We start from the raw sequence: 70,993 nt of genomic DNA on the forward strand, positions 1-70,993 counted from the left end.
GTGCAGTGACTCGCTGATGTGAGTCTGTGTGCAGTGACTCGCTGATGTGAGTCTGTGTGCAGTGACTCGCTGATGTGAGTCTGTGTGCAGTGACTCGCTGATGTGAGTCTGTGTGCAGTGACTCACCTGTGCAGAGACTCCTGGAGCAGCTCAGACTCGGAGATTTCGTCCTCGTGGCTCTTCCTGCGTTTGCAAATGTCCTTCAGCTCAAACAGAGTCCAGAGTCCAGCTGAAACCAGTCACGTGGAGCTTTTATAGCCCCGCCCCTCACTCTGCTTCCCCCCCCCCCCCCCTCCCCTCCCCTCACTCTGCTGCAACACAAACAGGACGAGTGAAAGTCCAGCAGCACAAAAAGCTCTAACATCGAGGATGTGTTTTTTGAGTGTTTTTGTGAGCAGTATATATTACACTGTTAAATAAGTAATATATACAGCGTCACTACTTGTTTAAAAGTCTTTAAAAGAAAATGTTTTTTTTTTATTGCAAAAATCGTGATTCCTGTGACAGTTTTCCTGAAAATGATGCTTTGGTTTTTCATTTAAAACATTTGTTTTGTTTGTTTTTTCCTCTTGCAGCTCGTTTTTATCTGACCCTGACGGACATTTTCAGACTGAAATGTTGCCAGTTCGAATCCCTGTTCCCACAAGTGCATGATGTCGCCGTGTCCTTGGGCAACACACTTCCCTTGGTCTCTGTACTGGCCTTGTCACGTGTGGACCCCAGTACAGGCGAAGGTTTCCACCGGACCAGGCACTGGACTGGGTCAGCGAGAGGGAAAGCTCTGAAGTCAGTTCGTGTTTCTGAATCTGTCTCCCACTGAGGGACTCGAACCGGCGACCTTTCCGTCAAGAACCCACTTTACTCTGGGCCTCAAAGATGAGAAAACATTAAAGTCCAGTCTATATCACACTACAATGATGACAAACCTTCTGTTGGTCTGTCAATGCAGTAAATTAAAATAACTGCCTTGTATAAAATGTCTCTCTCAAAATGGCTGTAGCAAATGACTTGAAATAGGCCCCTGTCTCTTTAAGAACCTCTGACCCTTTCAGACACGCCCCCTCCACACGCTGTCTGTGGCATCACAACACTCCGCTCGTTGTCTCCACAGTATTGAAACTACGATCGGTGCATTTTAATTTTTATTGTTGGAAAGGAGCTACTGTTTATCACTTTGGGAACAATGGCCACACAGGATATGATTTGGAGACGAACCTTCCACACCGGACGCTTGGAAGGGGCTCTTGCCTGAAAAATAACTGCTGTTTGGAGGCTTCTCTTTGCATCTGCCCTATGGATCTCTAACTATACCCCCATGGACGACACCAGGATCTGCAGGAGCCCATACGATTCAAAAGACGGACATTATCTGTGCAGGTGGACAATGGTTTTTCGAGGTTACCCGTTAGCTTGTTATAATCGACTACAGCTCATTGTTGATGAAAAGTCTGTAATAAACCACAAATGTGTAAAGCCAGGCTCATTGTGTGATCATCGTAAAGGCTGCTTCGAGTAGTTGCTGCTTTATTGATGTTATTTGTGCATAATATGCTGCCTGTTTTCAATGAATGTTGTGAAGGTGAAGGTTGTTAGCTTGTCGCGGCTAATAGCGCCTTAGCTCCGGGAGAAACCACTCGGCTACGACTCACTGTAGATGAAATGTGAGCAATAAACTACGAAATCAACAAGCCTGGCTCAGTGTGTGATCATTGTTAAACGGTTCTTTATGTGTGTGGTGGTTTTATTGACTTTATTTGTGCATATTTCTCGTTTTCACGTGATGACTCGAGGTTTAGCTTAGCATTAGCTTTCTCCGGAGGCTCTGTGCATCATCAAGGCCCAGCGCAGAACCAGACACTGAAATAAGTGTTCTTGTCACCGGTTTTAATCCTGGGTGTTTCGGTAACAGAAACACTGATGTGTGTCTTTGTAAAGGTCTGCTGTGGCTCCGGTTCACAACACATGAAGCTAATCCTCCATGATGACTCTGTTTACATCTTAGGGCTGGACTCTGCGGGGAGGGGGTTCTGCTGAGGAGCAGTGGTTGGTTACTCGGCTGGTGACGAAAGCTCGGAGGCGTATCCTGGAGGTCGAGGGCGTTTCCTGGAGGTCGAGGCGTTCCCTGAAGGAATCAGGCGTTTTATCCCTAAAATGGCCGCCATCAGAGTTTTTACAGATTACTCAGAAATACGTGAATGTGCTAAGGCAACACTTCAGGCATGTTTTTAATGAGGGAGTGACAGAATAACATGATGGAAAGCTTGAAAAAGTCCATTTTGCAGAATACCCCCCCTTTAAGTAACTATAGTAGAAATAAAACCAGCAACAATAAAACTTTTTTTTATTTTTTTATTTTTATGTAATAATTTCTATTATCAATGAAAAGGTTCACAAACAACAGGTCATTTCTGAACAGCAGCAGTGGAAAAAGGAAGTTCATACAGAATAATAAAAACAGAAAAACGAAGAGAATGGAGTGATCTGATAAAACTGATCTCACGTTCCTCGAGGGAGTCAGTCATAAAGCAGAGATGTTTGAACGTTGTGCTCTTGGGCAGGACACAGAATCACCGAGGACCCCATGGAATCGAACCTGAAGCCGAAGGCAACGACGAGCGGCTCCGAGAAAACCGTCCTGAGGCTGTGGAGCAGCGTCAGTCTGTGGGACACGGAGAAGAAGGAGAGGAGGCCAGCCTCAGTGTCCACGAACACTCCCACTGAGGAAACAGAACATCTACTGTAGGACACTCCACTGAGAAAACAGAACATCTACTGTAGGACACTCCACTGAGAAAACAGAACATCTACTGTAGGACTCTCCACTGAGACAACAGAACATCTACTGTAGGACACTCCACTGAGACAACAGATCATCTACTGTAGGACACTCCACTGAGAAAACAGAACATCTACTGTAGGACACTCCACTGAGGAAACAGAACATCTACTGTAGGACACTCCACTGAGAAAACAGAACATCTACTGTAGGACACCCCACTGAGGAAACAGAACATCTACTGTAGGACACTCCACTGAGAAAACAGAACATCTACTGTAGGACACTGCACTGAGGAAACAGAACATCTACTGTAGGACACTCCACTGAGGAAACAGAACATCTACTGTAGGACACTCCACTGAGGAAACAGAACATCTACTGTAGGACACTCCCACTGAGGAAACAGAACATCTACTGTAGGACACTCCACTGAGAAAACAGAACATCTACTGTAGGACACTCCACTGAGAAAACAGAACATCTACTGTAGGACACTCCACTGAGAAAACAGAACATCTACTGTAGGACACTCCACTGAGGAAACAGAGCATCTCCTGTAGGACACTCCACTGAGAAAACAGAACATCTACTGTAGGACACTCCACTGAGAAAACAGAGAACATCTACTGTAGGACACTCCACTGAGAAAACAGAGAACATCTACTGTAGGACACTCCACTGAGAAAACAGAACATCTACTGTAGGACACTCCACTGAGAAAACAGAACATCTACTGTAGGACACTCCACTGAGAAAACAGAACATCTACTGTAGGACACCCCACTGAGGAAACAGAACATCTACTGTAGGACACTCCACTGAGAAAACAGAACATCTACTGTAGGACACTGCACTGAGGAAACAGAACATCTACTGTAGGACACTCCACTGAGGAAACAGAACATCTACTGTAGGACACTCCACTGAGAAAACAGAACATCTACTGTAGGACACTCCACTGAGGAAACAGAACATCTACTGTAGGACACTCCCACTGAGGAAACAGAACATCTACTGTAGGACACTCCACTGAGAAAACAGAACATCTACTGTAGGACACTCCACTGAGAAAACAGAACATCTACTGTAGGACACTCCACTGAGGAAACAGAACATCTACTGTAGGACACTCCACTGAGGAAACAGAACATCTACTGTAGGACACTCCACTGAGAAAACAGAACATCTACTGTAGGACACTCCACTGAGGAAACAGAACATCTACTGTAGGACACTCCACTGAGAAAACAGAACATCTACTGTAGGACACTCCACTGAGGAAACAGAACATCTACTGTAGGACACTCCACTGAGGAAACAGAACATCTACTGTAGGACACTCCACTGAGAGAACAGAGAACATCTACTGTAGGACACTCCACTGAGAAAACAGAACATCTACTGTAGGACACTCCACTGAGAAAACAGAACATCTACTGTAGGACACTCCACTGAGAAAACAGAACATCTACTGTAGGACACTCCACTGAGAAAACAGAACATCTACTGTAGGACACTCCACTGAGAAAACAGAACATCTACTGTAGGACACTCCACTGAGAAAACAGAGAACATCTACTGTAGGACACTCCACTGAGAAAACAGAACATCTACTGTAGGACACTCAACTGAGAAAACAGAACATCTACTGTAGGACACTCCACTGAGGAAACAGAACATCTACTGTAGGACACTCCACTGAGGAAACAGAACATCTACTGTAGGACACTCCACTGAGAAAACAGAGAACATCTACTGTAGGACACTCTACTGAGAAAACAGAACATCTACTGTAGGACACTCCACTGAGAAAACAGAGAACATCTACTGCAGGACACTCCACTGAGAAAACAGAGAACATCTACTGCAGGACACTCCACTGAGAAAACAGAGAACATCTACTGTAGGACACTCCACTGTGAAAACAGAGAACATCTACTGCAGGACACTCCACTGAGAAAACAGAGAACATCTACTGCAGGACACTCCACTGAGAAAACAGAACATCTACTGTAGGACACTCCACTGAGAAAACAGAACATCTACTGTAGGACACTCCACTGAGGAAACAGAACATCTACTGTAGGACACTCCACTGAGGAAACAGAACATCTACTGTAGGACACTCCACTGAGAAAACAGAGAACATCTACTGCAGGACACTCCACGGAGGAAACAGAGAACATCTACTGTAGGACACTCCACTGAGAAAACAGAACATCTACTGTAGGACACTCCACTGAGGAAACAGAACATCTACTGTAGGACACTCCACTGAGAAAACAGAACATCTACTGTAGGACACTCCACTGAGGAAACAGAACATCTACTGTAGGACACTCCACTGAGGAAACAGAACATCTACTGTAGGACACTCCACTGAGAGAACAGAGAACATCTACTGTAGGACACTCCACTGAGGAAACAGAACATCTACTGTAGGACACTCCACTGAGAAAACAGAGAACATCTACTGTAGGACATGCCACTGAGAAAACAGAACATCTACTGTAGGAAACTCCACTGAGAAAACAGAGAACATCTACTGTAGGACACTCCACTGAGGAAACAGAACATCTACTGTAGGACACTCCACTGAGAAAACAGAACATCTACTGTAGGACACTCCACTGAGAAAACAGAGAACATCTACTGTAGGACACTCCACTGAGGAAACAGAACATCTACTGTAGGACACTCCACTGAGAAAACAGAGAACATCTACTGTAGGACACTCCACTGAGAAAACAGAGAACATCTACTGTAGGACACTCCACTGAGAAAACAGAACATCTACTGTAGGACACTCCACTGAGACAACAGAACATCTACTGTAGGACACTCCACTGAGGAAACAGAACATCTACTGTACACAGCAAAAACTGCAGAGTTAAAATCTCAGGGTTAAATATATCTGAGTTGTTTTTAACACTTCAAATGTTATTTTATCACTTTAAGTGTTAAATGGTGACCAGCATAGGAGTTATCTGTCAGTGTTGATTAGTCCGGAGTGAATTTAACACCTAAATAGTTAATTTGGCACCTCCCACCCCACCTGCACAGACAGAGGACCGGATTGAACCGGTATGAGCCAGCTTAGACACAGACGACACGGTGGACCTGCACGAGACATTTTCTGCTGCTCCCTTCGGTAAGCACAATTTAAAGTAAAGTATTCCTTAATTATTAACTATCTACTCAGGAGGAATAACATCTTTAGTGAAGGATGAGCCGAATTGATCAAACTTTATAACGTGGATGTCTTTTTGATGTAACTTAGCAGGTAATGCTTGCAAACTATTGCGGCCAAAACTAAATTTTGGACAGGCCTCTATAGTAAATGTTTATTTGGAGAGTTTGGGTCAGTAGAAGGGTTCAAAGCAATGCACCTTGACTTTTGGAGCAAATGTCATGGTTACATTTTAAAATCAGCACCCAGATGACTGAGAATTTGCAGTTTTACTCCTTCATTTTAGCTTCATTGCCCACCCAGACTAATTTTGATACAAAATGGATTGTTGGAGAGTTGGTGCAATATTTAAATGTAAAATTTTATTTAAGGCCAGACATGCATGATTTCCACACACACTGCTGCATGTAGACTGTTGTTTCATAATTCTAGTCAATTAAATATTATTTGTAACTGTTTTTCTGTGCATGTCTTTCAGTAATTGAGAGGTCCTGCTTGCTACCTGAAGCAAACCTTACATTAAAGGGTTCAACTGGAACAGAAGTGGATGAAGAAATATTCAGTGATCACCTTCACCAGACTCAAGGCGAACCTGTGCTAACACTTTTCTCAGATGATGGTGTGATTGTTATCATATGTAAATAGCCATTACTGTGTGAAAAATGTAAAGTATAAGTCGTCTTTTGTTTTCAAGAATTTCCCGACTGCTCTGTTTCATCTGCATCTGAGATGTCTTACGCAAGCGTAAGTTCTAATGCATCTGCAACCAAGAGTCGAGGAGACCGAAGCCGCATCTGCGAAACAAGTTGAGGTATTTAGTTTATGTCTTTTTAATTTGTTTGTTCTCTTGTCTAAAGTAATGTTTTCTTCCATCTTTTTATCAGTAATTGAGGCCGTGTTGAAGGACAGGTCTGGTGGTTAAAAGTAGTCACATCCTTTGCATCTAGCCAAGGTTTCTGGACTTATAAGGCTTGGTATGTTCATTTTGATGTTAAGTAGTGGCTTGTTTGTACTGTTCTGGTCAGTCTGGTATTATTGTTTGCAGGTTAATCAGGACATCACACGTTTGTTTGACGAGGAAACCAAGGCATCATCCGAGAGGCCAAGCAGCTTAACTCAACACCTGAGCTTCGATGCCTGATCCAGACAGCACAAGCATCATCTGTAAATACCCTTGGTGAAGTGAGTGTTGTCACATTGTGGTAGTATTTTTAAAAGTAGAGTATAGCCTGCACACACTTAAAATGACACTAGTCCTTTTGGTAGGATTTATCTCTTTTAATATCCTTAGAGGTAATTTACTATGTCCAATGATTTATCTGCTTTTAGCTTTCGATGACAAAATGAAATCCCTGTTGCTCCTGATTCATCTCCTTCCACCACCGCCTGGAGGACCAAAAGCCCCCAAAATCAGTGCATCTGATGCTATTGAACGACTTGATGTTTTTCACAAGGTAATACATTTTTGAATGAATATCAAGTGTTCAATCTTTTAAATTTACCATTTATGAATAATAGTGTCTTGTATTTTTTTTCAGTGGGCCCCAGTCATGCTGCAGCTTGGAGAACATCTCCAGAATCACAAAAGTCAACATCCCTACATCCTCGCTTTTGGACCACCGAAGAAGATGACAGCGGCTACCTGGCAATGGTAGATGTGGTCAGTGGTCAACAATATCTGCCTGAAACGTCAAAAGAAGCGTTCTCAGCAAGCGGGCGAGAGTTGATGGTGTTGAACATACAGTAAAGCTGGACTTGTGATTTGGACTGCAATGGAGGTAAACCTGGAAATTGGTGAAGTACTACTTGTTGATGACTGTAACATTTTTGACCCTTTTGATGAGCACTACCATGCTTTCAGTGTGTTTCAATGTGAGGAAAGACATTTGTTTAAAATTTCAGAGAAAGCTATGTACATTGTTCCACCATTCACAATGTTTTGAATGTGAATAAATGTTTTAAAGGAACATGACTCATGGGATTTTATTTTGAAAAGTAGGTTGGTATTTAAGACCGTAAAGTGTAAAGCCATTACTCCGTCAAATGTTGAATTAACTCCAGTAAAGGGTAAACTTAAGTCTCCATAAAGTGTAATTTAAGTTACTGCAAGTAACTCAAAAAAGTGTTATTTATAAACACTCTGAGTGTTATTTTGAATACTCGGTGTGTAACTATAACCCCGACATAAGGGTTAATTGGTAACCTTGTTCAGTGTTAACTGAGATAACACTTTAGAAAATGTTAAGTTAACTCAGAAAAGTGTCTTACCATATAAAGTCTGAGAAAGTGTTAAAATTGACTCTAATTGAGTCAAATTAACACCCCAGTTTTTGCTGTGTAGGACACTCCACTGAGAAAACAGAACATCTACTGTAGGACACTCCACTGAGAAAACAGAACATCTACTGTAGGACACTCCACTGAGAAAACAGAACATCTACTGTAGGACACTCCACTGAGAAAACAGAACATCTACTGTAGGACACTCCACTGAGAAAACAGAACATCTACTGTAGGACACTCCACTGAGAAAACAGAGAACATCTACTGTAGGACACTCCACTGAGGAAACAGAACATCTACTGTAGGACACTCCCACTGAGGAAACAGAACATCTACTGTAGGACACTCCACTGAGAAAACAGAACATCTACTGTAGGACACTCCACTGAGAAAACAGAACGTCTACTGTAGGACACTCCACTGAGAAAACAGAACATCTACTGTAGGACACTCCACTGAGGAAACAGAACATCTACTGTAGGACACTCCACTGAGGAAACAGAACATCTACTGTAGGACACTCCACTGAGGAAACAGAACATCTACTGTAGGACACTCCACTGAGAAAACAGAGAACATCTACTGTAGGACACTCCACTGAGGAAACAGAACATCTACTGTAGGACACTCCACTGAGGAAACAGAACATCTACTGTAGGACACTCCACTGAGACAACAGAACATCTACTGTAGGACACTCCACTGAGAAAACAGAACATCTACTGTAGGACACTCCACTGAGAAAACAGAACATCTACTGTAGGACACGCCACTGAGGAAACAGAACATCTACTGTAGGACACTCCACTGAGGAAACAGAACATCTACTGTAGGACACTCCACTGAGAAAACAGAGAACATCTACTGTAGGACACTCCACTGAGAAAACAGAACATCTACTGTAGGACACTCCACTGAGGAAACAGAACATCTACTGTAGGACACTCCACTGAGGAAACAGAGCATCTCCTGTAGGACACTCCACTGAGAAAACAGAGCATCTACTGTAGGACACTCTACTGAGAAAACAGAACATCTACTGTAGGACACTCCACTGAGAAAACAGAGAACATCTACTGTAGGACACTCCACTGAGGAAACAGAACATCTACTGTAGGACACTCCACTGAGAAAACAGAGAAAATCTACTGTAGGACACTCCACTGAGAAAACAGAACATCTACTGTAGGACACTCCACTGAGAAAACAGAACATCTACTGTAGGACACTCCACTGAGAAAACAGAACATCTACTGTAGGACACGCCACTGAGAAAACAGAACATCTACTGTAGGACACTCCACTGAGAAAACAGAACATCTAATGTAGGACACTCCACTGAGGAAACAGAACATCTACTGTAGGACACTCCACTGAGAAAACAGAACATCTACTGTAGGACACTCCACTGAGGAAACAGAGAACATCTACTGTAGGACACTCCACTGAGAAAACAGAACATCTACTGTATGACACTCCACTGAGAAAACAGAACATCTACTGTAGGACACTCCACTGAGAAAACAGAGCATTTACTGTAGGACACTCCACTGAGAAAACAGAACATCTACTGTAGGACACTCCACTGAGAAAACAGAGAACATCTACTGTAGGACACTCCACTGAGACAACAGAACATCTACTGTAGGACACTCCACTGAGGAAACAGAACATCTACTGTAGGACACTGCACTGAGAAAACAGAACATCTACTGTAGGACACTCCACTGAGAAAACAGAGAACATCTACTGTAGGACACTCCACTGAGGAAACAGAACATCTACTGTAGGACACTCCACTGAGGAAACAAAACATCTACTGTAGGACACTCTACTGGGAAAACAGAACATCTACTGTAGGACACTCCACTGAGGAAACAGAACATCTACTGTAGGACACTCCACTGAGGAAACAGAACATCTACTGTAGGACACTCCACTGAGAAAACAGAACATCTACTGTAGGACACTCCACTGAGAAAACAGAACATCTACTGTAGGACACGCCACTGAGAAAACAGAACATCTACTGTAGGACACTCCACTGGGGAAACAGAACATCTACTGTAGGACACTCCACTGAGAAAACAGAACATCTACTGTAGGACACTCCAACTGAGAAAACAGAACATCTACTGTAGGACACTCCACTGAGAAAACAGAACACATCTACTGTAGGACACTCCACTGAGGAAACAGAACATCTACTGTAGGACACTCCACTGAGGAAACAGAGAACATCTACTGTAGGACACTCCACTGAGAAAACAGAACATCTACTGTAGGACACTCCACTGAGGAAACAGAACATCTACTGTAGGACACTCCACTGAGGAAACAGAACATCTACTGTAGGACACTCCAACTGAGAAAACAGAACATCTACTGTAGGACACTCCAACTGAGAAAACAGAACATCTACTGTAGGACACTCCACTGAGAAAACAGAACATCTACTGTAGGACACTCCACTGAGAAAACAGAACATCTACTGTAGGACACTCCAACTGAGAAAACAGAACATCTACTGTAGGACACTCCACTGAGAAAACAGAACACATCTACTGTAGGACACTCCACTGAGGAAACAGAACATCTACTGTAGGACACTCCACTGAGAAAACAGAACATCTACTGTAGGACACTCCACTGAGAAAACAGAACATCTACTGTAGGACACTCCACTGGGAAAACAGAACATCTACTGTAGGACACTCCACTGAGAAAACAGAGAACATCTACTGTAGGACACCCCACTGAGAAAACAGAACATCTACTGTAGGACACTCCACTGAGGAAACAGAACATCTACTGTAGGACTCTCCACTGAGAAAACAGAGAACATCTACTGTAGGACACTCCACTGAGAAAACAGAACATCTACTGTAGGACACTCCACTGAGGAAACAGAACATCTACTGTAGGACACTCCACTGAGAAAACAGAACATCTACTGTAGGACACTCCACTGAGGAAACAGAACATCTACTGTAGGACACTCCACTGAGGAAACAGAACATCTACTTAGGACACTCCACTGAGGAAACAGAACATCTACTGTAGGACACTCCACTGAGAAAACAGAACATCTACTTAGGACACTCCACTGAGAAAACAGAACATCTACTGTAGGACACTCCACTGAGAAAACAGAGAACATCTACTGTAGGACACTCCACTGAGGAAACAGAACATCTACTGTAGGACACTCCACTGAGAAAACAGAACATCTACTGTAGGACACTCCACTGAGAAAACAGAACATCTACTTAGGACACTCCACTGAGAAAACAGAACATCTACTGTAGGACACTCCACTGAGGAAACAGAACATCTACTGTAGGACACGCCACTGAGGAAACAGGACATCTACTGTAGGACACTCCACTGAGAAAACAGAACATCTACTGTAGGACACTCCACTGAGGAAATAGAACATCTACTGTAGGACACTCCACTGAGAAAACAGAACATCTACTGTAGGACACTCCACTGAGAAAACAGAACATCTACTGTAGGACACTCCACTGAGAAAACAGAACATCTACTGTAGGACACTCCACTGAGGAAACAGAACATCTACTGTAGGACACTCCACTGAGAAAACAGAACATCTACTGTAGGACACTCCACTGAGAAAACAGAACATCTACTGTAGGACACTCCACTGAGAAAACAGAACATCTACTGTAGGACACTCCACTGAGGAAAAAGAGAACATCTACTGTAGGACACTCCACTGAGAAAACAGAACATCTACTGTAGGACACTCCACTGAGGAAACAGAACATCTACTGTAGGACACCCCACTGAGGAAACAGAGAACATCTACTGTAGGACACTCCACTGAGAAAACAGAACATCTACTGTAGGACACTCCACTGAGAAAACAGAGAACATCTACTGTAGGACACTCCACTGAGAAAACAGAACATCTACTGTAGGACACTCCACTGAGGAAACAGAACATCTACTGTAGGACACTCCACTGAGACAACAGAACAACTACTGTAGGACACTCCACTGAGGAAACAGAACATCTACTGTAGGACACTCCCACTGAGAAAACAGAACAACTACTGTAGGACACTCCACTGAGACAACAGAACGTCTACTGTAGGACACTCCACTGAGACAACAGAACAACTACTGTAGGACACTCCACTGAGACAACAGAACGTCTACTGTAGGACACTCCACTGGGAAAACAGAACATCTACTGTAGGACACTCCACTGAGAAAACAGAGAACATCTACTGTAGGACACTCCACTGAGAAAACAGAACATCTACTGTAGGACACTCCACTGAGACAACAGAACATCTACTGTAGGACACTCCACTGAGACAACAGAACAACTACTGTAGGACACTCCACTGAGGAAACAGAACATCTACTGTAGGACACTCCACTGAGACAACAGAACATCTACTGTAGGACACTCCACTGAGACAACAGAACAACTACTGTAGGACACTCCACTGAGGAAACAGAACATCTACTGTAGGACACTCCACTGAGGAAACAGAACATCTACTGTAGGACACTCCACTGAGAAAACAGAACATCTACTGTAGGACACTCCACTGAGAAAACACAACATCTACTGTAGGACACTCCACTGGGAAAACAGAACATCTACTGTAGGACACCCCACTGAGAAAACAGAGAACATCAACTGTAGGACACTCCACTGAGGAAACAGAACATCTACTGTAGGACACTCCACTGAGAAAACAGAGAACATCTACTGTAGGACACTCCACTGAGGAAACAGAACATCTACTGTAGGACACTCCACTGAGGAAACAGAACATCTACTGTAGGACACTCCACTGAGAAAACAGAACATCTACTGTAGGACACTCTACTGAGAAAACAGAACATCTACTGTAGGACACTCCACTGAGAAAACAGAGAACATCTACTGTAGGACACTCCACTGAGAAAACAGAGAACATCTACTGTAGGACACTCCACTGAGAAAACAGAACATCTACTGTAGGACACTCTACTGAGAAAACAGAACATCTACTGTAGGACACTCCACTGAGAAAACAGAGAACATCTACTGTAGGACACTCCACTGAGAAAACAGAACATCTACTGTAGGACACTCCACTGAGAAAACAGAACATCTACTGTAGGACACTCCACTGAGAAAACAGAACATCTACTGTAGGACACTCCACTGAGAAAACAGAACACCTACTGTAGGACACTCCATTGAGAAAACAGAACATCTACTGTAGGACACTCCACTGAGGAAACAGAACATCTACTGTAGGACACTCCACTGAGGAAACAGAACATCTACTGTTGGACACTCCACTGGGAAAACAGAACATCTACTGTAGGACACTCCACTGAGAAAACAGAACATCTACTGTAGGACACTCCACTGAGAAAACAGAACACCTACTGTAGGACACTCCACTGAGAAAACAGAACATCTACTGTAGGACACTCCACTGAGGAAACAGAACATCTACTGTAGGACACTCCACTGAGAAAACAGAACATCTACTGTAGGACACTCCACTGAGAAAACAGAACATCTACTGTAGGACACTCCACTGAGAAAACAGAACACCTACTGTAGGACACTCCACTGAGAAAACAGAACATCTACTGTAGGACACTCCACTGAGGAAACAGAACATCTACTGTAGGACACTCCACTGAGAAAACAGAACATCTACTGTAGGACACTCCACTGAGAAAACAGAACATCTACTGTAGGACACTCCACTGAGAAAACAGAGAACATCTACTGCAGGACACTCCACTGAGAAAACAGAACATTTACTGTAGGACACTCCACTGAGGAAACAGAACATCTACTGTAGGACACTCCACTGAGAAAACAGAGAACATCTACTGCAGGACACTCCACTGAGAAAACAGAACATTTACTGTAGGACACTCCACTGAGGAAACAGAACATCTACTGTAGGACACTCCACTGAGAAAACAGAACATCTACTGTAGGACACTCCACTGAGAAAACAGAACATCTACTGTAGGACACTCCACTGAGAAAACAGGACATCTACTGTAGGACACTCCACTGAGAAAACAGAACATCTACTGTAGGACACTCCACTGAGGAAACAGAGAACATCTACTGTAGGACACTCCACTGAGAAAACAGAACATCTACTGCAGGACACTCCACTGAGACAACAGAACATCTACTGTAGGACACTCCACTGAGAAAACAGAACATCTACTGCAGGACACTCCACTGAGAAAACAGAACATCTACTGTAGGACACTCCACTGAGAAAACAGAACATCTACTGCAGGACACTCCACTGAGAAAACAGAACATCTACTGTAGGACACTCCACTGAGAAAACAGAACATCTACTGTAGGACACTCACCTTTCCTCAGCGAGTGTGGGCGGGGCTTCAGGGGCAGCACCGTCTCCTGGTTTTTGTGCCAAACGGAGAACCCTCTGTCGGAGCAGGAGAGGCACCAGGACTGTTCGTTTCCTCCTAAAAGCGCCTCGTTTCCCCGGCCCTTCCTGTGCAGCCCGCTGTAGGCCACGCCCACCTGCACCGCCCCGCTCCAGCGCACCTGCACTCACAGCTCCGGGGTCAGTGGCACAGAAACACCAGCACAGACACACATTTCCACACACGGACCTGGAAGAAGCAGCGGCCGCTCAGCTCCTGGACACACAGGACCTGATAGAACCAGTCGAACCTCTCGGGACGCTCCTCGTACGGCTGCTCCTCGTTCACGTACATCGCGGCGGTGAGTCTGTCGGAGAAGCGCAGTCTGCGGTGGGCGGAGCTCTGGTCCCACGTCAGCTCCTGGAAGTCTGGCTCAGAGACACAAGACACTTTAGAGAACATCATTCATCAAACAGAGGAGAGGAACTGAAGACACTCACACTTCCTCAGGCCCGGCTTTAGCCAGCGCTGTCCACACGGCTCCAGTCTGAAAGAACAAACAACGTTTCATTCACCCCACACACTGGAGCCACAGGTGCCCTGGGGCTGACCGGTGTGTGGCTGCCAATCTGTGGGGGAAATATAACATGGTTCCCTTGGACCATAAATCAACAGTGGCATTGTAGTTAAAGGTATAGCGGAGGATGTTCTATTTCCGGGTGGATCATCAAGACGATTGGTCCTAATTGTCAGTCATTCTGGTGATTTGCCTACGTAAGGCCGTCGTGCGCGCTCGCCCCTTGTTACTTTCAGGCCTATGTGAGTTACGCTGTTAGCCGTTCATTGCTGCTGCAGAAGCACCGAGTCGTTTGAAAATGGCAGAGGGGCAAGAGAAAAAGTGTCTTCGAAGTGTATGAGAAGAAGAGAAAGGCTTCAGGAGAGAGAAACAACACCAGAGTGTTTTTGGGAGATTCTTCCTCCTCGGAGGCAGGTAGAAAAGTGGAGAGGGCGGTTCTTTCCTAAAATTCGGGAAAATCCTCCTGTATACTGTGACAAAGTGGGTTTGTCCCATTGTGTGTGTTTGTTATTTTTTGTTTTTTGTTTTGTTTGCAATATACACCAGCCAACAATAACCCTCAGATTCATGTATATGTTAATAATTATATCATTTGCCTGTACCACCTGGTGAGAAAGGAAGGGGCGTGGTCTATGTCGGCCATTTTAAAAACCATGTGGAAGGGGGAAACTAGGAATGGTACCTACCGGTGGGAGGTCCTTTCCCATTAGGGGAGGTATAAAAGCTGACTGCTGTAGTCACTGGGGGCCATTTTGTATCTGTGTGTCAGAAGTTCTGTTTGCGTGAGCAATAAATGTCTGGTGAGAACTCTAACTTTGTTAAGTCTGCCTGCCCATTTCAACCCCTCGTGGCCAGCTTCCTCACATATACCTTTAATCCTTCCAGGTAAACTCCCTCAGAGAACCTCCCTCTTGCTACATTTGTAAACCTCATTATGAAACGGGAGATCTGACCTGCGTCATATCTGTTCGACATTTAAGATTTTAACATTATTTTGCCTGCCTGTCATTGGTCACATCCACATGCACATTAAAATCACCCGAAATGACTAAACAATCAAAATCAGTGCATATAAATGAAAGTAATTCAGAGAATCTTCAATAAAACAGTTTTGTGGTGGTTTGTAAATTGTCATATAAAGTATGGAAGACTGTTTTATCTCCATTTTGAATAACACAAACTCATATGATGGAAAAACCCAAATGAGTGTATTGTCCCTGAATCTGGTTTTGGCGTGACGTTGACGTGAGATGGACAACACTCAATCAAAACTGCATTACTGGTGTTTTTGTCAAAAAAAATCTAGATAAGAGGAAATATAACTATTTACTGAATTATTATTGAAAAGGACTTGAGTACAGCACGTTTGAGACTTGTCTGTGGATGGAATCTTTTTAAAGGGATATGGATTGGAGTTCTTTGATTAGCCAGACTGTGCTTGTTATGGCCTCAGGTCTCCTCCTTTTTTGTGTTAGTTTTGTTAAAAAGAAACTGTCAAAGGAGGGTCAGGACTTCACTTCTTCTCTCTCTCTGAAGTCACCAGCTGGTTTTACTTTTAGGAACTAGGAACAACAGCAATAAACGCCTTATCTTTGAGGCGACTTCTATCTCCAGTTTATGCTTTGGCTATTTCTAAATATCTGTCTTCATGTGATACAAATGAGACGGTCGTAACACTTGGTGCCGTGACCCGGATATCTTACTGAGAAGTAGAGGGAGGATTGCTGTTATTATTGTTTATTTTTCCACCAGAGCCTCGGGCGTGATGACGGCGATCCCACTGAAACGTTCCTTCTTACAAGGATTCCTTTAGACAAGAGTTAAACATGCATTTTAGTACCGTCCGAATCGACGGTGGGTAAACTTTGTAAGGTTTACCTCTGGTTGGTTTCTGGTTTGCGTAGTAGCAGCTGTACCTGAGAGACTGCAGCCGGGGGCCCCTGAGAGCCTGCAGCAGCCGGGCCCCTCTCTCCCCTGGGTGGTTGTATCTGAGGTCCAGGCGTCTCAGGTGGGAGGGGTTTGAGGTCAGCGCTGAGGTCAGATGTTCACAGCCGTCCTCCGTCAGCAGACACCCGGACAGACTGCACACAGCGTCCACATCAGCACAGACCGACTTTCACCTGGAAACCACCGAGCTCTGCGTCACCTGAGAGACTCCAGCCTGCAGGGGGCGCTCCTCAGTCCCACACACAGGTCCTTCACTCCGGAGTCCTGCAGGTCGTTATCACTGAGGTCCAGCTGTGTCAGGGCAGACGAGCTGAGGACCGAGGCCAGAGGAGCACAGCAGAGAGGGGACAGTCCACACTGGGACAGGCTGAGGACAGAGAACACCATCACTGACCCTATCTGACCATGACCCACACAGAGAGGGGACAGTCCACACTGGGACAGGCTGAGGACAAAGAACACCATCACTGACCCTATCTGACCATGACCCACACAGAGAGGGGACAGTCCACACTGGGACAGGCTGAGGACAGAGAACACCATCACTGACCCTATCTGACCATGACCCACACAGAGAGGGGACAGTCCACACTGGGACAGGCTGAGGACAAAGAACACCGTCACTGACCCTATCTGACCATGACCCACACAGAGAGAGGACAGTCCACACTGGGACAGGCTGAGGACAGAGGAGACGTCACTGACCCTATCTGACAATGACCCACACAGAGGAGAGGGGACAGTCCACACTGGGACAGGCTGAGGACAGAGAACACCGTCACTGACCCTATCTGACCATGACCCACACAGAGGAGAGAGGACAGTCCACACTGGGACAGGCTGAGGACAGAGGAGACGTCACTGACCCTATCTGACCATGACCCACACAGAGAGGGGACAGTCCACACTGGGACAGGCTGAGGACAGAGGAGACGTCACTGACCCTATCTGACCATGACCCACACAGAGAGGGGACAGTCCACACTGGGACAGGCTGAGGACAGAGAACACCGTCACTGACCCTATCTGACCATGACCAACAGCAGAGAGGGGACAGTCCACACTGGGACAGGCTGAGGACAAAGAACACCATCACTGACCCTATCTGACCATGACCCACACAGAGGAGAGAGGACAGTCCACACTGGGACAGGCTGAGGACAGAGAACACCATCACTGACCCTATCTGACCATGACCCACACAGAGAGAGGACAGTCCACACTGGGACAGGCTGAGGACAAAGAACACCATCACTGACCCTATCTGACCATGACCCACACAGAGGAGAGAGGACAGTCCACACTGGGACAGGCTGAGGACAGAGAACACCATCACTGACCCTATCTGACCATGACCCACACAGCAGAGAGGGGACAGTCCACACTGGGACAGGCTGAGGACAGAGGAGACGTCACTGACCCTATCTGACCATGACCCACACAGCAGAGAGAGGACAGTCCACACTGGGACAGGCTGAGGACAAAGAACACCGTCACTGACCCTATCTGACAATGACCCACACAGAGGAGAGGGGACAGTCCACACTGGGACAGGCTGAGGACAGAGAACACCGTCACTGACCCTATCTGACCATGACCCACACAGAGGAGAGAGGGGACAGTCCACACTGGGACAGGCTGAGGACAGAGGAGACGTCACTGACCCTATCTGACAATGACCCACACAGAGGAGAGAGGACAGTCCACACTGGGACAGGCTGAGGACAGAGAACACCGTCACTGACCCTATCTGACCATGACCCACAGCAGAGAGGGGACAGTCCACACTGGGAAAGGCTGAGGACAGAGGAGACGTCACTGACCCTATCTGACCATGACCCACACAGAGGAGAGGGGACAGTCCACACTGGGACAGGCTGAGGACAGAGGAGACGTCACTGACCCTATCTGACCATGACCCACAGCAGAGAGGGGACAGTCCACACTGGGACAGGCTGAGGACAGAGGAGACGTCACTGACCCTATCTGACCATGACCCACACAGAGAGGGGACAGTCCACACTGGGACAGGCTGAGGACAAAGAACACCGTCACTGACCCTATCTGACAATGACCCACACAGAGGAGAGAGGACAGTCCACACTGGGACAGGCTGAGGAGAAAGAACACCGTCACTGACCCTATCTGACAATGACCCACACAGAGGAGAGGGGACAGTCCACACTGGGACAGGCTGAGGACAGAGGAGATGTCACTGACCCTATCTGACAATGACCCACAGCAGAGAGGGGACAGTCCACACTGGGACAGGCTGAGGACAGAGGAGATGTCACTGACCCTATCTGACAATGACCCACACAGAGGAGAGGGGACAGTCCACACTGGGACAGGCTGAGGACAGAGGAGATGTCACTGACCCTATCTGACAATGACCCACACAGAGGAGAGGGGACAGTCCACACTGGGACAGGCTGAGGACAGAGGAGACGTCACTGACCCTATCTGACCATGACCCACACAGCAGAGAGGGGACAGTCCACACTGGGACAGGCTGAGGACAGAGGAGACGTCACTGACCCTATCTGACCATGACCCACACAGCAGAGAGGGGACAGTCCACACTGGGACAGGCTGAGGACAGAGGAGACGTCACTGACCCTATCTGACCATGACCCACACAGAGGAGAGAGGACAGTCTACACTGGGACAGGCTGAGGACAGAGGAGACGTCACTGACCCTATCTGACAATGACCCACACAGAGGAGAGGGGACAGTCCACACTGGGACAGGCTGAGGACAGAGGAGACGTCACTGACCCTATCTGACCATGACCCACACAGCAGAGAGGGGACAGTCCACACTGGGACAGGCTGAGGACAGAGAACACCGTCACTGACCCTATCTGACCATGACCCACACAGAGGAGAGGGGACAGTCCACACTGGGACAGGCTGAGGACAGAGAACACCGTCACTGACCCTATCTGACCATGACCCACACAGCAGAGAGGGGACAGTCCACACTGGGACAGGCTGAGGACAGAGGAGATGTCACTGACCCTATCTGACCATGACCCACACAGAGAGGGGACAGTCCACACTGGGACAGGCTGAGGACAGAGGAGACGTCACTGACCCTATCTGACAATGACCCACACAGAGAGGGGACAGTCCACACTGGGACAGGCTGAGGACAGAGAACACCGTCACTGACCCTATCTGACCATGACCCACACAGAGAGGGGACAGTCCACACTGGGACAGGCTGAGGACAGAGGAGACGTCACTGACCCTATCTGACCATGACCCACACAGAGGAGAGGGGACAGTCCACACTGGGACAGGCTGAGGACAGAGGAGACGTCACTGACCCTATCTGACCATGACCCACACAGAGGAGAGAGGACAGTCCACACTGGGACAGGCTGAGGACAGAGGAGACGTCACTGACCCTATCTGACCATGACCCACACAGAGGAGAGGGGACAGTCCACACTGGGACAGGCTGAGGACAGAGGAGACGTCACTGACCCTATCTGACCATGACCCACACAGAGGAGAGGGGACAGTCCACACTGGGACAGGCTGAGGACAGAGGAGACGTCACTGACCCTATCTGACAATGACCCACACAGAGAGGGGACAGTCCACACTGGGACAGGCTGAGGACAGAGAACACCGTCACTGACCCTATCTGACCATGACCCACACAGAGGAGAGGGGACAGTCCACACTGGGACAGGCTGAGGACAGAGGAGACGTCACTGACCCTATCTGACCATGACCCACACAGAGGAGAGGGGACAGTCCACACTGGGACAGGCTGAGGACAGAGGAGACGTCACTGACCCTATCTGACAATGACCCACACAGCAGAGAGGGGACAGTCCACACTGGGACAGGCTGAGGACAGAGGAGACGTCACTGACCCTATCTGACCATGACCCACACAGAGGAGAGGGGACAGTCCACACTGGGACAGGCTGAGGACAGAGGAGACGTCACTGACCCTATCTGACCATGACCCACACAGAGGAGAGGGGACAGTCCACACTGGGACAGGCTGAGGACAGAGGAGACGTCACTGACCCTATCTGACAATGACCCACACAGCAGAGAGGGGACAGTCCACACTGGGACAGGCTGAGGACAGAGAACACCGTCACTGACCCTATCTGACCATGACCCACACAGCAGAGAGGGGACAGTCCACACTGGGACATGCTGAGGACAGAGGAGACGTCACTGACCCTATCTGACCATGACCCACACAGAGAGGGGACAGTCCACACTGGGACAGGCTGAGGACAGAGGAGATGTCACTGACCCTATCTGACCATGACCCACACAGAGAGGGGACAGTCCACACTGGGACAGGCTGAGGACAGAGGAGACGTCACTGACCCTATCTGACCATGACCCACACAGAGAGGGGACAGTCCACACTGGGACAGGCTGAGGACAGAGGAGACGTCACTGACCCTATCTGACAATGACCCACACAGCAGAGAGGGGACAGTCCACACTGGGACAGGCTGAGGACAGAGGAGACGTCACTGACCCTATCTGACAATGACCCACACAGCAGAGAGGGGACAGTCCACTGGGACAGGCTGAGGACAGGGCGGGGTACGGTTAAGCCACACCGTAAAGGTATCAGTAAAAAGTTTATGTTCTACTGGAATCGAAAAAATGAAAGTATCAAAAAATGATACACCTTTAGTTCTAAGCTTTGATACTGCTGGTCCAGGGACAGGACTGAAGGAGGGACTTGGTTGTTTCAACTCAAAGCTCAATTTAATATGAATTCTTTCCCCATTTTTTTGTATTTTTTCCTCAATTTAGTTTGTTTCGCTAATCCCCATTTTCAATCAGTTTTATTTATACAGCGCTTTTTATTGTTGTTTACACAATTTCCCCACATTTTTTACAAACAGTTCTAGATGGCAGATACTTCAGGCATGGGAAAAAGTATCGTTAAAGTACTGGTATCTGAAACGAGTAACTCTGCCCAGCCCTGCAGTTCTGAAGGTTCCTGAGCATCGTGAGCAGAAGACTTTGAAACAGGACAAACATGGGTCTGACTCACGTGGCGGTGGTGGAGGCTCTGACGACCGGCAGCAGCCCCAGCAGAGCTCTCTGTGAGGGACAGAAGCTCCTGAGGTCGAAGGGCGGCAGGTCTGAGTGTGAGGACAGCAGGATGAAGGACAGGGCGCTCCACTGAGCTGGAGACATGTCTCTGTCACAGACTCGTCCTGCTGAGGTCCAGGCCTGGATCTGCTGCACCAGGCTGTGGTCGTGCAGCTCGTTCAGACAGTGCAGCAGGTTCAGGCTCTGCTCTGGAGAAACGCCCTGGTTCAGCCTCTGCTTGATGTGCTCGATGGTCTTTGAGGAGGAAGAAGCTCTTGCCTGAGGGACCAGGCCCTTCAGCAGCCGCTGGTTCTCCTCCAGAGACAGCCCCAGGAGGAAGCGCAGCAGCAGGTCCAGCTGTCCGTGAGGACTCTGCAAGGCCTGGTCCACAGCGGAGCAGTGAAGAGCCTCAGGGTGAAGCTTCACACTCCTGCCCAGGTTCAGAGACTCAGGGTGAAGCCTCACGCTCTGCACTCTGCCCAGAGCCGGCCGTGTCTCCAGCAGCAGGTTGGAGCCCGTGAGGATGAAGGTCTGATGGACGTGGAGAGCAGCCAGGAACTCCTGCACGCTCAGATGGATGAAGCAGTAGACCTTGTCCCGGTACAGGCCTGGCTCCTCTCTGAAGACCTCGGTCAACAGTCCAGAGTAGACTGAAGCCTGGAGCCCACACTCGCTCAGGTCGGACTCGTAGAAGATCAGGTTTCCTTTCTGCAGCTGTTCGAAGGCCAGCTTTGCCATAGCCTTCACCATCTGCTTGTTCTCTGCAGTCCAGACTGGAGCCGACTCCAGCTTCCCGTCGTATTTGACGTTCTTCTGCTTGAGCAGCACCACCAGCAGGTGGATGTAGAGGTTGGTGAGGGTGCGAGGCAGCTCTGGTTCCTCTGTGGTCCTCAGGAGGTTCTCCAGGACGTTGGAGAGGATCCAGCAGAAGACAGGGATGTAGCACATGATGAAGAGGCTGCGGCCGCTCTTGATGTGGGAGATGACGGCTGTGGCCTCTTCCTCGTCTCTGAACCTCTTCCTGAAGTACAGCTCCTTCTGTGGGTCAGTGAACCCTCGCACCTCTGTCAACATGGAGACGCACTCCGCAGGGATCTGATTGGCCGCCGCGGGGCGTGTGGTTATCCAGAGGCGAGCGGAGGGAAGCAGGCTCCCCCTGATGAGGTTCACCAGCAGCTCCTCCACTGAGGCGCTCTCTGTGGGCTCCGTCAGGACCCGGGTCCGGCTGAAGTCCAGAGGAAGTCTGCACTCGTCCAGACCGTCCAGGATGAAGAGCAGCTGCAGGTCGTCAAAGCTGTGGAGACTTTTGGTTTGACGGAAGAAGTGCTGGAGCAGCTGCAGGAGGCTGAAGCTCCGGTCCTTCAGCACATTGAGCTCTCTGAAGGAGAAGGGGAACAGCAGCTGGACGTCCTGCTGAGCTCTGCCCTCGGCCCAGTCCAGACTGACCTTCTGCGTCAGTACAGTCTTCCCCACGCCGGCCACGCCCACCGTCATCACCGCCCTGACCGCGGGGGGCCCCTCCCTGACCGCGGGGGGCCCCTCCCTGACCGCGGGGGGCCCCTCCCTGACCGCGGGGGGCCCCTCCCTGACCGCGGGGGGCCCCTCCCTCACCGCCCCTGAGTGTCCCGTAAAGAGGTCCTGGAGGCTCAGCGGCCTCTCTGCGCGGCTCGGTCGGTGCGCCTCGATCTGCCTGACCTCGTGCTCCTGGTTCGCCTCCGTGGCCCCACCCTCGGTGATGTACAGCTCTGTGTAGATCTGCTGCAGGGGGGCGGGGCCTGCTGCAGTGGCCACGCCCTCAGACACCTGGCTGAACCTCCGCCGCAGGTGAGCCTTGAGTTTGCGTCCACATTTGGCAGCGGTTTGTTCTGGAGAGTGAAAAGAAAAGAGTTTAACCGAGCGCTTTAACTCCAGCTTATCCCAAAGCTAAAGTCAGAGGCGTCTCACTGTCGAGCAGAACGTCGGCCATCTTGTCCTGCTTCATCCTCCTCAGGTAGCTCAGCGTGATCTTCACAAAGGCCTCTCTCACTCCCGCCTCATCGTCTTCTTCGGGGGCTGAAGGTCCCGGATCCTCTGAGGTCAGAACCTTCTGGAACCTCGTCAGCTCCGACTTCACTAAACTCACCAGGTTTTCGTCCAGTTTCTGCAGCAAAGAACAAGTTCTCTTAAAAACTCACCAATGAAGATCCAGAATCCCTCTGAGCAGATCTTTGGAACCAATGTCACAAAATAAAACCACACATTTAGGGCTCAACATTATTTAGATTTTGTCGCTGATAAAAAAAAAATGGAAGAGATTGGAAGAGACTGGAAGAGACTGGAAGAGACTGGAAGAGACTGGAAGAGATTGGAAGAGATTGGAAGAGACTGGAAGAGTTTGGAAGAGACTGGAAGAGTTTGGAAGAGACTGGAAGAGACTGGAAGAGACTGGAAGAGACTGGAAGAGATTGGAAGAGACTGGAAGAGACTGGAAGAGACTGGAAGAGACTGGAAGAGACTGGAAGAGACTGGAAGAGATTGGAAGAGACTGGAAGAGATTGGAAGAGTTTGGAAGAGACTGGAAGAGACTGGAAGAGATTGGAAGAGATTGGAAGAGATTGGAAGAGACTGGAAGAGACTGGAAGAGACTGGAAGAGACTGGAAGAGATTGGAAGAGACTGGAAGAGATTGGAAGAGATTGGAAGAGACTGGAAGAGACTGGAAGAGACTGGAAGAGACTGGAAGAGATTGGAAGAGACTGGAAGAGATTGGAAGAGATCGGAAGAGTTTGGAAAAGTTTGGGAGAGTTCTGGGACCGTTTTCTCCTCCTCCATTGTCAATGCGGCCGTTTGCAGCTGTGGCTGTGAGGTCTCTGGTGCCGATTGTCCCCGAACCCGGCGTTGGCGCCCGGAAGCAAGAGATGCCATCCAGCTGAAGGAGGAGTCCTACCTGGCCTTCTCGGCTTGTGGGACTCCAGAGGCAGCTGAAAGGTACAGCCCTGAGGCCGCCCTGCACCACATATAGGCAGAGCGCCCCCTACAGGGAACACGAGGGAGTCCGGCCCTGCTCACCTGGAACACCAACGCACGCTCAGCTTCTTCGGCTTCTTCAGTTCCTTCGGTTATTTCGAGTCCAGGGCCGTTCTGCTCCAACTCTGCCTCGTCCAAGCTGCAAACAGGAGAGAAGGAAACATTTCTCTGTGGAATCTTCCGGAATCTTCTGGGTCACAGGTTTGGTGGCGTTTGTTTCTGTTTCCGTACCTCAGATCAGGAGGATGTTCTTTGTTGAATAAAATGGGCTCCATCATAGAATCCCTCAGCGCCGTGAGGCCGGGTCCCTCCACACTGTCACTGCGGAGAAACATCGGGTTTATGCCTGAACGTGACAAAAGCCAATCTGCTAAAGGACCTTTCGTAAAAACTTCTAACGGTTTCTATGTTGTGAGTTGTACCAAGAGCCTGAATAGGAACCGTGAATGAACATAGCAGAGTGGGCTGGACTGGCCATCGGGAGATTCGGGAGTTTTCCCGGTGGGCCGATGTGCTTTTGGGCCGGTTGGGCCAATCAAATCGAGATAAGGCCCATTATACCTCACACCGGCTCACAATTAACGGGAAAAGCCGTCAGAATCTCTATCATTACATAGATACAATTACACAACTCCTCCACTAGAGGGATGTGACGCTTTTTATACCCCTCTGGTGGCCTTTCTTGAGTCATGGTTCACAGATAATCTGGTATAATGAGCGATGGGGCTCTGGGACATAACACTCATGCCCCTCACACTGTGAATATAAGAGGAAACAGTTTATTGTAACTCCCTCCAGGACCCACAGAACCTCAGACCTCTATTTTTGTACATTTTAGACAAATGTTTGCAAAGAAGTGCATGCTGGGAGTTGTCAGGTGACTCCGTCTTGCCCCTTGTCGTCAGTGCAGTTTGGAAATCTTCTAGTTTCCATTGAAAGGATTTACAATGTTTGGCCTTTTTGGGATTTCTGTTCTCACTCCACACCTCCTGAACTCTGTTTCATCTTCATCCACAGTGGGATCATTTGGGATCATTTGGTTTTGAGAAGTTTATTTGTGTCGCGAGAGGAACTCCATTAACGGAACGCACATTTTAAGATTGTTTAGAAGTTTTACAAAAGTTCCTTCAAGTTATAAATGAAAGGATTAAAGTGTTGAGTCTCTGAGGTGTTAGCTTGAATTCAGCAGAAACAAAATGCAACATTTGTCCTCGAGTCGTAGCTTAAACTGTTTTAGTTCAAGCCAAGGTTTTATTGTTTTGCTCATCACCTCCACTATTGCATTGAATGTATGTTTTTTTTTTTTTAAAGGGCCGGTCTTGATCCAAAAGTCCCGGGCCGATTTCTTCTGCCAGTCCAGCCCTGTAGACTCAGGCTCCGGTCCTCACCTGTGATCGGCCGATGGAGGTTCTGTTTTGAACAAAATATCCTGGTCTTTGGGGGAGTCTCTCTGCATCCACACCGATCTGAAATCACACACATTTTTGTTGTTGAATCTGTGAGTGTTAGTTCTCCTGCTCCAATGAGCTTTACGGCTGGTTGTGACATTCAAGGAGCTTCTTGAGCCAAATGAAATGCTGTAAAGTCGGAATGATTGAGTAAATGTCACTGTTTGGGAATGAACCTGGACTCAGGCTCGTGTCCTCACCTGTGATCGGCCGATGGAGCTTCTGTTTTTTCTGTTTTGAACAAAATGGGCTCGTCTTTAGAGGAGTCGCTCTGCGCCATCGACACCAGTCTGAAATCACAGCATCAGGACGCACGTTTAGCACCGGTTTTACAAAGCTCTTCTTTTTCTTCTCTTTGTGAAACAAGTGTTGGTCTGACCTGGGTTTCGTCTGGTCGGGTTCGGTCCAGGACGTGAGCAGAGACAATCTGTGAGGACGACTGTGGACAAACAACAATCGGAAAGATAAAGAAAACACTTCCTGCTCCTCAAAACGTCTCTAAAGGCTCCAAAGTCTGAACGTTTCCTTAATCCTCACCTTTTGTTGAGCTCATCATGTCTCTGCAGCATCTGGAGGAGCCTGGACTCGGCCATGATCCTGCTCGGAGTCCGGTCCAGGTTCAAACCAGGTTCACGTGATTATTATTGTCTCCAGATCTCGCTCGTCCACATTCCTGTGTCCGTCACGCTGCAGGAAACAAGAGAGCGTTTACAGTCACAGGTCGCTCTAAAAATAGACCTGATGATTGTAAATGTTTCATCATTTCAGGAAGAGCTCGAGCGGCAAACAACTTTTCAAGTGTTTTTAGTTTTTAAATTTCCATAACAAACTGTCCCCTGATGTCCTTCACGGCATTTACCACAAAATAATAAAACATTTTAATGACATTATTAATAAACAAACACTAGATTTTCAATTCTGCAACGGAAAGAATATCTGGGCTCATGAAACTCTTCTTCTTTTAGCCAAAAACTGCAGCTGAATCTTTTCAAATCCAGGGCATTAAAAACCATTAAACTAAATTGTGCCAAAATTAAGGCCTTTATTGTCAATAAAAAGCATAAAGTTAGATTCAAACCTCTGACCACCCGCCTGAACCAAATGTATTCTGTCCTCTTTGGCTGTTATATAGGCCTGTGTAACGCCTCATTTGAAAGCTAAGACCCACAAAACTGATCTCTTTCCTCGCATAGTTGCTGTGTTGGATCACCTTTTTGTATGTTTTTTCATTTTTGTCACATTTTTGTCGAATTTTTGTCATTTTTTTGTTGAATTTTCGTCATTTTTTTGTTGAATTTTTGTCACATTTTTGTTATTTTTTTTGTTGAATTTTTGTCACATTTTTGTTATTTTTTTGTTGAATTTGTGTCACATTTTTGTTGAATTTGTGTCACATTTTTGTCACATTTTAGTTGAATTTTTGTTATTTTTTTGTTGAATTTTTGTCACATTTTTGTCGAATTTTTGTCACATTTTTGTTGAATTTTTGTCACATTTTTGTTGCGTTCACATCCTTGTTTTCTTCTTATTTTTTGTGGCTGTTTTGGTGCTTTTTTCCCAAAGAAGCTTTTTGATTGGGGTAAAGCCAAACTGGAGAAAATGGGATCCGTTCAGGTGGGAGTTAAGAGGTTAAATAGAAATTTAGTGGAAAATTCTGACATTTCTGAACAATATTTACCACGAGGTCATCGAAAATATCAAAGTGTTGCTTTAAAACATTCAGCTGCAGTTTGGGCTGAAACGAACCACAGTTTTTTTTTTAACTAAATCTGCATTCGTGGCATTAACCTCTTAACTCCCGCCTGAACCGAGAGGATCTTTTTCCTCACGTCAGATTTTTTTTTCCATCATTCTTTTGTTGGGGATTAAACTCATTTTTGTCACTTTTTTCGTCATTTTTTTAATCACATTTTTATATTTTTTTTGTCATTTTTTGTCACATTTTTGTCAATTTCTTGTGACATGTGAGCCGTTCCTCCACAGCGCCACCAGCAGGTTCAAGGTGAGCGCCGGACATGAACCTCTTAACTCCCGCCTGAACCGAGAGGATCTTTTTCCTCACGTCATCACATTTTTTTTCCATCATTCTTTTGTTGGGTATTCAACTCATTTTTGTTACTTTTTTATCTTTTTTTTGTCATTTTTTCGTCAATTTTTTTTATCACATTTTTGGCATTTTTTGTCACATTTTTATCATTTTTTCGTCATTTTTTTGTGATATTTTTGGCACTTTTTCATCAATTTTTCGTCACTTTTTTGCCAATGTTTTCTCACTTTTTTGTCACATTTCCATCCTTGTTTTCGTCTCAGTTTTGTTGCTATTTTCACACCTTTTTTCCAGGAGCTTTTGGATTGGGGTAAAGCCAAACTGGAGAAACTGTGCTCGGTTCAGGCGGGAGTTAAGGGGTTAAAATAAAGTATTTGGGAATAAAAATAACATTAAAAAGGTTCTGCCTTATCAGAATATCTGTATTTTTATGTAAAATAATCCAGTCATTATTTCACATAAATGTGGATTTAATATCAGGTTCGGGTGTTTCTCTGAAGTTTTAGATCTGGATGTTTATAATATATTTATAATATATTTCTGTTTTAAACTGACACAAACGTACGACACTTTAAAGAAAAGACTCTTAAATATTCAGAGAAAAGAGAAAATACAGAAACCGTGCCGTGATCGTCCCAGATTAAAGCTTTAGTTTCTCACCTGTGAAGCGTCGCTCTCTGAATGTTCCTCATGTCAGACGGTACAAAAATCCCCACAAACAGGTTTCTCCACAACAGCTTCACAAAGGTTCCCGCCCGGATACGACACGGTTACTGTTTTCTGATTGGCTGTTTAATAAAAGTCACAGAAAGTTCCCACCGTCTCATTTATTTCACTTTATTTCAGTAAAAAAACACAGAAAATAAACGATTTAAACTTTTCTACAAAAGAGTCTAGAGAAGAAGAAGGCGTGGCCCACATCACAGAGTGGGCGTGGTCTGAGCTGCGGTTGGTCCGGTCCGGCGGAGGGGGGCGGGGTCAGAGGATGGGGTTCAGCGCGTCGTACAGTCTGTGCACGGCCACTTCCACCATCTCCCTCAGGGTCTCGTCCTCCTCGCACTCCACCACCTGGAGACGAGGGGGGTCAGAGGGGGGGTTAGAGAGGGGGCGGGGCCAGAGGGGGGGTTAGAGAGGGGGCGGAGACAGAGGTTAGAGAGGGGGCGGAGACAGCAATGGCCGCTGGCTGGCACTGTTTTGTGACTATGAAGCAGGGGGCGCCATTGGCCTCCATTGCTTTAATGTCTCCATGTAGTGGCTGTAGATAAAGCTAGTTTTCCATTAGAAAGCATTGCTCTTTGGACATGTTATAAACAACTATAACGCCTGGTTTCTAATGTTGTTAAACTTTGTAGTTAGATCTTCCTCCTGTGAGAACGCTGGGTCAGGGACAATCAAAGAAACCAGGCGGGTTTACGTAAAGTACAGTTTATAATTCTCGTATATCGACAGGCCGTTAGCATCAGAGCTAAAGGGGCGGCTACGATCGAACTGCAGGCCCCGCCAGGGCGGAGTCTACAGTGAAGATCCCGCCCTTATGCCCTTTATAGGAGTAGGGTAGGAGGAGTCTGTAAATCCAGTATGGACTCCCTGTCGAACGTGGTTATTAGCGTAAACGGGGAGAAGTCAATTATTTTTTAGTCTATGAGAGAGGAGAGAACACCTGCATCAACTCTTTCAAAAAGGCAGAAAATAATGTTCATATGTTAAATTGGTACATTTTCATGCTCGATGTTGAAATCACTGACTTAATAATAATAATAATAATACATTTTATTTGTATAGCGCTTTTCAAGACACTCAAAGACGCTTTACAGAAAAACAAGAATAAAATCACTGACTTGCTTGTTAATGTTATTTTCCCGTACAGTATTTTCATTCTTTGTATGGATTTGTAAACTATTTTAAATGCTATACGTGTAAATGAAATCTAGTGTAATCTAAAGAGGAGGGACGTCACCACCATCTCCCTCAGAGTCTGGTTCTCCTCACACTTTACTGCCCAGAGAGAGTGGGAGGAAGAGCGGAGGCCGTACACAAGCCTCATCTTATCTTTCTGAAGGTCGCAGTAACAAGATGGAGGAGAGGAGGGGGAGAGGGGGTGAGGGAGGGAGAGGGAGGGGGAGAGGGAGGGAGGGAGAGGGTGAGGGAGAGGGAGGGAGGGAGGGAAGGAGAGGGGGGAGCACTGACCCGGGACTGGGGGTCGACGGAAGCTGTTGCCGTGTCGACGGTGATCCGGAGTTTTCCCTCAGAGAAGCTCACACAGCCCTCACCGAACATGTCACTGCAGAAACACACAGGAGAACGTCAGGAGAACGTCAGGGGAACGTCAGGAGAACGTCAGGAGAACGTCAGGGGAACGTCAGGGGAACGTCAGGGGAACGTCAGGAGAACATCAGGGGAACATCAGGAGAATGTCAGGAGAACGTCAGGACAAAGGTTTGTGTTCAGCCGTATTCGCACGGGAGTAGAATGACCTCAAGGACCTCAGGTAAAAAGTAAATATTTCTGACGTTTCTGCTCATGTGAATCTCCCGTCAGTGATTTGGATTTTTACCTTTCAGAAAAATCAAAGTCCATGAAGAAACCTGAGAGTCTCGTTATTCAGCGTCAGGAAACATGAGTGAATGAACGACATCACTGATCCTGTAAAAACACCCGGGTCCCCTGGTCGCTCTGACCCCGAGTGAAAAAGGCTTTATACATATATATATATATATATATACATTATATGTATATATTTATATTAGAAACAGAAGCACTGACTTCAACATGAGCGCCAGCCTCTCAGGAAACACATCGTCCGGGTCTGACGTCTCTCTGCGGCCCTCCAGGTCTGCAACACACACCAAAACAAACATGTTATAACTCACAATATCACAACAATATAGAGGAAAGAATACAGTAAAACTTAGGGAAAAATACTGGTGTATGCCGTAAAAATATAATTTAAAAAATACTATGAAATGCAGTAAAATATTGTAAACAATCCAGAGCACATAGAGTGAATTGTAGAAAACAAATTATATTATTCACAGAAATAATGTGTAAAACATAAAAAAAATAATATATATATATATATATATATATGAAAACTGAAAGAATACCGACAAAAATGCTGCTAACAAAGCAAAATATACTAAAGTAAAAATATTCTGTATTAAGTGTGTGTTTGTTTTTGTGTGTGTTGGGATTTACTTGTAAGTTTGTTTTGTTTTGTATGTTTTGGTTTTATGCACTGCTGTATCGGTCTCTGTGTTTTCTTTCTTTGGTGATTTTTGAGGATGATGCATCTCAAGAGGTTTTCCTCTCAAATGAAGAACATTTTAAAATTTGAAGTATTGCAAAAAATGTCACAAAATATCACAAAACTGTACCAAAGGCTGTTAACAGTAAAATATTGTATTATTTACAGTTTGGTCACTGCATTATTGTTAATGCAGTGACCAAACTGTAAATAATACAGTAAAAAAATACTATAAGAATTTGGTAAAATGTAAAAATACAGAACAAATATAGCAGAAAATCCCTGTAAAAAAATAAATACAGAAATATAGTAATAACACAGTAAAACTGATTAATTAATAAAACACTGCAACATAAATAAATAAATCACTGTAGTATAAGTAAATAAAACACATTTGTGTAAGTAAATGCAGTAACAAAGGTGTGGTTGCTGACAGAGAGTCTTTACATTTCTGTGCTTTGGGGTTGGACTGCACCTCCAGGATCACGGTGGTCACGGCGTCGGCGAACATGTCGTTCAGAGGGTTGGCCACCCACTGGACGAGAGAAGAACAGCAGGTTAAGCCGGTTAAGCAGGGATGCCCTTCCACGTGGGCGAGCGTGGCCTCAGACTCACCTCCAGCAGCACCGAGCCGGCCTCGTGCACCAGCGTGACGCTCTTAAACACTCGCACCGTGATCTTCTCCGCCCCCTCCACCTGCTCCACGTCTCCTGCACACACACACCTCAGCACCACAGCACAAACATCTGCACTGATCAAGCCTCACAGATGTTCACTGACCCGCCAGGTGCCGCAGCTGACTGACCAGCACCGAGATGGGGCCGGTGAAGGGGATGGCCAGAGTCTGGGTCACCGTGCCCAGGCCCAGGTCCGTGTAGTCTGGAAACACAAGCGCTTTAGTCTGAGGGTCGTTCAGTCCGAGTCTGGGGGTCGTTCAGTCCGAGTCTCCGGGTCGTTCAGTCCGAGTCTCCGGGTCGTTCAGTCCGAGTCTGAGGGTCGTTCAGTCCGAGTCTGGGGGTCGTTCAGTCCGAGTCTCCGGGTCGTTCAGTCCGAGTCTCCGGGTCGTTCAGTCCGAGTCTGAGGGTCGTTCAGTCCGAGTCTGAGGGTCGTTCAGTACGAGTCTCAGGGTCGTTCAGTCCGAGTCTCAGGGTCGTTCAGTCCGAGTCTGCGGGTCGTTCAGTCCGAGTCTCCGGGTCGTTCAGTCCGAGTCTGAGGGTCGTTCGGTCCGAGTCTGAGGGTCGTTCGGTCCGAGTCTCCGGGTCGTTCGGTCCGAGTCTGAGGGTCGTTCAGTCCGAGTCTCCGGGTCGTTCAGTCCGAGTCTGAGGGTCGTTCGGTCCGAGTCTCCGGGTCGTTCGGTCCGAGTCTGAGGGTCGTTCAGTCCGAGTCTCCGGGTCGTTCAGTCCGAGTCTGAGGGTCATTCAGTCCGAGTCTGAGGGTCGTTCAGTCCGAGTCTCCGGGTCGTTCAGTCCGAGTCTCCGGGTCGTTCAGTCCGAGTCTCCGGGTCGTTCAGTCCGAGTCTCCGGGTCGTTCGGTCCGAGTCTGAGGGTCGTTCAGTCCGAGTCTGAGGGTCGTTCAGTCCGAGTCTGAGGGTCGTTCAGTCCGAGTCTCCGGGTCGTTCAGTCCGAGTCTCCGGGTCGTTCAGTCCGAGTCTGAGGGTCATTCAGTCCGAGTCTGAGGGTCGTTCAGTCCGAGTCTCCGGGTCGTTCGGTCCGAGTCTGAGGGTCGTTCAGTCCGAGTCTGAGGGTCATTCAGTCCGAGTCTCCGGGTCGTTCGGTCCGAGTCTCCGGGTCGTTCAGTCCGAGTCTGAGGGTCGTTCAGTCCGAGTCTCCGGGTCGTTCAGTCCGAGTCTGAGGGTCGTTCAGTCCGAGTCTCCGGGTCGTTCAGTCCGAGTCTCCGGGTCGTTCAGTCCGAGTCTCCGGGTCGTTCAGTCCGAGTCTCCGGGTCGTTCAGTCCGGTCTCTGTTCGGTCTCTGTCCGAGTCTCAGTCCGGTCTCAGTCCGGTCTCAGTCCGGTCTCAGTCCGGTCTCAGTCCGGTCTTACTGCTCAGGTCGGACGCGGACAGGATGTGGTAGTTGAAGTTCCGTTTGACCAGGATCCCGGACACTCTCTGGCCCTGAGCGCACTTCCTGTCGGCCAGGGAGCCCATCACCTGAAGCAAAGCATCATGGGAGTCAGGGAACAAGCAGCAAAGCATCATGGGAGTCAGGGAACAAGCAGCAAAGCATCATGGGAGTCAGGGAACAAGCAGCGAAGCATCATGGGAGTCAGGGAACAAGCAGCAAAGCATCATGGGAGTCAGGGAATAAAGTTATTACTGAGGAAATCAATATCAACACATCCCTCAAAAAATGTAATAATTATGGAATAACAGAGTGTAATAACTGTGTAATAACTGTGTAATAACAGTGTAATAACGGTGTAATAACGGTGTAATAAGTGTAATAACTGTGTAACAACAGTGTAATAACTAATAACTGTGTAATAACAGTGTAATAACTGTAATAACAGTGTAATAACAGTGTAATAACTGTAATAACAGTGTAATAACAGTGTAATAACTGTAATAACTGTGTAATAACAGCGTAATAACAGTGTAATAACTGTAATAACTGTGTAATAACAGTGTAATAACTGTAATAACAGTGTAATAACAGTGTAATAACTGTAATAACAGTGTAATAACAGTGTAATAACTGTAATAACAGTGTAATAACAGTGTAATAACTGTAATAACTGTGTAATAACTGTAATAACTGTAATAACAGCGTAATAACAGTGTAATAACTGTAATAACAGTGTAATAACAGTGTAATAACATTGTAATAACTGTAATAACAGTGTAATAACAGTGTAATAACTGTAATAACTGTAATAACAGTGTAATAACAGTGTAATAACTGTAATAACAGTGTAATAACAGTGTAATAACTGTAATAACTGTAATAACAGTGTAATAACAGTGTAATAACTGTAATAACAGTGTAATAACAGTGTAATAACAGTGTAATAACTGTAATAACAGTGTAATAACTGTAATAACAGTGTAATAACAGTGTAATAACTGTAATAACTAATAACAGTGTAATAACAGTGTAATAACTGTAATAACAGTGTAATAACAGTGTAATAACTGTAATAACTGTAATAACTGTGTAATAACTGTAATAACAGTGTAATAACTGTAATAACAGTGTAATAACAGTGTAATAACTGTAATAACTGTAATAACTGTAATAACAGTGTAATAACTGTAATAACTGTAATAACTGTGTAATAACTGTAATAACTGTGTAATAACTGTAATAACAGTGTAATAACAGTGTAATAACAGTGTAATAACAGTGTAATAACAGTGTAATAACAGTGTAATAACAGTGTAATAACTGTGTAATAACTGTAATAACTAATAACAGTGTAATAACAGTGTAATAACTGTAATAACTGTAATAACAGTGTAATAACAGTGTAATAACTGTAATAACTAATAACAGTGTAATACCTGTAATAACTAATAACAGTGTAATAACAGTGTAATAACTGTAATAACTAATAACAGTGTAATAACAGTGTAATAACTGTAATAACTGTAATAACAGTGTAATAACAGTGTAATAACTGTAATAACTGTAATAACAGTGTAATAACAGTGTAATAACTGTAATAACAGTGTAATAACAGTGTAATAACTGTAATAACTAATAACAGTAATAACAGTGTAATAACTGTAATAACTGTAATAACAGTGTAATAACTGTAATAACTAATAACAGTAATAACAGTGTAATAACAGTAATAACAGTGTAATAACAGTGTAATAACTGTAATAACTGTGTAATAACAGTGTAATAACTGTAATAACTGTGTAATAACTGTAATAACTAATAACTGTAATAACTATGTAATAACAGTGTAATAACAGTGTAATAACTGTAATAACTGTGTAATAACAGTGTAATAACTGTGTAATAACTAATAACTGTGTAATAACTGTAATAACTAATAACTGTAATAACTGTGTAATAACAGTGTAATAACTGTGTAATAACTGTGTAATAACTGTAATAACTGTAATAACTGTAATAACAGTAATAACAGTAATAACTGTGTAATAACTGTAATAACAGTAATAACAGTGTAATAACAGTGTAATAACTGTGTAATAACTAATAACTGTGTAATAACTGTAATAACTGTAATAACTAATAACTGTAATAACTGTGTAATAACTATGTAATAACTGTGTAATAACTAATAACTGTGTAATAACTAATAACTGTAATAACTAATAACTGTAATAACTGTGTAATAACTATGTAATAACTATGTAATAACAGTGTAATAACTGTAATAACAGTGTAATAACAGTGTAATAACTGTAATAACAGTGTAATAACAGTGTAATAACAGTGTAATAACCGTTCAGACCTTGGCGAGCTTCTCTCCTCTGAAATACAGCGTCACGGCCTCTGTGTTGCGAGGATTGTGGACCTCGATGTGAACCTCGTCGTTGTCCTCGTACTCTCGGATCAGAGCGGCTTTGAGACGAGCCATTTCGTTCTGCTCGCCGTGGACCAGGATCTGAAACGGCGCCACAGTTCACGTACAGACTCAGACACGTTTGGACTTCCTGGTTCCGGGGTTAGGGCCACACGTGGTCCGGGACGTACCACGTGGTCCGGGACGTACCACGTGTGGAGGCTTGAGCGCGCGGATGAACTCGCTGGTTTGCTGGTAGTCGGTGTGAGCGGAGAAGGAGATGTAATCCACCGACATCTTCAGAGGAAGCTTCTGCCCCGACATGGTGGCGATCTCCTCCGGCTCCGTCATGATGTGCTGCAGACAGACGGGTCAGAGAGGAAAACTAACTTTATCTCCGATCCCGCCCTCTGACGGCGAGGAGCGGCCGTACCTTGGCGAGCGTTCCCTCCACGCAGTACCCCGCGATGATGACGCCGTTCCTCTTGTCGGTGCACCAGCTCTCGAACAGCTCCCGGGACAAACCGCTCTGCATCATCCCCGGAGACGCCATCACCACGCTGGGCCCGATGTCGTCGAAGTGGTCCATGCTCTGGAGGAGCAGGAGACACGGGGTCACCAGACGGGACAGAGCCAGGGCTTTATAATAATATTAATAATAATAATGCATTGGTTTTATATCGCGCTTTTCTGGACACTCAAAGACGCTTTACATTGCATTATTCATTCACTCCATACTCGGTGGTGGTAAGCTACTATTGTAGCCACAGCTGCCCTGGGGTAGACTGACGGAAGCGAGGCAACCAGTGTGCGCCATCGGCCCCTCCGACCACCACCAACCACTCACTCACACACTGCATTTGCTAGGCTTCCTGGTGTTACCAAACGGTCTCCCATCCAAGCACCGACCAGGCCCTTCCTGCTGAGCTTCCGAGGTCTGACGGGATTGGGCAGAGCAAAGGGGGTGTGACCACAAGGACCACAAGGCTTTGGGACATACTAGTTATAAAGGTTGGAGAGAGGAGATTTGGTCAGGAACCAGATCTGGGTCCTGGCTTAGACTCTGGCTTAGACGCTGGCTCAGACGCTGGCTCAGACTCTGGCTCAGACTCTGGCTCAGACTCTGGCTCAGACTCTGGCTCAGACTCTGGCTCAGACTCTGGCTCAGACTCTGGCTCAGACTCTGGCTCAGACTCTGGGTCCCAGTCTTACCTTCAGGTTGCTGATGTGCTTGAACACAAAGGGGTTGTTGACGTTGATGGCCTTGCGGATGGTTTGGGTTCTGGTTCAGGCTCTGGTTCAGACTCTGGTTCAGACTCTGGCTCAGACTCTGGCTCAGACTCTGGCTCAGACTCTGGCTTAGACTCCGGCTCAGACTCCGGCTCAGACTCCGGCTCAGACTCTGGCTTAGACTCTGGCTCAGACTCTGGCTCAGACTCTGGCTCAGACTCCGGCTCAGACTCTGGCTCAGACTCTGGCTCAGACTCTGGCTCAGACTCTGGCTTAGACTCTGGCTTAGACTCTGGCTTAGACTCTGGCTTAGACTCTGGCTTAGACTCTGGCTCAGACTCTGGCTCAGACTCTGGCTCAGACTCTGGCTCAGACTCTGGTTCAGACTCTGGCTTAGACTCTGGCTTAGACTCTGGCTCAGACTCTGGCTCAGACTCTGGCTTAGACTCTGGCTCAGACTCTGGCTCAGACGCTGGCTCAGACTCTGGCTCAGACGCTGGCTCAGACGCTGGCTCAGACGCTGGCTCAGACGCTGGCTCAGACTCTGGCTCAGACTCTGGCTCAGACGCTGGCTCAGACGCTGGCTCAGACGCTGGCTCAGGCTCTGGCTCAGGCTCTGGTTTAGGCTCTGGTTTAGGCTCTGGTTTAGACTCTGGCTTAGACTCTGGCTCAGACGCTGGCTCAGACTCTGGCTCAGACGCTGGCTTAGACGCTGGCTTAGACTCTGGCTCAGACGCTGGCTCAGACGCTGGCTCAGACGCTGGCTCAGACTCTGGCTCAGGCTCTGGTTTAGGCTCTGGTTTAGACTCTGGTTTAGACTCTGGTTTAGACTCTGGTTTAGACTCTGGTTTAGGCTCTGGTTTAGGCTCTGGTTTAGGCTCTGGTTTAGACTCTGGTTTAGACTCTGGTTTAGACTCTGGTTTAGACTCTGGCTTAGACTCTGGCTTAGACTCTGGCTTAGACTCTGGCTTAGACTCTGGTTTAGACTCTGGTTTAGACTCTGGTTTAGACTCTGGTTTAGACTCTGGTTTAGACTCTGGTTTAGACTCTGGTTTAGACTCTGGTTTAGACTCTGGTTTAGACTCTGGTTTAGACTCTGGTTTTGGTCCTGGTCTGAGTCCTGGTTTAGGTCCTGGCTTAGGTCCAGGTCCAGGTCCCGGTCTTACCTTCAGGTTGCTGATGTGCTTGAACACAAAGGGGTTGTTGATGTTGATGGCCTTGCGGATGGTTTAGGTTCTGGTTTAGGCTCTGGTTTAGGCTCTGGTTTTGGTCCTGGTCTGGGTCCTGGTTTAGGTCCTGGTTTAGGTCCTGGTCCGGGTCCAGGTCTTACCTTCAGGTTGCTGATGTGCTTGAACACAAAGGGGTTGTTGACGTTGATGGCCTTGCGGATGGTTTGGGTTCTGGTTCAGACTCTGGTTCAGGCTCTGGTTCAGACTCTGGTTCAGACTCTGGTTCAGACTCTGGTTCAGGCTCTGGTTCAGGCTCTGGCTCAGGCTCTGGCTCAGGCTCTGGCTCAGGCTCTGGCTCAGACTCTGGCTCAGACTCTGGCTCAGACTCTGGCTCAGACTCTGGCTCAGACTCTGGCTCAGACTCTGGCTCAGACTCTGGCTCAGACTCTGGCTCAGACTCTGGCTCAGACTCTGGCTCAGACTCTGGCTCAGACTCTGGCTCAGACTCTGGCTCAGACTCTGGCTCAGACTCTGGCTCAGACTCTGGCTTAGACTCTGGCTCAGACTCTGGCTCAGACTCTGGCTCAGACTCTGGCTCAGACTCTGGCTCAGACTCTGGTTCAGACTCTGGTTCAGACTCTGGTTCAGACTCTGGCTTAGACTCTGGTTCAGACTCTGGTTCAGACTCTGGCTCAGGCTCTGGTTCAGGCTCTGGTTCAGGCTCTGGCTCAGGCTCTGGCTCAGACTCTGGCTCAGACTCTGGCTCAGACTCTGGCTCAGACTCTGGCTCAGGCTCTGGCTCAGACTCTGGTTCAGGCTCTGGTTCAGGCTCTGGCTCAGGCTCTGGCTTAGACTCTGGCTCAGACTCTGGCTCAGACTCTGGCTTAGACTCTGGTTCAGGCTCTGGTTCAGGCTCTGGCTCAGACTCTGGCTCAGACTCTGGCTCAGACTCTGGCTCAGACTCTGGCTCAGACTCTGGCTCAGACTCTGGCTTAGACTCTGGTTCAGACTCTGGTTCAGACTCTGGTTCAGACTCTGGCTTAGACTCTGGCTTAGACTCTGGTTCAGACTCTGGTTCAGACTCTGGCTTAGACTCTGGCTCAGACTCTGGCTCAGACTCTGGCTCAGACTCTGGCTCAGACTCTGGCTCAGACTCTGGCTCAGACTCTGGCTCAGACTCTGGCTCAGACTCTGGCTCAGACTCTGGCTTAGACTCTGGCTCAGGCTCTGGCTCAGGCTCTGGCTCAGGCTCTGGCTCAGGCTCTGGCTCAGACTCTGGCTCAGACTCTGGCTTAGACTCTGGCTTAGACTCTGGTTCAGACTCTGGCTTAGACTCTGGTTCAGACTCTGGCTTAGACTCTGGCTTAGACTCTGGTTCAGACTCTGGCTCAGACTCTGGCTCAGACTCTGGGTCCCAGTCTTACCTTCAGGTTGCTGATGTGCTTGAACACAAAGGGGTTGTTGATGTTGATGGTTTGGGTTCTGGTTTAGACTCTGGTTTAGGCTCTGGTTTAGGCTCTGGTTTAGGCTCTGGTTTAGGCTCTGGTTTAGGCTCTGGTTTAGGTCCTGGTCTGGGTCCTGGTCTGGGTCCTGGCTTAGACTCAGGTCTGGGTCCTGGCTTAGGTTCTGGTCTTACCTTCAGGTTGCTGATGTGCTTGAACACAAAGGGGTTGTTGATGTTGATGGCCTTGCGGATGGTTTAGGTTCTGGTTTAGGTTCAGGTTTAGGTCCTGGTTTAGACTCTGGTTTAGGTCCTGGCTTAGGTCCTGGTCCAGGTCCCGGTCTTACCTTCAGGTTGCTGATGTGCTTGAACACAAAGGGGTTGTTGATGTTGATGGCCTTGCGGATGGTTTAGGTTCTGGTTTAGGTTCAGGTTTAGACTCTGGCTTAGACTCTGGTTTTGGTCCTGGTCTGGGTCCTGGTTTAGGTCCTGGCTTAGGTCCAGGTCTTACCTTCAGGTTGCTGATGTGCTTGAACACAAAGGGGTTGTTGATGTTGATGGCCTTGCGGATCTTGTCGTTCATGGCGTTGATGTAGGTCTGGTACACGGCCATGCACTTGCGGGCCAGGGACGAGGCGTAGTAGATGGGGATGTCGTGCAGCTCCGGGTGGTTCTGCCAGTACTCGTCTGCGGGAGGAGACACAGGGACGTCACTCACAGACCCTCTGCCGGGGTCGAAGGTCAGGTTCAGCTCGTACCCAGGATGAGCAGCAGCTCCTGGGCCCGTCCTAAGGCGAACACGGGGATGAGGCAGCGGCCCTCGCGGTTCACGATGTCGTGGACGGTGTTGCAGAAACGCGCCTCTCGCTCCTCACGCTTCTCGTGGATGTGCGTCCCGTACGTGGACTCCTGCAGACAGAGGACAGAGTGAGGACATTTTTGTCATTTTTTTGTCACATTTTTGTCATTTTTTGGTCATTTTTTTGTCAATTTTTGTCATTTTTTTGTTATTTTTTTTGACACGTTTTTGTCATTTTTTTGTCACATTTTTGTCATTTTTTGGTCAATTTTTTGTCACATTTTTGTCATTTTTTCTCAAATTGTTTTTTTTCATTTTTTGGTCATTTTTTGTCACATTTTTGTCATTTTTTTGGTCCAATTTTTATCACATTTTTGTATTTTTTTTTCCATTTTTTGTCAATTTCTTGTCACATTTTTGTCATTTTTTCTCACATTTTTTAAAAATGTTTTGGTCATTTTTTTTGTCACATTTTTGTAATTTTTTTTTGTCACATTTTGGTCATTTTTTCGTCATTTTTTCGTCATTTTTTCGTCATTTTTGTCATTTTTTTGGTCAAATTTTTATCACATTTTGGTATTTTTTTTCCATTTTTTGTCAATTTCTTGTGACATTTTCTTTCTTTCTTGTGACAGAGGACAGTGAGAGCACGGAGAACTGTCGACTGGACCGGGGTCTGGAACGCTCTTTATTTCACTGACTCAAACCTCCCGTCAGAGTCGTGTTTCTGTTTCTTTGGGCTCGTACCGTGATGAGAATGTCGGGTTTGACGCTGGGGATCTCGGCCGCCATCAGATGTCTGTCCTCCTGACGAGAGAAGTCTCCTGTGTACAACAACTGCACACACACAAAACATGGAGAATCAGCATTAAAGCAGAACTAAAGAACTCCTGCCCCTAAATTCAGCACAAAAAGGCAAAAATTCAGCAAAAAAAATGACAAAAAATTCAGCAAAAAAAAGACAAAAAATCAGCAAAAAAAATGACAAAAAATCAGCAAAAAAATCAGCAAAAAAAGACAAAAAATCAGCAAAAAAACGACATTTTTAAAAAAAAAAAAAGACAAAAAAAAGGCAAAAAATCAGAAAAAAATGACAAAAATTCAACAAAAAAAAGACAAAAATTCAGCAAAAAAGTGACAAAAAGTGACAAAAATCCAGCAAAAAGGTCAAAAAATCAGCAAAAAATGACAAAAAAAATCAGCAAAAAATGTCAAAAAAAAATCAGCAAAAAAGTGCCAAAAATCCAGCAAAAAAGTCAAAAAATCAGCAAAAAATGACAAAAAATCAGCAAAAAATGTCAAAAAATCAGCAAACAATGTCAAAAAATCAGCAAAAAATGACAAAAAATCCAGCAAAAAATATCAAAAAATCAGCAAAAAATGACAAAAAATCCAGCAAAAAATGACAAAAATCCAGCAAAAAAAGTGACAAAAATCAGCAAAACAAAACACACAAAAACACATGAGGGAAATAAAAAGTGAGGACAATGGCAAAGAGGAGAGAATGCATTTGGTTTTGGCGGGTGGTAAGAGGTTAAGTAAACGTGTTTGTGGCACCTTGACTCCGGCGATCTCGATCATGAACATGGCGGCTCCCAGGACGTGTCCCGCGTGGTAACACCAGAACTTGATCCCGGCCACTTCCCGCACCTCGTGGAAGTTTATGGTCTCGATCTTCTCCATGGAGTCCTCCAGGTCGGTCTCCGTGTACAGCATGTCGTCGGCAGAGATGTTACTGAGCACGAAGAGCACAGGCACAGGAGGAAAACGGATTCAGAAACACGTCCAGGAGCGGGAGAGGAGAACCAGGAGGAGGAGAGAAGAACCAGGAGGAGGAGAGAAGAACCAGGAGGAGGAGAGAAGAACCAGGAGGAGGAGAGAGGAACCAGGAGGAGGAGAGAAGAACCAGGAGGAGGAGAGAAGAAAGAGGAGCAGGAGAGAAGAAAGAGGAGAAGAAGAAAAGGGAGGAGGAGAGAAGAACCAGGAGGAGGAGAGAAGAAGAAAGAGGAGAGAAGAAGAAGAAAGAGGAGCAGGAGAGAAGAAGAAAGAGGAGAAGGAGAGAAGAAAGAGGAGAGAAGAAGAAAGAGGAGAAGGAGAGAAGAAAGAGGAGAGAAGAAGAAAGAGGAGAAGGAGAGAAGAACCAGGAGGAGGAGAGAAGAAGAAAGAGGAGAGAAGAAGAAGAAAGAGGAGCAGGAGAGAAGAAGAAAGAGGAGGAGAGAAGAAGAAAGAGTAGAGAAGAAGAAAGAGCAGAGAAGAAGAAAGAGCAGAGAAGAAGAAAGAGGAGAGAAGAAGAAGAAAGAGGAGCAGGAGAGAAGAAGAAAGAGGAGAAGGAGAGAAGAAAGAGGAGAGAAGAAGAAAAAGGAGCAGGAGAGAAGAAGAAAGAGGAGCAGGAGAGAAGAAGAAAGAGGAGAAGGAGAGAAGAAGAAAGAGGAGAAGGAGAGAAGAAGAAAAGGGAGCAGGAGAGAAGAAGAAAGGGGAGCAGGAGAGAAGAAGAAAGAGGAGAGAGGAAGAAAAAGGAGCAGGAGAGAAGAAGAAAGAGGAGAAGGAAAGAAGAAGAAAGAGGAGCAAGAGAGTAGAAGAAAGAGGAGAGAGGAAGAAAAAGGAGCAGGAGAGAAGAAGAAAGAGGAGAAGGAGAGAAGAAGAAAGAGGAGAAGGAAAGAAGAAGAAAGAGGAGCAAGAGAGTAGAAGAAAGAGGAGAGAGGAAGAAAGGGGAGCAGGAGAGAAGAAGAAAGAGGAGCAGGAGAGAAGAAGAAAAGGGAGCAGGAGAGAAGAAGAAAGAGGAGCAGGAGAGAAGAAGAAAATGGAGCAGGAGAGAAGAAGAAAAGGGAGCAGGAGAGAAGAAGAAAGAGGAGCAGGAGAGAAGAAGAAAGGGGAGCAGGAGAGAAGAAGAAAAGGGAGCAGGAGAGAAGAAGAAAGAGGAGCAGGAGAGAAGAAGAAAAGGGAGCAGGAGAGAAGAAGAAAGAGGAGCAGGAGAGAAGAAGAAAATGGAGCAGGAGAGAAGAAGAAAATGGAGCAGGAGAGAAGAAGAAAATGGAGCAGGAGAGAAGAAGAAAATGGAGCAGGAGAGAAGAAGAAAAGGGAGCAGGAGAGAAGAAGAAAGAGGAGCAGGAGAGAAGAAGAAAGAGGAGCAGGAGAGAAGAAGAAAGAGGAGGAGGAGAGGAGAAGAAAGAGGAGCAGGAGAGAAGAAGAAAGAGGAGCAGGAGAGAAGAAGAAAGAGGAGCAGGAGAGAAGAAGAAAGAGGAGGAGGAGAGGAGAAGAAAGAGGAGCAGGAGAGAAGAAGAAAGAGGAGCAGGAGAGAAGAAGAAAGAGGAGCAGGAGAGAAGAACCAGGAGGAGGAGAGAAGAAGAAAGAGGAGAAGAAGAACCAGGAGCAGGAGAGAAGAAGAAAAAGGAGAAGAAGAACCAGGAGCAGGAGAGAAGAAGAAAAAGGAGCAGGAGAGAAGAAGAAAGAGGAGCAGGAGAGAAGAAGAACCAGGAGGAGGAGAGAAGAAGAACCAGGAGCAGGAGAGGACATTTGTGATGAGAACCAGGACAGCGCAGCACCTGACTTTGACGTAGTCCGACAGCAGCCAGCGGTAAATGGCCTTGGAGGCGTGGGTCATGAAGGTCCGGCCTTTGAAGCTGGTCTTCTGCAGAAACCAAGGCAGCGCCCCACAGTGGTCCAAGTGGAAACTGCAGCGAGAGGCCGGGGTTAAAACCAGGAGTTAAACCGGAGACAAGAGTTTCATCAACAAAGGGGAGGAAACACAGAACCAGAAATAAAGACAACAAAATAGGAAGGATGAGCTAAATTGATGTTTAATATGCAGCTGTTTCAAGTCAAAAACAATTGATTCAAACACAAATGCAATGATATGATAAAGACTTCCCCGCTCACTTCCGTCAATAACCTTTAGGAGTTACTGCGCGGACGTTGTGCTCCTCGTATCATTACGCCTCACAATATAGTACCCCTTTTTATTTGCTTATAAAATCGACATGTTACATTTCTGTGTAAATATACTTCGCATGAAAACACTTCACGTAACTTTATTTAAATAGGGAACACGTGGAAGAGCTTTTTTGGAGCTATGTGACATGTGGGAGAGGCTGCGTATGTGTGAGCGCACGGACAAAGACCAGACGGGGATATATTAACTCAGCTAAGGTGAGGTAAGAACATATCTCAGTATGTAAAAACGGTGGCCTGTTCCTTTAATGTCATTCTAAAGAGCCAATAGTTTCTTTCAAACTGAGGCTATAGGAAATCTATGGTTGTAAACATGACAACAATAAAATGCTGAAAATAATGCTGAGAAAAAATGTTCCACTTAATGTCCAACATCACTGAAACTACTGGGATTTTACACATTAAACAAAAAGAATTTCAGTCTCAAACGTGTGGAAAACCCGACTTCACAGTTACAGTGTTGGGAAGGGCAGGAGCTTAGACGCAGACTCTGAGCTTTGGATGGAACGCAAACTCGTGCACAGACGCACACGCCTCGTGCACAGACGCACACGACTCGTGCACAGACGCACACGCCTCGTGCACAGACGCACACGCCTCGTGCACAGACGCACACGCCTCGTGCACAGACGCACACGCCTCGTGCACAGACGCACACGCCTCGTGCACAGACGCACAGGCCTCGTGCACAGACGCACACGCCTCGTGCACAGACGCACACGACTCGTGCACAGACGCACACGCCTCGTGCACAGACGCACAGGCCGTGGAAAATAAGAGAGGTTTGGCTCCACAGAAGCTTCTCTGGATCACAAGCAACAAAACGCTGCTGATTTAGTGAAAATCCGCTGCATATTGACGTGAAACTCCTGCTGTAAAGAGAATGAGTCGTGGCTGCAGACGGCGGGCGCACGTACGGCCGTGGTGAGCGGCGGCAGCAGGCCGTTCGACCCGCCCCGCCCCAATTGTATGACCCGATCTGCGGGCCTGGCTGTGGAGACCGCGGGGGAACCTGCAGCCCACGCATCAGGTGCTCCTGGCGTTCTGCCCCCGCCATGTGAGAAATCCTACGCGTTTTACAATAGCTACATATTGACCAACAGGATGAGGGAAGATTACGCTCGGTTCTGTCCCTCAAAAAGGAAAGACTTGGCCCTGGTCACTCTTAAAGTTTGATCAAATGATAAGAGTCGGCCAAAACGGCCCAACTCCCTGTGAAACGTGCACTGCGTCGGGGAAAAGGGGTTTGCGGACCACTAGGGGGCGATGGCGGACCACTTTGAGAATGACTGGTTTAAAGAAAGGAGGACATGTCGACTTTAAAGATGGTTAAATATGTCGACTTTAAAGATGGTTAAATATGTCGACTTTAAAGATGGTTAAATATGTCGACTTTAAAGAGTTTCCTCACTGGCTGATGAGCAGAAGGTCGACCTCCGCCGGGTCGATCAGGTCGATGTACGGCAGCGCGTCCATTCCCTCCAAACCCGGGTGGATCCCACAGTCCAGCTGCAGAAACACAACCACACAAACTGAAACAACACAACCACACAAACTGAAACAACACAACCACACAAACTGAAATAACTACACACACGACCCAGTAACTCAGTGTCAGACTCAGACTGTAGTAACTGCCCTCTGCTCGGCTCTGTGATGCGCCTTGTCCTCACTCAGAGCTTAAGCACATCTGTGAACACACTTTGTTCTGTGTCAGGTTGTTTTCTCCATCACGTCCTTATGTCTGAACGTTTTTATGGTTCATTATTTTCCATGTGTTTTGTTCCATGTTGCACAGACGTCCATGAACCTGCTCACTCATAATAATAAAACCTTTCCTGATTCTGTAAAAATAAAGTAATGAAAGTGTGAGAAACCCGGACTGACCATGATCTTCCGCCCTTTAAACTCCAGGATGATGCAGGATCGACCCACTTCTTGTCCCGCTCCCCTGAAACACAAACATTTCATGTGTTATGATCGTTACCCGGGACATGCGGAGTGTTTGGGGCCGGGTCTGGACCGGGTCTGGGCCGGGTCTGGACTCACAGGGGTCGGATCAGCAGCTGGTCGCTCTCCTCCGCCGGGACGACGACTTCGGGCTTTCGTTTCGCGGCCATTTTGATTTAATTCAGTTTTGAAAAGTACAAATTCATTCAGTTTTTAGCCCCATTAGCCCCGTTAGCTCCGTCAACAGCTCCGCGCGAGGGTCCGTCCTTCACTTCCGGGGGTCCGGGTGGAACTGGTGAATTCAGTGTTTGGTTCCGGCCGTAAATATTACAGTTAAAAGAGGCGACAGACGAGTTCTTTTATACATTTTTAACCCTTTCATGTAGTAAACCTACTATACGATGTTATGGCCGCGCAGGAAAGCTAAATATAAATATAAACATGCAAAATAGATCATTTCTGGCCTGGTTCATCGGTACAGTCAGGTGTCTGTGGGTTATGACCACCAGGATTTGTTCAAAATGTGTTTATCCTCTTAACCTCCATGTTAACCGAGCACATTTTCTTCAATTCGGCATTATCCAAATCAAGTCAATTCATCTTTTTTATTTGAGCATCTGAGTTCCACAAAGTTCTTCATAGGAACAGAGTTCAGCTCAGTAATCAAGCAAAAGAAAGATGTCATGTGTCGCCTGCCCTGATCTTTGTATAGTTGAGGAGCAGTGACGGTGACGACGAGCAGCCACAATGTGGAGTTACTGAAGGTTTGTCTTTGTTACACTTGGTTTAGTTCTGACACATCAGAAAAAGTATTGGTGATAAACGACTGAAGTAGATCTAACAGCGATCTGCATGTGTACTTATAGCCAAATATAGTCATATATATAGTCATATATAGCTTTGACTTCAGATTCTTTTAGAAATCTAAAAGCTTCTCCAGGGAGCTTAGGTCATTTGAAAGCTAAGACCTACAAAACATTGCATTGTTGGAACGTTTTCGACACAATTTTTGAAGCGTTTTTAAACATTTTTTATTTTCAGTTTTTGGTTTTATTTCTTTGTCATTTTTTCATAGCTTTTTTGTTGCTTTTTTATTGTTTTTTTTTGGTTTGTTTTGGTGCTACTGCTTAGGGTGACCAGATTTTCCAACTTAAAAACTGAGACACAATTGGTGAATCTTGAGCGTCTTTCCCACAGTGAAGGTAAAACTACAAACGTTTGTTTCTGTGGGCGACTGTACTGGCCAGAAACCGGGACAAGTGGGACGGAGACTGAGCAAAACTGGGACAAATCAATGGTATTGGAGAAACCTATGGGGACGTGGGACAAAGGACTCAAAACTGGGACAGTCCCGGGTAAACTGGGACATCTGGTCATGTTACTACTGCTGTTACCTTTACTTTTGGTCATTTCAACAGTAAATAAAGGAAACGACTACATTGCTCCATCGTTACAGGAACTTGTACTTGTTTTGTTTAGGGCGAGACAGTATTTGACCCGCTGTAACTAGTACAATAACATATATATATATATATAACATGTATATGGGCAGTTTCCAAACATGCGCCTGTATCTGCGGGTCAGAGGTGAAACACTGTCTGTGAGGTTATTAGAGGGACAGATGTTGTAATAAAAGCCTTTAGAAGAACAGCTGGACATCAGTGAGACGGAGCCGTTTGTAAAGTAAAGTCTCTGATGGACCTCAGGTTATTTGGACCCAGAGTCTGAGTAATTACACTGACGTGACTCCTGTAGAAACACAATCAGGAAAAACCTTCTTCATCCTTTACTGTATCAATGACTTTATTAAAGTATCAATGACTTTATTAAAGTATCAGTCACTTTATTAAAGTATCAATGACTTTATTAAAGTATCAATGACTTTATTAAAGTATCAGTCACTTTATTAAAGTATCAATGACTTTATTAAAGTATCAGTCACTTTATTAAAGTATCAATGACTTTATTAAAGTATCAATGACTTTATTAAAGTATCAATGACTTTATTAAAGTATCAGTCACTTTATTAAAGTATCAATGACTTTATTAAAGTATCAGTCACTTTATTAAAGTATCAATGACTTTATTAAAGTATCAATGACTTTATTAAAGTATCAATCACTTTATTACTGCGACAGTGGCGCAGATGGTAGAGCGGGTCGTCTCATGATCGGAAGGTCAGGGGTTCGAATCCCACCTCCTGAAAGTGCACATTGTCGTTGTGTCCTTGGGCAAGACACTTCACCCACATTGCCCCCAGTGTCTGCGTACATTGGTGTATGAATGAGAGTATGAATGGGTGAGTGGATCCTTGCTGTAAAGCGCTTTGAGTGCCTAATGTAGGTGGAAAAGCGCTATATAAGTTGAGACCATTTACCATTTACCATTTATTAAAGTATCAATGACTTTATTAAAGTATCACTTTATTAAAGTATCAATCACTTTATTAAAGTATCAGTCACTTTATTAAAGTATCAATGACTTTATTAAAGTATCAATGACTTTATTAAAGTATCACTTTATTAAAGTATCAATCACTTTATTAAAGTATCAGTCACTTTATTAAAGTATCAATGACTTTATTAAAGTATCAATGACTTTATTAAAGTATCAATGACTTTATTAAAGTATCAGTCACTTTATTAAAGTATCAATGACTTTATTAAAGTATCAATGACTTTATTAAAGTATCAATGACTTTATTAAAGTATCAATGACTTTATTAAAGTATCAATCACTTTATTAAAGTATCACTTTATTAAAGTATCAATCACTTTATTAAAGTATCAATCACTTTATTAAAGTATCACTTTATTAAAGTATCAATCACTTTATTAAAGTATCACTTTATTAAAGTATCAATCACTTTATTAAAGTATCACTTTATTAAAGTATCACTTTATTAAAGTATCAATCACTTTATTAAAGTATCACTTTATTAAAGTATCAATCACTTTATTAAAGTATCACTTTATTAAAGTATCACTTTATTAAAGTATCAATCACTTTATTAAAGTATCACTTTATTAAAGTATCAATCACTTTATTAAAGTATCACTTTATTAAAGTATCAATCACTTTATTAAAGTATCACTTTATTAAAGTATCAATCACTTTATTAAAGTATACCTTTATTAAAGTAAACATTTGCAGGTTGAGCTCATGTTTCGGTCATACGTGGCCTCGGGGGCGGAGCCGTTAGTCCGTGTTCCTCTGGGGCCTCTCCATCTGTCCCTCTGTGGGCCCCATCTGCTCGGGCCCCCGGGGCCCGGGCTCCGACACCTGCAGCTCACACAGGCGGCGGTGGCTCAGTGGCTCTGCCCAGTGTCCATGAGCAACACACTCTGAGGAGCAAAAACCTGAACCACATTCACAAGAAACGAGGACAGAAACATTTACTGCTTTTATTTCCTTTGTTCACAGAATAAATAAATAATAAATAAATAATAAATAAATAATAAATAAATAATAAATAAATAATAAATATTATTGAGAGACGATCCTTCAGGCCACAGTCAGTAAATAAATAAATAGATAAATAAATAAATAAATAAAAGGCTCCGCCTCTGATCCCCAGTGTCAGATAGAAATAAAGGTCCAGAGAAACGGCGAGTTCACACTTCACTCTGTGACGTCACAGAGTGCAGTCTGGTCTGGGCTCATGTGGCCGCCCTGTGGCCCGGCAGTCCCGGCGCCCTGTGACCCGGCGCCCTGTGACCCGGCGCCCTGTGACCCGGCGCCCTGTGACCCGGCGCCCTGTGGCCCGCCGCCCTGTGGCCCGGCTGCCCCGCCGCCCTGTGGCTCAGGTTGATGGGCGCCGCCTCCTCGTGCCGCGCTTCGTGCTTGCGCAGAGACGCGAGGCGTTTGAAGCGCTTCCCGCAGCGCGCGCACTCGTGAGCCGCGTCCTCGGCGGAGTCGGAGTCGCTGAGTGGGCGGTGCCAGCGCCGGTGCGACGCCAGGTTGGCGCTGCAGCCGAAGGCTTTGCCGCAGTCGCAGCGATACTCCACACGTACGATGCGTGAGCACCGGTGCTGAGCGAGCGCCAGCGGCTCCGGAAACGCCTCACCACAGAGCTGACACACCAGCCCCGCCCCCCCCGTGGGCGCCCGGCGCTCCAGAGGCGCCTCTTTGATCCTCAGCCCGAGCACCGGCGACGTGGTGACGTCATCACGCACCTGCAGTCTGCGCACGGGCGTCTTCCTCCTGGCCCCGGGGTCCGTACGAGTGGAAGTGATCTGCGGCGCCAGTCCAGACTCCGCCCCCGGGAGCGCGGCGTGTGTCGCCCAACACTCCGGGGTCACATGACTGAAGCGGCGCTCGTGGTCACGGCTCACGGGCCGCGTGGGACTGTGCAGTGCGTGCACCACCTCCGGGTTCCCAAACTGCACCGGGGCCGGGCGGGACGGTGTCCAGACTGGAGGCGTCTGCGATGGAACCAGAGGGCGCGGGGGGGGCGTCTGGGGGAGCGTCTGAGGGAGCGTCTGAGGGAGCGTCTGCGTGCTCAGAGGGAGCGTCTGGGGGAGCGTCCCGGGGAACAGCGAGCACAGCCCGGGCTCCTCCGCACGGACGCGGTACGACACGGCGCTCAGGCCCCTCCTCCTCTTGATCATCAGTCCTCTCGGCATCTTCAGTCTGTGCTCGCGCTCAGAGACACGAGCTTTTTAAACCACGACATGCCCCGCCCCCACCGGTCACAGCCCGCCCCCCCTCACGCTCTGCTGCACAACAACAGGCCGCACGCGCCCAGAGGGGGGGACATATGCCCATAGAGGGGGGCACACGCCCATAGAGGGGGGGCACACGCCCATAGAGGGGGGCACACGCCCATAGAGGGGGGCCACACGCGCCCACAGGGGGGAGTGCGACCCCAGACAAACAAAAGGAAAGTGGAGTGAGCCCGGATTAAACTGGGCCCCAGGTCAGTGTGTCCCGAGTCCTGGTCTAGACCGGGATCAGCCTGATCCAGGTCCAGATCCAGGGAGATGGGCCGGCCCTGGGTCGGCCCTGGGTCAGACCCGGCTCAGACGTGGGGCCTGAGCCGCGGCCCGTCCGTCTGAGGGGGGGTTTGAGGAGATGTAACAGTAGTTCTGAGGTGGATAATAAACATTTCTAAAGTGAGCGACTGGACCGGGTCATTTGAGCGTATTGTAAAACCTTCTCCTGTGACGTGAACTCCTGGATGACTGAGAGCAGTGTTAGCTGGGGGTGAGGGGGGGGGGGGGGGGGGGGCAGCTGTATGTAAATGAGGGACATATGGCTGAGTCACTGTTTCTCCACACGTTTATTCAGGAAATTGTAACTTCGAGGCCGTTTTCTCCAAATGCTCTGAATCCACATTCACCTGGAACGACACAACGTTTGAGTTTAAAGTAAAAACGTCTCCAACATTCCCTCTGAACACACATCTGTCACGGAATAAAACATTTAAACTAGAGCTAAAAACATCTGCAATTCTGGACATTTTTGTAAATAAATTGGAACAAAATCAAACTTAAATCTACATTTAAATATGTTTCACGTTGACTTGAGGAGACAATAGTGGTAGTAACAGTAACAGTAGTAGTAGTGGTATTAGTAGTGGTATTTGTACTGCATTGCTGTACTGTGCAGCAGGTGTTGTGGGGGTTGAAGCCGTTATTGAGGCTCATTTGAATCAGAAAAGGAACATCTGCGTTTGGAGGACGAGCTCAGGGAACGATCCAGAATCACAGTGTGGAATCATCTACAACATGGAGCTCATGTCCAGGGAAAAAACAGGAAAAAAACAAGAAACAAGAAGAAACAACAGGAAACAACAAGAAACAACTGGGAAAAATGGTCCCAAAAAAGGTTCATGTTTTGGGAAAAATTTAGAAAAAAAATTGGGGAGAAAATGTGGGAAACAAAAAGAGAAAAATGTCTGTTCAGGACAATTATTTACATTATTTTGCAAAAATATGGCTTCATCATCTGGTGTTTATGGTGGTTTTACCCTCAGATCTGTCCCGGTGTGGTGGTTTTACCCTCAGATCTGACCCGGTGTGGAGGTTTTACCCTCAGATCTGACCCACTGTGGAGGTTTTACCCTCAGATCTGTCCCGGTGTGGTGGTTTTACCCTCAGATCTGCCCCTGTGTGGAGGTTTTACCCTCAGATCTGCCCCTGTGTGGAGGTTTTACCCTCAGATCTGCCCCTGTGTGGTGGTTTTACCCTCAGATCTGCCCCTGTGTGGTGGTTTTACCCTCAGATCTGCCCCTGTGTGGAGGTTTTACCCTCAGATCTGCCCCTGTGTGGTGGTTTTACCCTCAGATCTGCCCCTGTGTGGTGGTTTTACCCTCAGATCTGCCCCTGTGTGGAGGTTTTACCCTCAGATCTGCCCCGGTGTGGAGGTTTTACCCTCAGATCTGCCCTCGGTGTGGTGGTTTTACCCTCAGATCTGCCCTCGGTGTGGTGGTTTTACCCTCAGATCTGACCCGGTGTGGTGGTTTTACTCCCAGTGTGGTGGTTTTACCCTCAGATCTGACCCGGTGTGGTGGTTTTACCCTCAGATCTGACCCGGTGTGGTGGTTTTACCCTCGGTGTGGTGGTTTTACCCTCAGATCTGCCCTCGGTGTGGTGGTTTTACCCTCAGATCTGCCCCGGTGTGGTGGTTTTACCCTCAGATCTGCCCCGGTGTGGTGGTTTTACCCTCAGATCTGCCCCGGTGTGGTGGTTTTACCCTCAGATCTGCCCCGGCGTGGTGGTTTTACCCTCAGATCTGCCCCGGCGTGGCGAACATGGGCAGCAGGTTGCTGTTGTAGCGCAGGTATTTGATGGCGCTGCTCCTCACAGCGGCTCTGCTCTCGGGGTCCAGGCGGTCGGGGGACGTCTCCTCCTCCCCCCCCTCTGCTCCCTCCTCCTCCTCCTCCTCCTCCTCCTCCTCCTCCTCCCCCCCCCTCTGCTCCCTCCCCCTCCTCCTCCTCCTCCTCCTCCGCTCTCGCCGCCTAAACACACACATACACATACATGAGTTACTGAAGTTTAAGGATTTTCAAAAGGACAATTTTAAAATAGAACAAAAAATCTCAATCATTACAGTCAAAAACTTGGCCACTTTACATACAGAAAGTTACATAATGCTCCTTTAATGTACATGTTCTCTATCATTTAAAGTATTAGGGAAAAAAGGATGTGTATTATCTTGTAAATTATAAACTTTATTTATTCTATAATGTCACAATCTTCCTCTTAAATATAGTTCACGGGTTTCGCTGTTATGAGTCGCACCACATGACAAAGACCCGTGTTGTAAGACTGACGTGTAAATATCTACTTCATGCCTGATTCATTGAGCTTTGAAACCGCTTTTAAACATGTGACTCGTGGTCCTCAGCGTCTCTGTCCTGTATTTCTGTCATAAATGTCGGCATATGTATGACTTTAGCTGCTGTGTGGCCTAACACTGGACATAAAGATAAACCCTCAGGTGAGTCTGGTGGTGGGTGGTACTCGGTGAAGCGTGGGGGGGGGGGTGGTACCGTGGCGGTGGCAGAGTGGTTAGCCAGGGCCCGCAGCTCCTGTTGGAAGTCGGAGAATCGGTCGTGGAAAATGGCCAGACACCAGCTCTGCCTGAAGAAGCTGGACAAAGGGCAGACGACAGGATGAGCCGGGGGCGGGGCGCTGCTATTGTGGAGCAGTGACCCTTTAAAGCAGACACACGCCTTTTGTTTTAGCCCCGATGCCCTCCCACCCTCCTCCCTCACAGCTGCTCCTTCACAGGCCTGTGTGTCCCTGGACTGGAGGAGGGCAGAGCAGACAGAACATATAGAAATCCATAGTAGAGGTCAGCCAATATATCAGCCGGTCGATGCATCGCAGCCTGGCCTCCAGAGTGAACCCCCCCTGTATATTTACACGGGGACATCAGTCTGGGCGGGCGCTCGCTCTTGCAGCTGCTGTTCAACTCAAACAGATCCGTGCATCAGAATTGTTTATTTGCATCACGTGATGCTCACGAGCAGTGTTGCTCTGGGACCCTGAAGTCCCTCAATAACAATCTACATGGAAGTATATGGAGATATGATTGGATCACCGGGTCTGTCTCACCTGTAGAAGTCGGGTCTGACTCACCTGTAGAAGTCGGGTCTGACTCACCTGTAGAAGTCGGGTCTGACTCACCTGTAGAAGTCGGGTCTGTCTCACCTGTAGAAGTCGGTCTCTGACTCACCTGTAGAAGTCGGGTGTCGGTCTCTGTCTCACCTGTAGAAGTCGGGCGTCGGTCTCTGACTCACCTGTAGAAGTCGGGTCTGTCTCACCTGTAGAAGTCGGGTCTGACTCACCTGTAGAAGTCGGGTGTCGGTCTCTGACTCACCTGTAGAAGTCGGGTCTGTCTCACCTGTAGAAGTCGGGTCTGACTCACCTGTAGAAGTCAGGTCTGTCTCACCTGTAGAAGTCGGTCTCTGACTCACCTGTAGAAGTCGGGTGTCGGTCTCTGACTCACCTGTAGAAGTCGGGTCTGTCTCACCTGTAGAAGTCGGGCGTCGGTCTCTGACTCACCTGTAGAAGTCGGGTCTGTCTCACCTGTAGAAGTCGGGTCTGACTCACCTGTAGAAGTCAGGTCTGTCTCACCTGTAGAAGTCGGGTCTGTCTCACCTGTAGAAGTCAGGTCTGTCTCACCTGTAGAAGTCGGGTCTGTCTCACCTGTAGAAGTCGGGTCTGTCTCACCTGTAGAAGTCAGGTCTGTCTCACCTGTAGAAGTCGGGCGTCGGTCTCTGACTCACCTGTAGAAGTCGGGTCTGTCTCACCTGTAGAAGTCGGGCGTCGGTCTCTGACTCACCTGTAGAAGTCAGGTCTGTCTCACCTGTAGAAGTCGGGTCTGTCTCACCTGTAGAAGTCGGGTCTGTCTCACCTGTAGAAGTCGGGTCTGACTCACCTGTAGAAGTCGGGTCTGTCTCACCTGTAGAAGTCGGGCGTCGGTCTCACCTGTAGAAGTCGGGTCTGTCTCACCTGTAGAAGTCGGGTCTGTCTCACCTGTAGAAGTCGGGTCTGTCTCACCTGTAGAAGTCGGGTCTGTCTCACCTGTAGAAGTCGGGTCTGTCTCACCTGTAGAAGTCGGGCGTCGGTCTCACCTGTAGAAGTCGGGTCTGTCTCACCTGTAGAAGTCGGGTCTGTCTCACCTGTAGAAGTCGGGTCTGTCTCACCTGTAGAAGTCGGGTCTGTCTCACCTGTAGAAGTCGGTCTCTGTCTCACCTGTAGAAGTCGGGCGTCGGTCTCTGACTCACCTGTAGAAGTCGGGTCTGTCTCACCTGTAGAAGTCGGGCGTCGGTCTCTGACTCACCTGTAGAAGTCGGGTCTGTCTCACCTGTAGAAGTCGGGTCTGTCTCACCTGTAGAAGTCGGGTCTGTCTCACCTGTAGAAGTCGGGTCTGTCTCACCTGTAGAAGTCGGGTCTGTCTCACCTGTAGAAGTCGGGTCTGTCTCACCTGTAGAAGTCGGGTCTGTCTCACCTGTAGAAGTCGGGTCTGACTCACCTGTAGAAGTCGGGTCTGACTCACCTGTAGAAGTCGGGTCTGACTCACCTGTAGAAGTCGGGTCTGTCTCACCTGTAGAAGTCGGGCGTCGGTCTCTGACTCACCTGTAGAAGTCGGGTCTGTCTCACCTGTAGAAGTCGGGTCTGACTCACCTGTAGAAGTCGGGTGTCGGTCTCTGACTCACCTGTAGAAGTCGGGTCTGTCTCACCTGTAGAAGTCGGGTGTCGGTCTCTGTCTCACCTGTAGAAGTCGGGCGTCGGTCTCTGACTCACCTGTAGAAGTCGGGTCTGTCTCACCTGTAGAAGTCGGGTCTGACTCACCTGTAGAAGTCGGGTGTCGGTCTCTGTCTCACCTGTAGAAGTCGGGCGTCGGTCTCTGACTCACCTGTAGAAGTCGGGTCTGTCTCACCTGTAGAAGTCGGGTCTGACTCACCTGTAGAAGTCGGGTGTCGGTCTCTGACTCACCTGTAGAAGTCGGGTCTGTCTCACCTGTAGAAGTCGGGTCTGACTCACCTGTAGAAGTCAGGTCTGTCTCACCTGTAGAAGTCGGTCTCTGACTCACCTGTAGAAGTCGGGTGTCGGTCTCTGACTCACCTGTAGAAGTCGGGTCTGTCTCACCTGTAGAAGTCGGGTCTGACTCACCTGTAGAAGTCGGGCGTCGGTCTCTGACTCACCTGTAGAAGTCGGGTCTGTCTCACCTGTAGAAGTCGGGTCTGACTCACCTGTAGAAGTCAGGTCTGTCTCACCTGTAGAAGTCGGGTCTGTCTCACCTGTAGAAGTCAGGTCTGTCTCACCTGTAGAAGTCAGGTCTGTCTCACCTGTAGAAGTCGGGTCTGTCTCACCTGTAGAAGTCGGGTCTGTCTCACCTGTAGAAGTCAGGTCTGTCTCACCTGTAGAAGTCGGGCGTCGGTCTCTGACTCACCTGTAGAAGTCGGGTCTGTCTCACCTGTAGAAGTCGGGCGTCGGTCTCTGACTCACCTGTAGAAGTCGGGTCTGTCTCACCTGTAGAAGTCGGGCGTCGGTCTCACCTGTAGAAGTCGGGTCTGTCTCACCTGTAGAAGTCGGGTCTGTCTCACCTGTAGAAGTCGGGTCTGTCTCACCTGTAGAAGTCGGGTCTGTCTCACCTGTAGAAGTCGGGTCTGTCTCACCTGTAGAAGTCGGGCGTCGGTCTCACCTGTAGAAGTCGGGTCTGTCTCACCTGTAGAAGTCGGGTCTGTCTCACCTGTAGAAGTCGGGTCTGTCTCACCTGTAGAAGTCGGGTCTGTCTCACCTGTAGAAGTCGGTCTCTGTCTCACCTGTAGAAGTCGGGCGTCGGTCTCTGACTCACCTGTAGAAGTCGGGTCTGTCTCACCTGTAGAAGTCGGGTCTGTCTCACCTGTAGAAGTCGGGTCTGTCTCACCTGTAGAAGTCGGGTCTGTCTCACCTGTAGAAGTCGGGTCTGTCTCACCTGTAGAAGTCGGGTCTGTCTCACCTGTAGAAGTCGGGTCTGTCTCACCTGTAGAAGTCGGGTCTGTCTCACCTGTAGAAGTCGGTCTCTGACTCACCTGTGGAAGTCGGGTCTGACTCACCTGTAGAAGTCGGGCGTCGGTCTCTGACTCACCTGTAGAAGTCGGGTCTGACTCACCTGTAGAAGTCGGGTCTGTCTCACCTGTAGAAGTCGGGCGTCGGTCTCTGACTCACCTGTGGAAGTCGGGTCTGTCTCACCTGTAGAAGTCGGGCGTCGGTCTCTGACTCACCTGTAGAAGTCGGGTCTGACTCACCTGTAGAAGTCGGGTCTGTCTCACCTGTAGAAGTCGGGTCTGACTCACCTGTAGAAGTCGGGTCTGTCTCACCTGTAGAAGTCGGGTCTGACTCACCTGTAGAAGTCGGGTCTGTCTCACCTGTAGAAGTCGGGTCTGACTCACCTGTAGAAGTCAGGTCTGTCTCACCTGTAGAAGTCGGGCGTCGGTCTCTGTCTCACCTGTAGAAGTCAGGTCTGTCTCACCTGTAGAAGTCGGGTCTGACTCACCTGTAGAAGTCGGGTCTGTCTCACCTGTAGAAGTCGGGTCTGTCTCACCTGTAGAAGTCGGGTCTGACTCACCTGTAGAAGTCGGGTCTGTCTCACCTGTAGAAGTCGGGTCTGACTCACCTGTAGAAGTCGGGTCTGTCTCACCTGTAGAAGTCGGGTCTGACTCACCTGTAGAAGTCAGGTCTGTCTCACCTGTAGAAGTCGGGCGTCGGTCTCTGTCTCACCTGTAGAAGTCAGGTCTGTCTCACCTGTAGAAGTCGGGTCTGACTCACCTGTAGAAGTCGGGTCTGTCTCACCTGTAGAAGTCGGGTCTGACTCACCTGTAGAAGTCGGGTCTGTCTCACCTGTAGAAGTCGGGTCTGTCTCACCTGTAGAAGTCGGGTCTGTCTCACCTGTAGAAGTCGGGTCTGTCTCACCTGTAGAAGTCGGGTCTGACTCACCTGTAGAAGTCAGGTCTGTCTCACCTGTAGAAGTCAGGTCTGTCTCACCTGTAGAAGTCAGGTCTGTCTCACCTGTAGAAGTCGGGTCTGTCTCACCTGTAGAAGTCGGGTCTGTCTCACCTGTAGAAGTCGGGTCTGTCTCACCTGTAGAAGTCGGGTCTGACTCACCTGTAGAAGTCGGGCGTCGGTCTCACCTGTAGAAGTCGGGTCTGTCTCACCTGTAGAAGTCGGGTCTGTCTCACCTGTAGAAGTCGGGCGTCGGTCTCACCTGTAGAAGTCGGGTCTGTCTCACCTGTAGAAGTCGGGTCTGTCTCACCTGTAGAAGTCGGGTCTGTCTCACCTGTAGAAGTCGGGTCTGTCTCACCTGTAGAAGTCGGGTCTGTCTCACCTGTAGAAGTCGGGTCTGTCTCACCTGTAGAAGTCGGGTCTGACTCACCTGTAGAAGTCGGGTCTGTCTCACCTGTAGAAGTCGGGTCTGTCTCACCTGTAGAAGTCGGGTCTGTCTCACCTGTAGAAGTCGGGTCTGTCTCACCTGTAGAAGTCGGGTCTGTCTCACCTGTAGAAGTCAGGTCTGACTCACCTGTAGAAGTCGGGTCTGTCTCACCTGTAGAAGTCGGGTCTGACTCACCTGTAGAAGTCGGGTCTGACTCACCTGTAGAAGTCGGGTCTGTCTCACCTGTAGAAGTCGGGTCTGTCTCACCTGTAGAAGTCAGGTCTGACTCACCTGTAGAAGTCGGGTCTGTCTCACCTGTAGAAGTCGGGTCTGACTCACCTGTAGAAGTCGGGTCTGTCTCACCTGTAGAAGTCGGGTCTGTCTCACCTGTAGAAGTCGGGTCTGTCTCACCTGTAGAAGTCAGTCTCTGTCTCACCTGTAGAAGTCGGGTCTGTCTCACCTGTAGAAGTCGGGTCTGTCTCACCTGTAGAAGTCGGGTCTGACTCACCTGTAGAAGTCGGGTCTGTCTCACCTGTAGAAGTCGGGTCTGACTCACCTGTAGAAGTCGGGTCTGTCTCACCTGTAGAAGTCGGGCGTCGGTCTCTGACTCACCTGTAGAAGTCGGGTCTGACTCACCTGTAGAAGTCAGGTCTGTCTCACCTGTAGAAGTCGGGTCTGTCTCACCTGTAGAAGTCGGGCACGTGTCCGAGGCTGAAGTGCGTGCTGAGGTTTCCCAGGAGGCTTTGCTGCAGGCCGTACAGGGCGAGGAGGTTGTGCAGGGGGAGGGGCTTGAAGGAGGCGCAGGTGACGGTCTCCACCCGCTCACAGTCGTCCAGCTGAAGGCAGAAGTACGAGCCGCACTCAGGACGTCCCGTCACCAGGGACGAGTCCTTCAGCTGAGACAGAGACGAGTGTGAGACAGAGACGAGCGTGAGACAGAGAATAGTGTGAGACAGAGATGAGTGTGAGACAGAGACGAGCGTGAGAAAGAGACGAGTGTGAGACAGAGACGAGTGTGAGAAAGAGACGAGCGTGAGACAGAGACGAGTGTGAGACAGAGACGAGAGTGAGACAGAGACGAGCGTGAGACAGAGACGAGCGTGAGACAGAGACGAGCGTGAGACAGAGACGAGCGTGAGACAGAGACGAGTGTGAGACAGACGAGTGTGAGACAGACGAGTGTGAGACAGAGACGAGCGTGAGACAGAGACGAGTGTGAGACAGAGACGAGTGTGAGACAGAGACGAGAGTGAGACAGAGACGAGAGTGAGACAGAGACGAGCGTGAGACAGAGACGAGTGTGAGACAGAGACGAGCGTGAGACAGAGACGAGTGTGAGACAGAGACGAGTGTGAGACAGAGACGAGAGTGAGACAGAGACGAGAGTGAGACAGAGACGAGCGTGAGACAGAGACGAACGTGAGACAGAGACGAGCGTGAGACAGAGACGAGCGTGAGACAGAGACGAGCGTGAGACAGAGACGAGCGTGAGACAGAGACGAGCGTGAGACAGAGACGAGCGTGAGACAGAGACGAACGTGAGACAGAGACGAGCGTGAGACAGAGACGAGCGTGAGACAGAGACGAGCGTGAGACAGAGACGAGCGTGAGACAGAGACGAGCGTGAGACAGAGACGAGCGTGAGACAGAGACGAGTGTGAGACAGACGAGTGTGAGACAGACGAGTGTGAGACAGAGACGAGCGTGAGACAGAGACGAGTGTGAGACAGAGACGAGTGTGAGACAGAGACGAGTGTGAGACAGAGACGAGAGTGAGACAGAGACGAGCGTGAGACAGAGACGAGTGTGAGACAGAGACGAGCGTGAGACAGAGACGAGCGTGAGACAGAGACGAGCGTGAGACAGAGACGAGCGTGAGACAGAGACGAGCGTGAGACAGAGACGAGTGTGAGACAGACGAGTGTGAGACAGACGAGTGTGAGACAGAGACGAGCGTGAGACAGAGACGAGTGTGAGACAGAGACGAGTGTGAGACAGAGACGAGTGTGAGACAGAGACGAGAGTGAGACAGAGACGAGCGTGAGACAGAGACGAGTGTGAGACAGAGACGAGCGTGAGACAGAGACGAGCGTGAGACAGAGACGAGCGTGAGACAGAGACGAGCGTGAGACAGAGACGAGCGTGAGACAGAGACGAGCGTGAGACAGAGACGAACGTGAGACAGAGACGAGCGTGAGACAGAGACGAGCGTGAGACAGAGACGAGCGTGAGACAGAGACGAGCGTGAGACAGAGACGAGCGTGAGACAGAGACGAGCGTGAGACAGAGACGAGTGTGAGACAGAGACGAGAGTGAGAGAGACGAGAGTGAGACAGAGACGAGCGTGAGACAGAGACGAGCGTGAGACAGAGACGAGCGTGAGACAGAGACGAGCGTGAGACAGAGACGAGTGTGAGACAGAGACGAGCGTGAGACAGAGACGAGCGTGAGACAGAGACGAGCGTGAGACAGAGACGAGCGTGAGACAGAGACGAGCGTGAGACAGAGACGAGCGTGAGACAGAGACGAGCGTGAGACAGAGACGAGCGTGAGACAGAGACGAGTGTGAGACAGAGACGAGCGTGAGACAGAGAAGAGTGTGAGACAGAGACGAGTGTGAGACAGACAGAGACGAGTGTGAGACAGAGAAGAGTGTGAGCTCAGGACCTTTTTATCATGTCGCATATTTGACACAGTTTTGGTGCATGTTTGTCGCTTTTTTGTTGTGTTTTGTTGCTCTTTTGTCACTTTTTGTCATGATTGATGCACATGGAGGAAAGACCATCAGGAGAATGTGACTCACGTAGGGGACGGTGGAGAACTTGGACGGAGTGGGTTTGGTCACATGGAGGAAGTGCAGACCTCCAGGCAGGATCCCCCCTGAAACAGATCACCCTTTAAACCCGGAGAGCTCCGAGACAGAGGAAAGGTGTGAAGAGCATTTCAGGGACAGAAGTTCAGGGACAGGAGAGTGCTGGACCTGTGACTTTGGGCCTCCTGTAGACCGGCACCAGCTCGCTGTGGGCTCTGGGCTCCGCCGTGGGGTCGAACAGGAGCAGGACCTGACGAGCCAAGTCCTGCCCGACCTGCGGACACAGACACGGTCAGACTCTCCCCGAGGGCCCCCCCGTCTGCAGAGCCTCACCTCTCTGGAGCAGAACCTCTGGTGGCTCCATTCGTCCGTGTGGTACCTCCGGGAGAACCTGGTGAGGGGCCCGGCCGCCAGGATCCAGGGGTCAGACGTGTGGAAGCAGCGGTCCACCACCAGCCGCCAGTCCAGCACCAGGAAGGAGCTCAGCACGGCCCGCAGGAGGCTGGGGTCGATCCGCGGAGAGCACAGGCTCAGCAGGCCCTGAGGACGGAGAGGTACTCCTGTTACTCAGCAGGCCCTGAGGAGAGCACGGAGAGGTACTCCTGTTACTCAGCAGGCCCTGAGGAGAGCACGGAGAGGTACTCCTGTTACTCAGCAGGCCCTGAGGAGAGCACGGAGAGGTACTCCTGTTACTCAGCAGGCCCTGAGGACGGAGAGGTACTCCTGTTACTCAGCAGGCCCTGAGGAGAGCACGGAGAGGTACTCCTGTTACTCAGCAGGCCCTGAGTAGAGCACAGAGAGGTACTCCTGTCAGCTTTATTATGCAAAATGGACTTTTTCAAGCTTTCCATCCTGTTATTCTGTCACTCCCTCATTAAAAAAATGCCTGAAGTGTTGCCTTGGCACATTCACGTATTTCTGAGTAATCTGTAAAAACTCTGATGGCGGCCATTTTAGGGATAGGTTTGCCTGAGTCCTCCTAGGAACGCCCCCACCTCCTGGAGACGCCTCCGAGCTTTCGTCACCAGCCGAGTAACCAACCACTGCTCCTCAGCAGAACCCCCTCCCCACTGATGCCACAGACAGCGTGTGGAGGGGGCGTGTCTAAAGGCTCAGAGGTTCTTAAAGAGACAGACGCCTATTTCAAGACATTCACTACAGCCATTTTGAGAGAGACATTTTATACAAGGCAGTTATTCTAATTTACTGCATTTACAGACCAACAGAAGGTTTGTCATCATTGTAGTGTGATATAGACTGGTGCTATGGGACTGGAAAAAGCAGAACACCCCCTCTTTAACATGGTTTAACTACAGGAGAAGAGAAAAAGTACTGTGTGACTGAAGGACTTACATCAGAAAGTCTAATCTAATGCTTTTAATGTCAGTTTAAGGCTCTGATACAATATTCTCAAGGTCACAAAAACAAAATGTCTGATTATTAAACAGTCGTGTAGTCTCACCGTGCAGTAGGCGTGTTTGGCGTCTCACCGTGCAGTAGACGTGTTTGGCGTCTCACCGTGCAGTAGGCGTGTTTGGCGTCTCACCGTGCAGTAGACGTGTTTGGCGTCTCACCGTGCAGAAGGCGTGTTTGGCGTCTCACCGTGCAGTAGACGTGTTTGGTGTCTCACCGTGCAGTAGACGTGTTTGGCGTCTCACCGTGCAGTAGGCGTGTTTAGAGTCTCACCGTGCAGTAGGCGTGTTTAGAGTCTCACCGTGCAGTAGACGTGTTTGGCGTCTCACCGTGCAGTAGACGTGTTTGGCGTCTCACCGTGCAGTAGACGTGTTTGGCGTCTCACCGTGCAGTAGACGTGTTTGGCGTCTCACCGTGCAGTAGGCGTGTTTGCCGTCTCACCGTGCAGTAGGCGTGTTTAGAGTCTCACCGTGCGGTAGGCGTGTTTGGCGTCTCACCGTGCAGTAGGCGTGTTTGGCGTCTCACCGTGCAGTAGGCGTGTTTGGCGTCTCACCGTGCAGTAGACGTGTTTGGCGTCTCACCGTGCAGTAGACGTGTTTGGCGTCTCACCGTGCAGTAGGCGTGTTTGGCGTCTCACCGTGCAGTAGACGTGTTTGGCGTCTCACCGTGCAGTAGGCGTGTTTGCCGTCTCACCGTGCAGTAGGCGTGTTTGGCGTCTCACCGTGCAGTAGGCGTGTTTGGCGTCTCACCGTGCAGTAGGCGTGTTTGGCGTCTCACCGTGCTGTAGGCGTGTTTAGCGTCTCACCGTGCAGTAGGCGTGTTTGGCGTCTCACCGTGCAGTAGGCGTGTTTAGAGTCTCACCGTGCGGTAGGCGTGTTTGGCGTCTCACCGTGCAGTAGACGTGTTTGGCGTCTCACCGTGCAGTAGACGTGTTTGGCGTCTCACCGTGCAGTAGGCGTGTTTGGCGTCTCACCGTGCAGTAGACGTGTTTGGCGTCTCACCGTGCTGTAGGCGTGTTTAGCGTCTCACCGTGCAGTAGGCGTGTTTGGCGTCTCACCGTGCAGTAGGCGTGTTTAGAGTCTCACCGTGCGGTAGGCGTGTTTGGCGTCTCACCGTGCAGTAGACGTGTTTGGCGTCTCACCGTGCAGTAGACGTGTTTGGCGTCTCACCGTGCAGTAGGCGTGTTTAGAGTCTCACCGTGCAGTAGGCGTGTTTGGCGTCTCACCGTGCAGTAGACGTGTTTGGCGTCTCACCGTGCAGTAGACGTGTTTGGCGTCTCACCGTGCAGTAGACGTGTTTGGCGTCTCACCGTGCAGTAGACGTGTTTGGCGTCTCACCGTGCAGTAGACGTGTTTGGCGTCTCACCGTGCAGTAGACGTGTTTGGCGTCTCACCGTGCATTAGGCGTGTTTGGCGTCTCACCGTGCAGTAGGCGTGTTTGGCGTCTCACCGTGCAGTAGGCGTGTTTGGCGTCTCACCGTGCAGTAGGCGTGTTTGGCGTCTCACCGTGCAGTAGACGTGTTTGGCGTCTCACCGTGCAGTAGACGTGTTTGGCGTCTCACCGTGCAGTAGACGTGTTTGGCGTCTCACCGTGCAGTAGACGTGTTTGGCGTCTCACCGTGCAGTAGACGTGTTTGGCGTCTCACCGTGCAGTAGACGTGTTTGGCGTCTCACCGTGCAGTAGACGTGTTTGGCGTCTCACCGTGCAGTAGACGTGTTTGGCGTCTCACCGTGCAGTAGACGTGTTTGGCGTCTCACCGTGCAGTAGGCGTGTTTGGCGTCTCACCGTGCAGTAGGCGTGTTTGGCGTCTCACCGTGCAGTAGACGTGTTTGGCGTCTCACCGTGCAGTAGACGTGTTTAGAGTCTCACCGTGCAGTAGACGTGTTTGGCGTCTCACCGTGCAGTAGACGTGTTTGGCGTCTCACCGTGCAGTAGACGTGTTTGGCGTCTCACCGTGCAGTAGACGTGTTTGGCGTCTCACCGTGCAGTAGACGTGTTTGGCGTCTCACCGTGCAGTAGACGTGTTTGGCGTCTCACCGTGCAGTAGGCGTGTTTGGCGTCTCACCGTGCAGTAGGCGTGTTTGGCGTCTCACCGTGCAGTAGACGTGTTTGGCGTCTCACCGTGCAGTAGACGTGTTTAGAGTCTCACCGTGCGGTAGGCGTGTTTGGCGTCTCACCGTGCTGTAGGCGTGTTTAGAGTCTCACCGTGCAGTAGACGTGTTTGGCGTCTCACCGTGCAGTAGACGTGTTTGGCGTCTCACCGTGCAGTAGACGTGTTTGGCGTCTCACCGTGCAGTAGACGTGTTTGGCGTCTCACCGTGCAGTAGACGTGTTTGGCGTCTCACCGTGCAGTAGACGTGTTTGGCGTCTCACCGTGCAGTAGACGTGTTTGGCGTCTCACCGTGCAGTAGACGTGTTTGGCGTCTCACCGTGCAGTAGGCGTGTTTGGCGTCTCACCGTGCAGTAGGCGTGTTTGGCGTCTCACCGTGCAGTAGGCGTGTTTGGCGTCTCACCGTGCATTAGGCGTGTTTGGCGTCTCACCGTGCAGTAGGCGTGTTTGCCGTCTCACCGTGCAGTAGGCGTGTTTGGCGTCTCACCGTGCAGTAGGCGTGTTTGGCGTCTCACCGTGCAGTAGGCGTGTTTAGAGTCTCACCGTGCGGTAGGCGTGTTTGGCGTCTCACCGTGCAGTAGGCGTGTTTGGTGTCTCACCGTGCAGTAGACGTGTTTGGCGTCTCACCGTGCAGTAGGCGTGTTTGGCGTCTCACCGTGCAGTAGGCGTGTTTGGCGTCTCACCGTGCAGTAGGCGTGTTTAGAGTCTCACCGTGCGGTAGGCGTGTTTGGCGTCTCACCGTGCAGTAGGCGTGTTTGGTGTCTCACCGTGCAGTAGACGTGTTTGGCGTCTCACCGTGCAGTAGGCGTGTTTGGCGTCTCACCGTGCAGTAGGCGTGTTTGGCGTCTCACCGTGCAGTAGGCGTGTTTGGCGTCTCACCGTGCAGTAGGCGTGTTTAGAGTCTCACCGTGCAGTAGGCGTGTTTGGTGTCTCACCGTGCAGTAGGCGTGTTTGGCGTCTCACCGTGCAGTAGGCGTGTTTGCCGTCTCACCGTGCAGTAGGCGTGTTTGGCGTCTCACCGTGCAGTAGACGTGTTTGGCGTCTCACCGTGCAGTAGGCGTGTTTGGCGTCTCACCGTGCAGTAGGCGTGTTTGCCGTCTCACCGTGCAGTAGGCGTGTTTGGCGTCTCACCGTGCAGTAGGCGTGTTTGGCGTCTCACCGTGCAGTAGGCGTGTTTAGAGTCTCACCGTGCGGTAGGCGTGTTTGGCGTCTCACCGTGCAGTAGGCGTGTTTGGTGTCTCACCGTGCAGTAGACGTGTTTGGCGTCTCACCGTGCAGTAGGCGTGTTTGCCGTCTCACCGTGCAGTAGGCGTGTTTGGCGTCTCACCGTGCAGTAGACGTGTTTGGCGTCTCACCGTGCAGTAGACGTGTTTGGCGTCGCCGCCGCAGCTGAACGTCACGGCTCGGAGCCGCTGCTCCTCCGTCTGCACCTGCAGCCTCTCACAGTCCTTGTAAACCGTGACCTGGAGCTGCTGCAGGCTCTGACTCACGGCTCGCTCGACGGCCGCGTCCGGGATCCAGGCTCCGCCCCCGCCCAGCACCAGGCTGATCCGAGGCCCCGCCACGCCCAGGGAGAGCAGGGCCTGAGCGGAGGTGAAGGCGTCGATGCTGTCGCCGTACACCACCACGTGCTCTGAGGAGAGAGGGCGGAGCTTCAGGACAATCAGAAGTGTTCTTCACCTCAGGATGCTTGACAGGGACATGTGCAGTGGGCGGGGACATGTGCAGTGGGCGGGGACATGTGCAGTGGGCGGGGACATGTGCAGAACACGTACCCTCTGTGTGGAGCAGCTCCTCTTGGACCCAGCGTCTGAGGCGGGCACAGTCCTGAGGTCCGTTCAGAGTCCACAGGTTCCGAGGGGGCGGGTCTGAGACGACCGACGGCTCCTGCACAAACAGCACAGTCACAGTCACAGCTCTGACGTCACAAACTCACGTGAACTCTGTCGTGATCGGCGCCTTTCAAAAGTGTCTCATGGAGAAAAACTCAAAATCAGATTTGTGTAGAAACCAAACAACATCTGACCTGGTACTGCAGCCCGGTGCAGAGGACCAGGAAGTCGTACGGCAGCCAGTCTCCACGTGAGCACTTCCTGTCTCCACGTGTGCACTTCCTGTCTCCATGTGTGCACTTCCTGTCGGAGCTCAGCACCTGCACAAACACATCAACAGGTGGGTCTCCAGTGAGCAGCTTTCTCCAGTCATCCACCGTATTGGATATGGTGGCAATCAAGATGGCTTCAGTTTTGCAGTTATTCAACTAGAGGAAACTGTAAGTCATCGGTGCCTTAATCTGCTCCAGGCAGGAGTGGAGTGCGGAGGGTAAGACTGTGTATCATCGTGTCCATCCCACTCCCACAAAAACAAATCCTGTCCCATCCCAGTTTGACGTACGAAAATAAATATTGCTGTGTCCCGCTCCTTACAGAACCAGGTGGTATTCTTTTATTTTACCAATCACAGGATCAATCACCTTGATGTGTTTGGACTTCCTGTTTGGCCTCACGTTGATGTGTTTGGACTTCCTGTTTGGACTCACATTAACGTGTTTGGACTTCCTGTTTGGACTCACCTTGACGTGTTTGGACTTCCTGTTTGGACTCACGTTGATGTGTTTGGACTTCCTGTTTGGACTCACCTTGACGTGTTTGGACTTCCTGATTGGGCTCACACTGACGTGTTTGGACTTCCTGTTTGGGCTCACCTTGACGTGTTTGGACTTCCTGTTTGGGCTCACCTTGACGTGTTTGGACTTCCTGTTTGGACTCACCTTGACGTGCTTGGACTTCCTGTTTGGCCTCACCTTGACGTGTTTGGACTTCCTGTTTGGCCTCACCTTGACGTGTTTGGACTTCCTGTTTGGCCTCACCTTGACGTGCTTGGACTTCCTGTTTGGCCTCACCTTGACGTGTTTGGACTTCCTGTTTGGCCTCACCTTGACGTGCTTGGACTTCCTGTTTGGACTCACATTAACGTGTTTGGACTTCCTGTTTGGACTCACCTTGACGTGTTTGGACTTCCTGTTTGGACTCACGTTGATGTGTTTGGACTTCCTGTTTGGACTCACATTAACGTGTTTGGACTTCCTGTTTGGGCTCACATTGACGTGTTTGGACTTCCTGTTTGGACTCACCTTGACGTGTTTGGACTTCCTGTTTGGGCTCACATTGACGTGTTTGGACTTCCTGTTTGGGCTCACCTTGACGTGTTTGGACTTCCTGTTTGGGCTCACCTTGACGTGTTTGGACTTCCTGTTTGGACTCACCTTGACGTGCTTGGACTTCCTGTTTGGCCTCACCTTGACGTGTTTGGACTTCCTGTTTGGCCTCACCTTGACGTGTTTGGACTTCCTGTTTGGCCTCACCTTGACGTGCTTGGACTTCCTGTTTGGCCTCACCTTGACGTGTTTGGACTTCCTGTTTGGCCTCACCTTGACGTGTTTGGACTTCCTGTTTGGGCTCACCTTGACGTGCTTGGACTTCCTGTTTGGACTCACCTTGTCGTGTTTGGACTTCCTGTTTGGCCTCACCTTGTCGTGTTTGGACTTCCTATTTGGGCTCACCTTGATGTGTTTGGACTTCCTGTTTGGACTCACCTTGACGTGCTTGGACTTCCTGTTTGGGCTCACATTAACGTGTTTGGACTTCCTGTTTGGACTCACCTTGACATGTTTGGACTTCCTGTTTGGCCTCACCTTGACGTGTTTGGACTTCCTGTTTGGACTCACCTTGACGTGTTTGGACTTCCTGTTTGGACTCACCTTGACGTGCTTGGACTTCCTGTTTGGGCTCACATTAACGTGTTTGGACTTCCTGTTTGGACTCACCTTGACATGTTTGGACTTCCTGTTTGGCCTCACCTTGACGTGTTTGGACTTCCTGTTTGGCCTCACCTTGACGTGTTTGGACTTCCTGTTTGGCCTCACCTTGACGTGTTTGGACTTCCTGTTTGGCCTCACCTTGATGTGTTTGGACTTCCTGTTTGGACTCACCTTGACGTGCTTGGACTTCCTGTTTGGGCTCACATTAACGTGTTTGGACTTCCTGTTTGGACTCACCTTGACATGTTTGGACTTCCTGTTTGGCCTCACCTTGACGTGTTTGGACTTCCTGTTTGGACTCACCTTGACGTGTTTGGACTTCCTGTTTGGACTCACCTTGACGTGCTTGGACTTCCTGTTTGGGCTCACCTTGTCGTGTTTGGACTTCCTGTTTGGACTCACCTTGACATGTTTGGACTTCCTGTTTGGCCTCACCTTGACGTGTTTGGACTTCCTGTTTGGACTCACCTTGACGTGTTTGGACTTCCTGTTTGGACTCACCTTGACGTGCTTGGACTTCCTGTTTGGGCTCACCTTGTCGTGTTTGGACTTCCTGTTTGGACTCACCGTGACGTGTTTGGACTTCCTGTTTGGACTCACGTTGACGTGCTTGGACTTCCTGTTTGGCCTCACCTTGACGTGCTTGGACTTCCTGTTTGGGCTCACCTTGACATGCTTGGACTTCCTGTTTGGCCTCACCTTGACGTGCTTGGACTTCCTGTTTGGACTCACCTTGTCGTGTTTGGACTTCATGTTTGGACTCACCTTGACGTGTTTGGACTTCATGTTTGGACTCACCTTGACGTGTTTGGACTTCCTGTTTGGACTCACCTTGACGTGTTTGGACTTCCTGTTTGGACTCACCTTGACGTGTTTGGACTTCCTGTTTGGACTCACCTTGACGTGTTTGGACTTCATGTTTGGACTCACCTTGACATGCTTGGACTTCCTGTTTGGCCTCACCTTGACGTGCTTGGACTTCCTGTTTGGCCTCACCTTGACGTGTTTGGACTTCCTGTTTGGACTCACCTTGACGTGTTTGGACTTCCTGTTTGGACTCACCTTGACGTGTTTGGACTTCCTGTTTGGACTCACCTTGACGTGTTTGGACTTCCTGTTTGGACTCACCTTGACGTGCTTGGACTTCCTGTTTGGACTCACCTTGTCGTGTTTGGACTTCATGTTTGGACTCACCTTGACGTGTTTGGACTTCATGTTTGGACTCACCTTGACATGCTTGGACTTCCTGTTTGGCCTCACCTTGACGTGCTTGGACTTCCTGTTTGGACTCACCTTGTCGTGTTTGGACTTCATGTTTGGACTCACCTTGACGTGTTTGGACTTCATGTTTGGACTCACCTTGACGTGTTTGGACTTCCTGTTTGGACTCACCTTGACGTGTTTGGACTTCCTGTTTGGACTCACCTTGACGTGTTTGGACTTCCTG

The 70,993-nt window shown here is 48.5% G+C and overlaps 3 protein-coding genes and 1 long non-coding RNA gene across 4 annotated transcripts in view; 1 reads left to right on the forward strand and 3 right to left on the reverse strand.

Moving 5' to 3' along the window:
* Positions 1-29,590: 29,590 nt before the first annotated feature.
* cpsf3 (cleavage and polyadenylation specific factor 3) lies at positions 29,591-47,321 on the reverse strand. Its single transcript, XM_079572254.1, has 18 exons — positions 47,125-47,321; positions 46,963-47,026; positions 46,487-46,584; positions 44,670-44,798; positions 42,685-42,862; positions 41,875-41,964; positions 41,087-41,237; positions 40,840-41,015; positions 36,922-37,080; positions 36,699-36,845; positions 36,438-36,590; positions 34,053-34,161; positions 32,794-32,892; positions 32,629-32,723; positions 32,461-32,548; positions 31,533-31,602; positions 30,957-31,050; positions 29,591-29,837 (listed from the first exon to the last, which is right to left on the reverse strand). The coding sequence occupies exons 1-18, from the start codon at positions 47,193-47,195 to the stop codon at positions 29,748-29,750; spliced, it is 2,061 nt and encodes a 686-aa protein (XP_079428380.1). The 5' UTR covers positions 47,196-47,321; the 3' UTR covers positions 29,591-29,747.
* On the forward strand, positions 37,687-39,115 carry LOC306974864. Its single transcript, XR_013793669.1, has 3 exons — positions 37,687-37,785; positions 38,860-38,969; positions 39,024-39,115. It is a non-coding gene; the product is annotated as an uncharacterized lncRNA (long non-coding RNA).
* A 3,363-nt stretch (positions 47,322-50,684) lies between the features above and the next one.
* On the reverse strand, positions 50,685-51,693 carry insm1a (insulinoma-associated 1a; the record flags this gene model as incomplete). The annotated part of the gene is made up of 1 exon (XM_079572069.1): positions 50,685-51,693. Exon 1 carries the CDS (start codon positions 51,648-51,650, stop codon positions 50,685-50,687), a length of 966 nt encoding a protein of 321 aa, XP_079428195.1. The 5' UTR covers positions 51,651-51,693.
* Positions 51,694-53,754: 2,061 nt separating this feature from the next.
* cfap61 (cilia and flagella associated protein 61) overlaps positions 53,755-70,993 on the reverse strand; it is a gene marked incomplete at both ends in the record, with an annotated part of 42,504 nt that continues 25,265 nt past the window's right edge. Inside the window, 13 exons of the mRNA XM_079572070.1 lie at positions 53,755-53,883; positions 54,521-54,620; positions 60,076-60,287; positions 62,195-62,271; positions 62,372-62,477; positions 62,537-62,743; positions 67,082-67,359; positions 67,502-67,613; positions 67,753-67,878; positions 68,365-68,661; positions 68,926-69,222; positions 70,048-70,344; positions 70,675-70,872. Of these exons, the coding sequence (XP_079428196.1) occupies positions 53,755-53,883; positions 54,521-54,620; positions 60,076-60,287; positions 62,195-62,271; positions 62,372-62,477; positions 62,537-62,743; positions 67,082-67,359; positions 67,502-67,613; positions 67,753-67,878; positions 68,365-68,661; positions 68,926-69,222; positions 70,048-70,344; positions 70,675-70,872 (2,436 nt within the window). The remainder of the gene's footprint in view (positions 53,884-54,520; positions 54,621-60,075; positions 60,288-62,194; positions 62,272-62,371; positions 62,478-62,536; positions 62,744-67,081; positions 67,360-67,501; positions 67,614-67,752; positions 67,879-68,364; positions 68,662-68,925; positions 69,223-70,047; positions 70,345-70,674; positions 70,873-70,993) is intronic.

This window comes from Gobius niger, assembly GCF_951799975.1.
Source record: "Gobius niger genome assembly, chromosome: 15".
NCBI lineage: Eukaryota > Metazoa > Chordata > Actinopteri > Gobiiformes > Gobiidae > Gobius > Gobius niger.

What these genes read in the sequence shown, in the direction of transcription:
- cpsf3 (XM_079572254.1), bottom strand. Translation starts at nt 47,195, where the DNA reads ATGGCCGCGAAACGAAAGCCCGAAGTCGTCGTCCCGGCGGAGGAGAGC. An exon ending in TTAAAGGGCGGAAGATCATG is followed by an intron (nt 46,585 to 46,962) that starts GTCAGTCCGGGT and finishes GTGTTTCTGCAG; the next exon opens with CTGGACTGTGGGATCCACCC. An exon ending in CGCTCAAGCCTCCACACGTG is followed by an intron (nt 36,591 to 36,698) that starts GTACGTCCCGGA and finishes GCGCCGTTTCAG; the next exon opens with ATCCTGGTCCACGGCGAGCA.